Source organism: Leiobunum rupestre, chromosome 4 (assembly GCF_980474605.1).
Source record: "Leiobunum rupestre chromosome 4, qqLeiRupe1.1.hap1, whole genome shotgun sequence".
Taxonomy (NCBI): Eukaryota; Metazoa; Arthropoda; class Arachnida; order Opiliones; family Sclerosomatidae; genus Leiobunum; species Leiobunum rupestre.
The window spans coordinates 13,582,412-13,654,500 of NC_143387.1; the positions used below are offsets into that span (position 1 = coordinate 13,582,412).

Consider the following 72,089-nt stretch of genomic DNA (forward strand, 5'->3'; position numbering starts at 1 on the left):
TAATTAAGTTTTTAATTTTTATCGATAATAACTAGGTGTTTAATTTTTATCGATAATAACTAAGTTTTTAATTTTTATCGTCATTAAGTTTTTAATTTTTAGCTATAATATATTAACCAAATAATATTTTCCTAGAATCTTTGGTGGATTTGCCTAAGAATTAAATTTAAAAACAGTAGAGCCCATGTAGATAATGAGGAAACGTTAAAAGCCAGAGAAACATTTGCATCAAAAGCCAAAAACCAGGCACCGAATGAAGAAGTTACTTGTTTAAGATTTGAAGTGAGTACTATGATCAATTAAAAATATTTTTTTAAACAACTTAGTTAAGTTGATGTTTTTTAGGTCGATGAACCTTCAGTTGAAAATCAAAACTTTGATTTTGAAGATGAAATTTCAATTGAAAGACACAAAAAAGACATGTGGGATATGATGAAAAGAAACGAGACTGATTGGGTTCAAATAAATTCAAAAATGGACAGAACTTTTCGACATAGGACTATGGCGATTAGAGAGAAAAAAACAATTGAGGACATTCTTCAAGAATATCCTGCTCTTAGAGATATTAATCAAGTAACTAAAATCAATTTTAACTTTAACCAAGTGTTATACATAATTTAATAACAATTTTAACCATTTCTTAGATTCATGTAGAATTTAAAAGAATAGCTAAATTCCGAACTGATCTCAAAATTTGCGAAATACTTGACGAAAATGGTGATAAAATTTGGAATGGCGCCCCTAAGACATCGGTTGTGACAGAATTGAAAGCTAACATAATGACGCTTGTAAAAATAGAAAAAAATGCGGATGCACAAAAAAGTAATTTTAAAATGGATAATTTTAGCGTTATGATACTATATTTAATTTTTTAGGAATAAAAAATATCTCAACATTGCTTTTGATGCCATCTTTTTTTAAAGAAAAAATTCAGAGGATGTTTTATGATGTAAATGGAAATGACGAAATCCCCAATGGACCCGTAATTAAATATAAAGGCCAACACTTCGTTAAGAGCGAAATTTTTGAAATTTCTGTGGACGGGGTTACCGTCGGAGATACTACAGACCTCACATCAGCTTTGACAGCATATTTCGAATGCTATTGGATTTTTAATATTGTGTACAATGGCATGCTAAAAAAAACATTAGTTTTTATTGAAAATGGACTGTTGGGCCTTAATTACACGCCAATTTTAAAAACAGTTCAAACTGTTATAAATCAATATTTGAAACCCAGAAATTAACTATTAGATTTAATAAAGGTAAATTTTTTAGTCATAAAAATGTATTAAGAAATTATTTTATTGGAATACTTAAAAGGGAATGCCTAAATACTTAAAAGGGCATGTATAAATACTTAAAAGGGCATGTATGAATACTTAAAAGGGCATGTATAAATCCTTAAAAACAGACAAAGAAGTGTTTAACAGGGGTTAAAGACGTTATTTAAAGGGTTTAAAGAAGAGCTTAAAAGGGCATGTATAAATACTTAAAAGGGCATGTATAAATCCTTAAAAACAGATAAAGAAGTGCTTAACAGGGTTTAAAGACGTTATTTAAAGGGTTTAAAGAAGAGCTTAAAAGGGCATGTATAAATCCTTAAAAACAGATAAAGAAGTGTTTAACAGGGGTTAAAGACGTTATTTATAGGGTTTAAAGAAGAGCTTAAAAGGGTTTAAAGAAGAGCTTAAAAGGGGATAAAGAAGAGCTTAAAAGGGGATAAAGAAGAGCTTAAAAGGGGATAAAGAAGAGCTTAAAAGGGGATAAAGAAGAGCTTAAAAGGGGATAAAGAAGAGCTTAAAAGGGGATAAAGAAGAGCTTAAAAGGGGATAAAGAAGAGCTTAAAAGGGGATAAAGAAGAGCTTAAAAGGGGATAAAGAAGAGCTTAAAAGGGGATAAAGAAGAGCTTAAAAGGGGATAAAGAAGAGCTTAAAAGGGGATAAAGAAGAGCTTAAAAGGGGATAAAGAAGAGCTTAAAAGGGGATAAAGAAGAGCTTAAAAGGGGATAAAGAAGAGCTTAAAAGGGGATAAAGAAGAGCTTAAAAGGGGATAAAGAAGAGCTTAAAAGGGGATAAAGAAGAGCTTAAAAGGGGATAAATAAGTACTTAACAAACACAAAAATAGGAAAACAAACGGAATAGAATTAGTACATAAATATTCCCGAAAAGGTTTAAATTTGGGGAAATTTTAATATCACCTTTAGGGTATTAGTTTATACCTTTTTTTACGAGCGTGTATCTTATTGTCGGAAATAAATAGTTATGGAGATATAATAATTTTAAAATTATATATACTTGGTCGCGTGCGCATGCGCCGAACGTTGTGGAATTTCATTTGAAAACTTTTTGGAAATCCTTTGGCATTTATAGACATCCTTGGGAAAATGTGGGAATACTTGGAGAATTCTTTGGGAAATGTCTTGGTAATCTTTGGGATATTTCTTGGGAATACTTTGGGAAAATGTGGATATGTCTTAGGTATTTCTTTGGGGAAACGTGTAAATATCTTGGGAATTTCATGGGAATGACTTGGTTATAGTTTGGGACTTTCTTTGGAATACCGTAGGATTGTATTTGGAAAACCTTGGGGATTTCTTGGGAATACTTTGGGAATTTCATGGGAAAACCGTATGATTTTATTTGGAAAGCCATGGGAACACCTAGGGGATTTCTTGGAAATACTCTGGGAATTTCCTGGAAAAACCATGGGAACACCTAGGGCATTTCTTGAGAGTACTTTGGGAATGTCTTTGCGAAACCTTGCAAATACCTTTGGAAAACCTTAGTAATTTCTTGAGAATTTCTGTGCGAAACCGTGGGAATATCTTTGGGTATTTGTCTTAAGAATATCTTTGGAAAAAATTGCCAAACTTCCCAATAATTCCCAAAAAATCTCTTACGAAATTCTATAGAATATCCCTTTACAAATTATTAAGAATTCTTAAGAAAGTTTTTGTAAGGGATGTCTTCCTCATTTCCCAAAACGGTACTAGGATAAGAGACTTCAAATCACCTCTGGATAAAAACTGTTGCTAGAATGGGTGCAAATATTATTAGAGATCAAGTAATCAAGATTATACGAATGGAATATCTTTTACACCTTTTTTCAAGCACTATTTCAGACCAATGTAAACGTTGGATTTCATCTTGTTCTAGATCATGATTTTTGATGCTTGAAACAATAACTAGAAGCTGGCAAGTGTTTCCGTCATTGTTTTGTTTTATATCGTTTTTTGATATGTTTGTTCCTTTCATTTCTCTGGTAGTGCTGGACCTACTCAAGAATTTCAAGATCTAGTTGCTTATCATTAATACTGCTCTGATGATATGCACAAGACATACAGAATTGAATTGGAAATTATAAATGACAATAAAAATTCAGAGATAATATCCTGAGAGAACGCCGTTTCAACACCGATTATCTTGACCACTAACGAATCTTTGTTGACTTTGAGTGGCGACGAAAATAGCTTAAGAATCGAAGAAACAAGATTAAACATTGATGACCCTAGTTTAATTGAGTGACCTGAGTTTGAACATTAAAGCTCCTATTTAACAAAGCTTGATTATTGATGAATCGATTTTAACAGCTTAACTACCTAGAATAAACTCAGTTACCTTGATAAATAGCAGATTTTTCACAGATTTGAATAATGGTTACTTGCGAAAACCAGTTATCTCATCGAAATCAATTCATACAACAGACCTTTAAAAAAAATATTGAAAATCAATTCGTTAGTGACATAAAAAAGTTGACGTGAACTATTCTACATAAAATCTATTTAATATGAACTGCTCTCCTATACGCGCTGTTGAAGTCAAATTGAACTTTGATCTAGTGTTTAAAATTCTTGTTTACGAAATAAATAAATTTTAGTTTACATTATATTTTAAGGTTTAATTTGATTTGGTATAAATATCTCAGAGTCTCAACGTAAAATTATTTGTAATACGTAGTAGTTTATAAAAAAATTTTAAACTGCAATACTTTTCTCACAACATTGCTTTAAACGCATTTGCCCTAAATTAAAATGGACTGTGTGACTTAAGGTTTTCACTTAGCAATAGTGGTGTACAGTTGTCTTGACCGGGCTCGAGTCAATCCAAAATGTTTAGTTTTTAAATTTATAAGTATTGTTGAACTTTTCAATTGTTAATGGGCCTCGGCTTTACGGCCCAAAATTTCACGCTTCGGCCCTGCGTACAACTAAGAAGTAAGTTGATTAAACGTTCATTTGAAAATATATTTTTTAATATCGACGTTGTATAGACTTTAATCCTATAACGGTTATACTTGGTTCATTTTCATCGTTTAATAGTTTGATTTGCATTAAATATTGATGTTAAATAAAAGTTAATTATATTAAGTTTATACTTGGCTTCCTGTTAGTATGAACAGACTTTATTTAAACCGTTTAATAAACCGTCTATTTTCGTGACATCGTCAACCGTTTCATAACGTGCATCTATCAGAAAAGTTTCAACGTTTCGCAAACTGTTTATCAACGAGATTTTGCTACGTGAGATGGTTTCTTTATCTAATATCAAACTTGCCATCAGCTTTAAATGAAAATCCGCGAACGAAATAGATAATTTACAGAATATCACTTATAAATAATTTTTTAATCGACAAAGATAAAATATTATCATAATTGTAAAATATATATGACGTTACTCTGAATATTTGCAATAATTTAATCTGCAACGTTAACCAAAAAATCAATGTTAGTTTATTTAACATCGCTAAATTTTTCTTTTATATTATTGCTTCTTATTGTACCCTATAGGGCAACAATATTTGGCAATATCTTTGTTCAGAGCGTTGGAGCCTCCTTCTACTTTGGAGTCCTGCTTTATTTCGACGTCTTTGAACGCGTTGTCGAGTTGCTCTTCAGTTAACATATCTTTAAGTTGCCTCCGAACAATCGCTTCGAGCTGCGGGTTTCCTTTCGCCTTCTCTATCATGCCTCTCATTGATTTGTTCATAGAATACAACAGAGTTTCGAGAGGTGGTCGTGATTTGACATTATCTAAACCATCTAAAACCAAATGAGTTTTTGAATACCGGGTAAGTCTCTTGAACTAACTCCTTACGTCACACGTTTAACCAAAGTATGTTTAGTCTTTATCTTTTTCATTACCAAAATTTATTAATCACTTGAAATTAAAAAAACCCTTTTAAGTAATGCAGCGTACAATAAATAATTTAAATTGGTTAATGACCATTGCAAGAGGAGTGACCCGTTGGCTAGCATATCATAAATGAATATACAAAACCATCCTAGGCATTGTAACCAAGTCACCTGATATGAAGGCTTTAAAGGTCGCTAGCTGATTCGGGTGGTGTCTTGGAAATGATCATAGCTTATTAAAACATTTGATGGTTGCATGGAAGAAAATTAGTATTCATTTAGACTATGAACACTATATTCATATCTTAACAGGCTCAAAGCAGTTTTAATAAGCCAAAATTTATAAGCGTATAACGGCCAGTCATCGACTAACTCAGGTAAAGTTACTTACAGAAAACGTTCCATTTAGACTGGGTGGAATATTACAAGGTCATACTTAATGTCTTGAAGATTAAGCATTGTTGACGATCATTTCGTTGGACCTATTTCTCTACCACCCAGACCAAATGGTGAGGCATACATCCGTTTTTTGAAAGATACTTTAGCCGAGTTACTCGAAGATGTTTCATTAGAAACGAGACGAAGCACGGGATTTTGAATAACAGAGCTTAAGCTAATTTAAGTCGGGAACTTAGAGGTAATCTGGATGAAACGTATCCTTCGAGGTGGATAAGTCGACGCTGAGCAGTTGATTTAAACCGACGCGATTTTTTTTCTCTGTGACATCTTAAATATTAAGTCTACAAGAGGTTAATAACTTGCAAGAAAGCATAACTAAAGGTTGTGAGACTTTTCGTAACACGCCTGTAAATTTTTAACAAGTACATGAATTATTCCAACGACGGGCTCATGCTTGTATTAAAGACAAAGTTGGTCATTTTAAACAATTATTCTAAAAGTGTAAACTTAGAAATGATTTTGTTTATATAATTTAAATAAAATTTCATACATTTGTGACGAGTATCTGACAAAACCTTATTTTAATTTTACTTGGAACAGTATCAATACTTTGACATATGATTTATTTATATTCAGACTTATCTTATTTCTAAAAGCTCATGTACTACCTTTTGTTACTTGTTTAAATTTTCTGGCTTCACCAACAAAAAACAACTTCGGACTAAATATAAACAAATTGATTTGAAGAAAAATATTGTTTGTCAGTTTTAAGATGGCATACTGGTTTTTGGGGTAGTTTTTTGGAAAACTTATCGCTAAAACGAAGCACGTAGGGATACATTTTCTACAGTTTCGACCAAAAGAACAAGCTCTAGAGGTTTCGAAATTAATCTAAAACACCCTGAAATTATAAATGATTCTACCTAAGTAAGGTTGAAGGGATGCATTATGTTATGGAGTTCAGATATTGAACAAAAAAAATGTTATTTCTTGATAAATTTTAACAATTTGTGAAATAATTTGAAAACAAAATATATTTTAGTATATTTTTTAATGTTGCGAAGAAATTTCCGTTGAATTTTCTCATTCTTTAAACTGATATACATATTTAAGGAGGCTCAAATTGGAAAAAGTTGCATTATAAAGATACGAAAATTAGATACGGTGTCTGTTATTTATTTTTCAGTGATTCTCAGTTGTCTTTTAGTAACTAGCAGTAGTTAATTTCCTGAGATTTCTAGTAGAGTTGTGAGTTGACTTTGATTGCCATTTACGGGTCATAACCAGAGATCGGCGGACTCTGGTCTGTAAAGAGTCCGAGAACTATTTTTGGGCGCAAGCACGACTCTTCGGAAAAAAAAGAGAAGAGCGCGAGCGCGAGCTCAGCCTCTAAAAAAAAAAGAAGACCACGAGCTTCAGCTTCTGAGATAAAAGAGAAGGAGATAAAATTTAAAACAATTGATTCCCGCCTTTCTTCACGAATCACATCACGTGGTGCTTTTTCTGAATGTGAATTTCCCAGAATCTATCGGCCTCTGAGAGAGGGTGCTTCTCATTACGAGCAGACCGCGAGCTCTAGCTCTTCCTCTTAAAAGAGCGCGAGCGCGGCCCGGTAAAGTTTGTCGGTTCGTGGGTTTTTATCGGTTTGTTGCCACCATTGTTTTTTTTTTTTTTTTCACTTTCCCGGCCTATTTTTTCGGACTGAATATAAAACGTTGGTAGAGGTGTGGGTTAGGTGACAGGTGCATAATTTTAATCTCATTATGGACCCGTGTAACGAATATTTTTCAATACGTTACCCCTCTTTTAGATTTTGTTAAGGAAAAAATTATTTTACGTCCCTCGGCATCCCCATATGGTCACGTTGGATAGTTTGTAGGAATGGGAAGTAGTTAGCGAAAGGCCAAAAGAGGGATCCAACGTGGTTCCATTGGTACTACTCTGCTAAAAGGAATCTCTATAGATGCCCGAAAACTATACCCTCCTGTCAACCCAGGCAAGGATTTATAGTTTTACGATCGTCTTTAGAATTGACGGTGAATAGCGTATAGTGTGCATGTCATGTGTATTTATTATTGAACTCGACCCTTTGCCAGATTTTCTCGACCAATGCTTACAATTATAGTAGTGCGCCTCGATATTATTGTTTGGTGTAATTGTCACCGAATGTAGAGTCTTGTGATCTTAAGAAATTGAAACACATGCGAAACACATGGGCGCTTGAAATAAAGCCCTACGTTGAAATTTGGTGATTGGTCAAATCATAGTGTCCCTCCACGTGACAGCCCGTCATATTAATTCGATTGGGTAACGAAAAAACAAGGATGGACCCAAAAAGTCACGTGGCCTATACAACAAAACTGGGAGACAAGAAGTAAAAAGGAGAGAAGAGAAACAGTATATCCGGACCGAAAGTAAAGGATGATCTTAAAACATCACCCCGGATAACCTTAAGAAAAGGAACATAGTTTTCGCGCCGGTCGCAATCTATGAATGTCTCCAGCCAATTGAGCAGTTATCGCCGGACCATGGTTTTCCTCTGCCCATCACCACCACGACACCTCGTAGACGATAGTAGTAGCCTCATCGTATCTCCAACGTCTCAAGCCTTCAACTCTACGAACTCTTTCCTCGCATCTACATTATTCATTTATTTTAAAGTCTCGAGACCAACGATAATCAAGAATAGTGATGAGTACTTTTTATATGGCGCAATTAGTGTATATAGTACACCGCGTATTTTTAGTAATCTGGCATTGGTCGAGTGCATGCTGCATGTAGTTATTTTGAGGGTCAAGTAAATTAATCTAGTAGTATTTTATTTGTTAGCGGTATTGTTTGGTTTTTATTTAATAGTTCGATTCGATATGTTTGTCTAATAGTCAATTTAGTTGTTGATCATTAAATCTAAATCTGGGTATGGCAAAAACTTGTCCTTACTTAAAAATTAATTAGAGTCCTTACGAATCATTTTAATTAGTAGTATATGTCAAAGCTAGGCACCTATAGGCCTATATTAGTAGTAGAAAAGCGTTACACCCGTTGTAACACTTATATTTATTAAAGGTTCCAACGTATTAAAAAGGTACTTCCAAAATAGAGACTCATTATTATGAAGAACACTAAGATCGCTAGATAAATATTTTTAATTTCTAGTAGCAAAAGGCCTTCCAAGAGACATTTTAAGGCGTAGAGCGAATTATTGACATTTATTTTAATTATATTCGTGAAAACTAGACCTTAAAGCTATATTATTGCTTAGACTTTTTTAGAAACCTTGGGATATTCAGAGGGCATTAGTTATATTAATAGTTTCTTTAATAAAAACATCCATGACATCACTAGGTTTTGGTCTTTGTACACTTTAAAACTTAAAAGCTGAGACACAATTCTTTAAAGCTCATGCTAAAAATAGTGTATGGTACACTTCTATACCTTAGAATGCAATGGATTAAGGGTCACCACGACAAGTGGCGTATAAACTACCAGCCTGCCACTACAGTGAGGGAAGATTACGGGCCCTTAAGGTAAAGCCTACTCAAATTATTGGTGAATCCACGACTAAGTCTACCCTTCAGGTAAATATTCTCGAAAACACATTTTCCCACTAATATTATCACTTAGCAGAGGAGCACCCTAGGAGGTTTTTCTAAGATAATTACTATAACTTCGTGTTTTTTTTTCATCATAAAGAATATAATTCAGTTTGGGAAAAAGTGAGAAGAACCTTACAAACAAGATTTATTATAAAATGTTTCTGAAAATTAAAGGTTCAGGGAAAAAATAGTTGTAGAAACCCGCTTTGGTTTTTGGGGCTCTCTCAATTTTAGGTTTTCTTTTGTTTTGGGAGAGCTAATACTGCTTCAGTTACCGACTGAAAAAATAACTGGGCAGTTGTTGTTAAATCCCGCGCAATAAACATCACCAACTTGTTTAATCACGTAATTTGTTTAGCAAGAAATAGTGTATTTAAATTCATTTGTAATAATAATAATAGTAGTAATTCTGTAATTGTAACATCTTTAACCTTTTTTGTAATAACATTTCTTAATTTTTCTTCGTTTAAGACCATTTGCCTCTCAAATTGTAACTTTGCTCGGGAATCCCAAATATTTCTGTCTATTGTACTGTAGTGACGTAGGGGCAAACCCCATCAATATCCGGTGACGTGAGGGTCCGGTATTTTTAAAAAACGGTTCTCCGCCAACGGAGTTTTGGGGATGCCCCGAAATTGAACAACGGGCAGATTTTTGATGAGATCGCGCGCCAAAAAGGCAGCCCTTTTTTGTAGCTCTCCAAAAGAGAGGAATTGTGTAGGTCCATATGGCCAAATAGTTAGTTTAATTTACATTGAAATAAACTGTTAGTACAAAACCAAATGTTTCATTAATGTAATAGTTTTAAAAACAAGCAAGTTATTCCGGGGAATTTTTCAGTCGGTCCTCCGGAATCAAAATTAGCAATCAGCTCTCCCCAGAGTCGTGGATAATAGGCTGCGATTCTACAGTTGTGTCTAATTAAATTAATCACACACAGTTTTAAAAGTTTAAAAGTTTTAATTTTTTGGTTGAAAGTTTAAAGTTTTTGTTTGAGAGACTGGTGGAATCGTTGTCCAAATTGAATCTAAAGTTTTCGGTTTACACTTTCCCCGAGGAAACCTCGGTAGGGCGGGAAAGGAGGGGAACGGGATATTGGCGATGAATGAGCGATGGCCACCTGCATTTACAATGGAAATACCAGGGCTCGCTGGAAAATTTTGGCGTTGTCATACAGAGATCGGCGGACTCTGTGCTCTAAAGAGTCCGAGAGCTATGTTTGGGTGCGAGCACGACTCTTCGGGAAAATAGAGAAGAGCGCGAGCGTGAGCTCCTTCCTTTGGGAAAAAAGAGAATAGCGCGAGCACGAGCTCAGCCTCTGAAAAAAAAGAAGACCACGAGCTTCAGCTTCTGAGATAAAAGAGAAGGAGAGAAAATTTAAAACAATTGATTCCCGCCTTTCTTCACAAATCACATCACGTGGTTCTTTTTCTGAATGTGAATTTCCCAGAATCTATCAACCTCTGAGAGAGGGCGCTTCTCATTACGAGCAAACCGCGAGCTCTAGATCTTCCTCTTAAAAGAGCGCGAGCGCGGGCTCGCCCTCTTGTACTAAAAGAGATGAGCGCGAGCGCGGGCTCACCCTCTTGTACTAAAAGAGATGAGCGCGAGCGCGGGCTGGCCCTCTTGTACTAAAAGAGATGAGCGCGAGCGTGGGCTCGCCCTCTTGTACTAAAAGAGATGAGCGGGAGCGTGGGCTCGCCCTCTTGTACTAAAAGAGATGAGCGGGAGCGTGGGCTCGCCCTCTTGTACTAAAAGAGATGAGCGGGAGCGTGGGCTCGCCCTCTTGTACTAAAAGAGATGAGCGCGAGCGTGGGCTCGCCCTCTTGTACTAAAAGAGATGAGCGGGAGCGTGGGCTCGCCCTCTTGTACTAAAAGAGATGAGCGCGAGCGTGGGCTCGCCCTCTTGTACTAAAAGAGATGAGCGGGAGCGTGGGCTCGCCCTCTTGTACTAAAAGAGATGAGCGCGAGCGTGGGCTCGCCCTCTTGTACTAAAAGAGATGAGCGGGAGCGTGGGCTCGCCCTCTTGTACTAAAAGAGATGAGCGGGAGCGTGGGCTCGCCCTCTTGTACTAAAAGAGATGAGCGCGAGCGTGGGCTCGCCCTCTTGTACTAAAAGAGATGAGCGGGAGCGTGGGCTCGCCCTCTTGTACTAAAAGAGATGAGCGGGAGCGTGGGCTCGCCCTCTTCTACTAAAAGAGAAGAGCACAAGCGTGGGCTCGAACTACTCACTGTGAAAGAGAAGAGCGCGAGCTCGGAAATTTGGTTTTTGCCTATCTCTGGTGTCATACCAATATCGCGTTCTCCTCCTTTTTACATTGTTAGATTTTGGATCTTTGGGTCTATATTTATTTTCCAAGAAATATGGATTATAATTTTAAATTGGCTTACAATTTATATTTTAGGTATATAGGTTTTAGTTTATTATAGGTTAGGATTTATTTAATTTAATAATTTTAATTGAGTTGTTACTACTAATTTTAATCAGGGAGGTACAAAAATAGGAGTGGGGTGGTTCCGTAAAAAGATTCAACAATAGTTTTCTTAATTTGAGTACAGAAAGCTTTGAAATGTGCCCTCCATACAAATAATCTTGCGAAAACATATTACAATTAAATTTTTTCTTTAGATAACATTTCTAGATAAAGCTGACACTAGTATACAAGCGGGGTTTGACCCCAGCAATTGTGAAATTGAGGTTCAGAGACAATGAAGTACAGTCCGATTCGGCATATACAAACACAAAATATGGATCAAAGGCTTAGTATGTTTGCACGTACAATATGCGAATGATAATTTATGAAAGGATAAAAACTTCGTTAGATTTGCATATTTAATAAAAACAATGATGATGATATTTACAAATATTCATCATTGTTTTTATTAAATATGCAAATCTAACGAAGTTTTTATCCTTTCATAAATTAAAATATGGATCAGAAGTAGCAATGCTTTTAGTTTTAACATGACGAATCTAGCCAACTTAGCCGATAGAAAATTTGTCATATTAAAAAGCGCAATAAATAATTTTTGACTAAGTCCTTTCTTAGCATCTCCTGTTGAATAACCTTAAATTATGATACGATATCATTTACGACCTGACATAAGAATCTACGTAATATCAAGTATGCTGATAAAATAATATTTTTGGAATTCGGTTTGCTAAATTATGTAAGTAGTGAAAATAAGATTACAATATTGACTCTTTTGGTTGTTGGAGCTAACTGAATTTCTCCAAAATATCTGAATTTTAAGATATTTTTTCCCTGGCTTAGCACTGCTTGCATTAAAATTTGTGCAAAGGATTTCAAAAAAAACAAACTTTAAGCATCTCAATAACAGTGGAAGGAAACGTGAATAACTTAAAATCGTAAATAGTAATTTATAATAAGTACGAGTTACTTCTTAAATTAAGTGATATTTCTTACCTAACGGGAGACTCCATGCTTCGATTAGCAATGTAAAATAGACGAAGCATAAAATAAAAGTCGGTTTCATCATTGTAGACATTGCGCATGCGAAGGCGTGTGTTTTTGGATCTAATTTGCAGAACGTTCTGTTTCAACTGTTGTTTTCGCGCTAGTTTATACTCTTGACTCGAGTTTTTGGTGAGCTTTAACTTTTTTAAGTGAGAGATAAGACCAGTTAGATAAGCTAAGACGTACGGAGCAAATGTGAGATTTTGAAACTACTGATGGCGAAAACAATGATTATACATTTACCAAATTACTTATATCTACTGATAAGAATAATTTTACCTTATTCAGCAACTTTCAAATTACCCACTCCTTTTAAATGATTTTAAAACGCTTCTTGAAGGGTTGGGTTTTAGGGCTTGGTGTTTGGATAAGAAATATTCGTTTTATTTGATTTTATCTAAAGCAAAAATAATCCGAACAAAAAACTTATTTTTTGCGTATTAAATTGTTTTATAATCGCGAATAATATCTAGAAATAAACAGTTAAATTAATTTTGATTTATCCTAAAAATTGTGGTTATTTATTTATCCTCCGTTTTAAAGTGATAGGGGAGGACACAACTATCCTGGTGTTTTAGCGAGGAGCACGAATGCTTTCTGGTGTATAAGTATTTCCTCCTCTGGGAAAAGGTGAGAATTTCCGGTGCCAGAAATAGTTGTTCCATTGGAAAAGCTAAAAGCGGGGTCTTCGCAATCCTGAGCTTAATCGAGAAAATATATCTTGGATTTACTACTAAGCGAAAATATTCAAAATATATTTTGATATTGATTTTTACGATAAGTTTGATGATTCATGTATTTTCCGGGGATTAATTGACCGGGAAGTGATAAGATAAGGTCTCTACTGGAACTTTTGCGAGGTTACATGCAGTTCCTGATGTTCAACGTACAATATAAATAAGAATACCTCTGTTAAAATTGTTCTAGCGAATGTCTATTGTTTGCACTCTACCCTTCAAATAGAAATTAGAACATTTAGATGTTTTAATGTAAAGCTTTTTATATTCAACAGGACGCAAAAATGGTGGAAAAAAAATTACCCCTGCTGGCCAGCAACTTTCAAAATGTATTTGATCAAAAAAACGCTCCTGATTGTAATCACCAAGGTCTTTATTGTTTAACAACGCTGAACTCCACGTTTTAATCGGCGACAAAATATCTGAAAAAATGGCAAATATTTTCGGAAATGGGTCTTCTTTCCTCTAAATATTGATTTTTCTTTGTATCCGATTTTATCAACTGCTTTAAATATCCCTGCAACAAATACCTGTAAATCTCTCCATTCAAGGTAAGAAACCACTGAAGACTAAGGAACCCTTTGCCGATAAACTCATTTTTGTTTCTACCCATTCAGTAGGTTGTTCATTGGTGGTAGGTCTCTTAACTCTGAGACTGACTAGTTACACGTCCTTCAAATTAGCAGTAAACACCTTAAATTTAAGGGCTAGATATTGTGAATGCTACGACAGTTAAGTGCCCCTTTAGTTTTATTATAAAGCTACGAAAACCGTGTGTTCTGGTATTTACAATATATTTTTTCCTGTAAAAATACAAACAATTAAAAATGATCTTTTATTAATTCAAGAAAACGGGCGGACCAGGAGTGTCAGCATCTTAAACCGATTAACTAAGTCTAAGAAGAAAGGACGAGTGACCAGTTAAGACTCTAAAGTCTGGTACCAAGAAACATCACTTAAATGGAAAATAATGTTAGATCCACTACCCTGAACACCAGAATAAGCTTAAGCAATAGACAAAGTAGACTTAATCCTAAGGGCCCGTGAACTTGCCTATATGTAGTGGGGTTAAAAGACGAGGCTAGAGCAAGGTTAGGGTATACCTACTAAAGCTCAAACCTAGTGGTCCGGCTGTGGGTTAATTCAACAATGCTTCATACCGCATTAGTTATTTTCACATAATTTAAAGTGTGGGCTCCATACCAAACTACCGCACGGCAGAATAAGTCTAACACAACTATTTTTAAACTAGAAATAATGTGAGAGAGAACTGAATAAAAAATGGTTTCAAAGTAAATATACCATTATCGGGAGAACGAACTTTAAGTTTAAGAACAACGTGGATAAATTAACATCAAATTGATATCTATCAATAAAAATCTATAAAAATTAGATAGTAAGATATAGGTCCTTCTATAGATTAAACTCAATAATCCATTTGAGATTGAGGTCATCGGCATTTTCTTTGGCCATTGAACAGACTATGGGCCTGGTGCAGAGACGTTTTGCGATTGCTGTTAATTTTAACCGAATCGAAATTTAGCGATTCAGATTTAGCAAGCTGTTTATTTAGCGAGCTGTTTATTTTGCGATCCTCTCAAACGAAATCGTGGTGCAGAGACGTTTTAGCGATTCCTGTTACCCTTACAAAAACTTTCTTAAGACCTCTTGAGAAAAATTGTAAATAAAATTAATAGAAATTTCTTAAAAGAAGTCTTAGAACCTTCTTAAGAAATTTGGCAATTTTTCATAAAATTTTCCAAAGAATAGTATTATAATTTTCCCTCAAATTTTCTTTAATGATTCCCAAGATTTTCCTTAAAAATATCTACAAAACGTTTTTAAGTTTTTCGCTAGAAAGATTTAAAAAATTCCTTATCGTTAACAAGTTATATATTTTTTCTAAATATCCTCTTTAGACATCCCGCAGAAAAGCCATACAAATTCCATACACTTTCCTTTGAAATTTTCTAAGCTATTCATAGGAACAAGCTTCGTTTTCCGAAGATATTCCTAAAAATTACTAAAGCCACCCTAAGAAATATTGTAGGCTTTCCTTAGGTTTTATATTCCTATTCCATACATTTCCTTTTTAAATTCCTTCTATTTTCCTTCATTATTACTTAAATTCTTTGGATTTTCTCTTAGAAATTCCAAAACGTTTATTTCCAATTCCTTACATTTTCTTGACCAATTCCCTACATTTTCTTCACCAATTCCCTTCATTTTCGTGACCAATTCCCTACATTTTTTCCTATATTTTCCTTAAGAATGCCCTTCGCTGATTCTTTAATGTTTCTTATAATTTCACTCAATCGTATAAGACACAACTTTTTAATTAAAGCCTTTATTTTTACAATACATTTGGTTCCATTATTGTAGCAGATTTTTTACATTTTTTCTTTTAGCTGCTTTACCTTCTGCTTTCTCATTAATTTATTTTATTTTGTCTCCTATAGTTTGCTTTATGGCCGACTTTGGAAGCACAGGAAATTTACTAGCGGTGAAACCTAAAAGGTTTTAAGATAACGATTGTTAACTCCATCTATATTTCTAACGTTTTTACATACATGCATAGTGACACTTACACAAATTAGCTTTAACTCTCCTCGGGTCAAGCTGTTTTTAGCTGGAATGTTTGGGTAGGCATTCAACTGTTGGCCAGTCAACGACGTATTGTTAATTTCTGTTTCAGAAAATATTTTGAGCAACAAATTACGAGCAAAAAACCTGCCATTTCCATTGGAAGCAAACTTGGCCTGAATAACATCTGATTTTTTTACAAGTACACCATCTCCAATGTAAATCTAAAAACATTATTGTAATAATTGTTCAAACATTTAAAAAAATTAAGGTAACGAAATATTCTTTCAAAGTGTGTTCGGTCAAGTAAAATTTTTATTTTCGATTAAGAAATTTTGTAGCCGACTAAACATTCTTTGAATGAATATTTAAAAAAAAATCATAACAGCACGGTATATATATATTTCTTTTCTATCTAAACTTTTAGTATTTGAATATAAATTTATCAACTCAATTTTTAAATATCGATTAATGTTTAAAAATTAGTTTAATTTTAAATAAAATAATAGGTAAAGAAATTCTACCAAGTAATCTATATCAATTGCCTGCTGAGTAGCATGATTTTGTGTTGACTCCATCTTTTTTGAAATGTTTTGTAATTTCTTAATCCAATGATCAACGTCTTTAAGTATAGAAAAAATGCACGTTTAATAATTAATAGTTAAAATAATCCCAAAAAACAGAAAATAAATAAATAAATAAAAAGTTAAATAATGAATAATTTTTTTTAAATTCAAACAATAATTTAAGTGATCTCCAGTAACGAGTAAATGAAGACATTAATGCCAAAAATGTTTTAACCGTTCATTTTACGCAGTTGTTTAATTTCTTCCTTAAATAAGTTCAATATTTTCAGCCTTTAATTCCTTTACTTTTCCTCGAAGTTCTGCAATTATTTTCCCGCAGGTAGAAAATTAGCTGCTTGATGACTAGTCTCCGCTATTCGATTGCTAATGTCCTCCATTAAATTTTTGTTTTGTTAAAAAAAGTGAGGGATTGAAGTCCTAAAACGTCACCGCGAAACAAAATGGCAAATCGTTTGGCGGATAAATTTTGCCCGTTTGAAAAATAATTTCTCGTCATTAAAAAAAGATACAATTTTACGACTGATATTTTTGGGTATATTTAAATATGATCTTTCAAATAAATTCAAGTCTTACCCAACCTGGACTTTTCCTTTAAGTTTCCTCGAAGTTAAATGTACTGAAGAGTAATATTTCTTAAAATTAACTTACCAAAAGCCAAAAATATAGCGGGTGAGGTTTCATCCTTCCATTTAATATCGGTTACGGTGTTTATGTATTTTTTGTAATCTGAAGCAAGCAATATTTCCGAGGTGAGAGCATTATTCGCAATGCACCTTACCGAAAAATTGTCGTACGATTCGCTTTCTTCGACCCCCTTTATAAACATATTAAGTCCTTGCTTCGCCATGTGAACAAATATGATTAACTAAACGAAAATTCTCGCGCACTACCGCTGAACTCGATCTATAAATAAAATTCGACAGTGGTTTTGGTCAACAAACTTTACACGAAACATTTCCAAATCAGGCGCAAGATTCCGCACGTATGGATCTAAATGTATCTACCGTCCTTGTAACTTGCCATTGGATGCTCTGCTTGAATGACAGGTGAGTGCGCAGTACTTACAAAACCAGTTAAGGAATTTCCCGATTTATCGCTCAGCTTACTCCCTTGACCCCCCCCCCCCCGTTTTGAAGGTTAAACTTGGGCAGGGTGGAGACTGTGTGGAGCGGGGTGGAGACCGTGTGGAGTGGAGTGGAGTATGATGAAATGGTTAAGGGTGACGCAAAGGTTGCAAATAAGTGAAAGTACGGATAACCTGAAGATGGCTGATGATTGACACCCCCCTTTTTCTCTAAATGTGTGGAAAGAGGGTTACAGATGATGAAATCTACCGTAACTAAAAGAGGGGATATAAGTCTAATGGACACATCGCGTTTTCTCCACCAGCGTGGAAAGAGGGTGATGAAACACGTCAGCTTTTCAGATAATACCACCATATGATATATAACGTACGAAGATAGGGTTAATTATAATATACGAAATAAGCAATATTTTACTATGCGAATTAAATTGAAATTTGAACCACTACTTTCATCTATATTAACAAAATGGCCAATTACTCAATTGGGTGGAGAAATGTCATCATTTTGTGGAGAGCCCCATAATAAAGTATAAATAGTTGGATGTCCAGAGTGAATATACATTCGAACCCCAAAAAAATATTTATCTCTACTGATCACAATTGAAACAACAGGAGCTGTGTAAGTATCACTTTTAACAATTTAAGAGTCGTAAAACTTGAAATTTACAGGTGTTTTCTATTAGGGAAAGAAAATCTATTGTTGTCGACTTCGAGGGTCAGATAACGGGTGGGAGCCCCGCCAAAATAGTGAAGGAACTTGCAGCATGCACGTCCGAATCATCACCACGGGTGGCGTCTTGGCTGTTTCTACCACCGTACCATCTGTCCGAACTTCCATGGCGTATTTAACGTCAGAACACATGGGTGGAAAAGAATATTCACGGACTAGCTTAGGACAACGGTTTCACCCCTTACAACAAGTTGGAGGAATGCATAGAAATGACTGTTCAAGGTTACGACCGTGTCTTTTGTAAAGGGGAAGAGAAGTGTTTATTTTTGTGTAGTATAATCCACCGCGAAGTTATAGACTTAAACGGGGTTGGATGTCCAAAAGTGACGGAATTGGATGAAGACGGACCCATGTTTTCCTGCCTAATTAAACACAATACTAATTTTTTAAGTAAGAAATACTCCTGCGCTTTAGAAAAAAGCAATTTGTTTGCAGAGTGGATATATAAAAGTAAGAAGTATGTAAATTCACAATTGTTGGATGAATAAAATTTGAAATTAGTTGAACATTTATTTTATTTTTATTTTTTCAAACACGAAATTAAATGTCAATTTTTTTTCAATTTCTCCTAAAATTGTTGATATGATGTCCTTTTCCAACGCCCGGTCAACCTCGGTCATCAATTCAATGGCCTCATTTGGCAGTTCATCTTGTTGCATAACCCGATACTCTCGCCTTTTTATAAAAAATGATGAGATTGCAGTTTGCACACTAATAAAAGTTAATGATAAATTAATATATTGGTATATATATATATATATATATATATATATATATATATATATATATATATATATATATATATATATATATATATATATATATATATATATATATATATTCTTACACAAACCCGTCAGCGTTTGGGGTTGGATGCCATTCGGGAGATGTATAACCTGTGCGTCATTCCGCGTGAGACTTAAATAAAGAACAGATAAAATGTAAATTTTTTTGAATGATTATCAGATATATATATATATATATACTTACGTCGGATAGGTGTTTATGGCAACAATATCTTCCAATGTCATCATTAACAGTTCCGTAGAATCGCCAGGTTCCTCTACGTGTGGGTACATCAAACCCCTTATATAATTGATGATTCTAAGTTATAGAGCAAAATAATTATTCTATAATTTTCTAACTTTTTTTAAGTGAATATAGTTATTCAAAATTATTTACATTAGACCGTCGATATTAAAAATTTGAGGAATGAAAACCTCACATATCTCTGGAATGGTGTTGGCTATCCCAGTCAATCTTTCCCTAATTAGGAATAATAAAAGAAAATATCAAAATTCAACTCATCTTATTACTTTCATTAAATCAATTTTAAAAAAGCCAAACAAATACTTACAGTTCTTCCGCTTCGTCCTCGACGATTTCATTCTCTTCCACGGGCATTTCATAATCAAAATCATGATTGTCATCATCATTTTCGATGAATTCATCATCATCGGAAAACTGTTATCGTAATTCCTCAAATATCTCCGAAGCGACATGTCCTAAAACCATTATTTTATTTCTTGTAGAGGGAGACAAACCTTACGAGTATGAAGTTGAAATAAATAAGGTATTCCTACTTTCCAGTTGTGGTTTTTATATCGTGGGTCTTAGGGGTCAATGGGTATATCCATAGTAGTAAGTAGTAAGAAAATCCCTAAGGGACGTCATAACGTCTCTCGTCCTAAGGATGTAAAATACTAATTTAGTGCAAAAAGCACTATAGTCGTAAGCTAGTCACTTACTCTAGGAAAACCGAAAAATAAATCAGGTGTACCATTTCGCGTCATTTTGTTGGTGAGTGATCCTTTACAATTGGAAGAAGAGTTGGAAGAAGCGTAAAGTGCGGATTACCTCTTTTACATGTCAATCAAAACACACGTGTTCCTCAGTAGGGGTCGTAAAGGTGAAATATAGTAACTAAATTTCAAGATCGTCCTTCTTTTAAATATTGCGTTATTTTCTCGAACTTTCCAATAGATGAAAATAACCACAAACACATGAACTGAATTACACAATACTTTAGGCTTACAACCAATGAGGGGTTGGGATGATTTTTAATAACGTCATGTAGGCCTACGGTTGGTATAAAAGGCTAGACACAGTCCGTTAAAGTCATATTCCAGCTAAAGATGTTTTCTTGTGATGTATGTTCAGCGGTTTTCACCGAAAAGCGGAACCTCGACCGTCGTGTGTTTTCTAAACATAGTAATATAACCTTTAATTGTACTAAATGCGATAGAAACCTTTCTCGGAAAGACGCGCTAATACGCCATCAACGAAAACTTCAGCGAGGTCCACCGTCCCAAACCGAGCCCGAGGTCCCCGTACTGCCGACCGAGCCGCCTCGGCGGGAACCGTTGGTACGGACACCAGCCGATTGTCAACCGTCAAAATCCAGCGGTATTACTGCTTCACCGCAGCCGGGTCCATCTCATCGTGTTACACCACCGAATTCACCTGTAAAGAGGACTACATCACCAGTCCGCAACTATAACAAAAAAATCCGAATTGAAAATGGTATTTATTTATACATGAATAATGAAATGTATATATATTTTATTTTTTTTTAAATTTATATAATAAAATACATTTTTATTATGAATAAATTAAATATATTTATGTATATATATATTTATTTAGAAATCCAAGTTCGGAACTCATCGACTACACCGGATGTTGATAATCATCAGCATGTAGAAGGGGATATTATTCCTTCTCTCGGTAATATTATAGATGGTGCGGTTATCGATGTTCAAAATGACATACGTAATGGCGTGGTTCCCGATCCTTCTCTCGGTAATATTATAGATGGTGCGGTTATCGATGTTAAAAATGACATACGTAATGGCGTGGTTCCCGATGAATTAGAATCTTTAGACTTCCTTGACGAACCCGTCGAGAATATGAAGGTTTCTACACCACGTATAGAAATTACAGACATTGAATATGACCGTGCGGTTGACGCGCTTGGACCGCTGTTTAATAAAAACCAATCCGAAAAATTAAACAAGCAAGTCACCGACGGTATTACTGTGGATAATACAGTTGCGGAACCAAGGTTATTGAACGCACCTCCACAAGACTCTACCCCGACGAACAACCAGCACGAGCTGGCGGAATTGGTTCATCCAACCCAATTCTCGGAACTGAGGGATAGTCAGTATGACCGCGAAGCTATGGAATTAGGAGAAATTATGGATAATTATCCTGAACTTGAGGATTCCCAAAATTATGAAGAAATGGGAGACTTTCTTACCAATTGGGAAGTTCAACAGCAAGACGCTTGTCTGCAACTACCTAACCAACCCGCTGACCCACCGATTGCCCCACCCATTGATCAACCTGGTGGGCAAGTTAATCAAATTGAAGAAATTAACACGCTTGGAGATGCAATTTTTTCGGCTCAGATAACGGCACCAGATGGCGTTACTGACCCTTACTTTTCGTAAATGAACACTGTTAAACCGTGTAGGGTTATCTAAGAAACCAACTAATCGCTAAGAAGGGTGTAAAATGGTATATGGTGGTGCGTGCACGATATACGCGTGAACTTGGTAACACCGGTACGGACGTTGAGGTATCGCCGTATTTCAGGGGATTTACCCACGCGACACTGTCACCTGAGGTAATCCCTCATCAAATAAACTCGAGTCGAGACAATATCGTGGAGAGTATGAATAGCTACGAGGGGCTTGGAAGTGGTTGGATATTGGACTGAATTTTATTTTTACGGATAAACATTATTCAGTATTTACCACTCGTAGGCGGAACTTATTTCCAACTACCACCCGTAATTGCTAATAAACGAGCTACGGTGAATATCAACCCAGAAGACCCATGTGACAACAAATGTTTCATGTGGTCTGTGCTAGCCAAGCTTCACCCAGTGAAAATACACCCCAGTCACATACATCATTATAAAAGGTATGAGAATGAACTTGATTTGTGCGGGATATCATTTCCATTTCAACTAGACTCCTATAAACTAAAAAATTCGAACATGTAAATAATCTCTCTATAAACATTTTCGCGTATGAAAAGGGATTTTTCCCACGCTATGACTGTGACAAAAGAGTACAGGAATCCAGAGAAATTGATCTTCTCTGAGTATCAAACGGACAAATTAAACACTTCGTATTAATTCGAAACATAAGTCAGTGGTTTCACTAAACATAACCACAAGACATTTTATTACCGTCGATGTCTGAAAAGAAGCAACACTGATGATCTCCACACTCAACATGTGCGTGATTGTAATGTTCACGACCCGCAGCGTGTGGTCATGGCACATAAAGAACCGATTTTAAAATTCAAAAATTTCGGATGGAATCAAATGGTATTTTTAATAATATTTGATAAATTTCGAAATAATTAATTTATTGATTTTATAGGTTCCATAAACCATATTTGCAGATTTCGAATCGTTACAGACAAAGGTGGCAACTTGTTTACCGGACGCAACGTTATCTTCGACAACAACCCTATCTTTACACGTGACGTGCGGTTTTTCATACACAATTATTGGACCTAATGGTGAGACAACACAAATGTGATTAATTAGATCTATATCTTAAACTCTCCCTCTTTATAGGAAATCTCATAAAACACAAAACGTATAGAGGCAAAGATGGGGCGTTGAAATTTCTGAAAATGCTTTTAAATGAATCGGACACTATATCAGATAATTTGAAGAAAAATATTCCAATGCAACTAACGGTAGCCGAAGCAAATTCATATCATCCAGAAACTAACTGTTACGTTTGCGATGAACCTTTCACGGAAAAGTCAGTAAAAACCAGAGACCACGACCACCATTCGGGAACCTAAAGGGGGTGTGCATGTCAGAGCTGTAATTTGAAGTTAAAAGCACCCAAATTTATTCCAGTTTTTCTGCATAATCTAAGCAGGTAACCTAAATGCCCCAGCAAACACAAACACGTCCTATGGACATCCGATAGACGTCACACTCGGATCTTGCCTTCGTCAGTAGGACATCCCAAAATCCGGGGTTGACGTTGGTTGGACGTTAAAGGACGTCCAAATGTCCGGTTTGTCTATAGCCGTAGTACGTCCCGGGGACGAGTTTTCGGACGTCCAACGGCGATTACGGCGGTGGTCCCCTGGATGTCTTTCTATAAAACCTAGAGATGTCTTTAGGCCTTTAATTTGGTTCAATCATGGCTCAATAGGGATGAAACTAGAACGTTCATTGGATATCGTATTCTGAGCAAATAATTTAAAAAGCCAAACTTGATATTAAAATTTTAATCAATACATTAAAATACAAGATAATGGAAAAAATCCAGCAACAAATGTACAATTTGATTGTAATAACACGAACTCTGCAAGTATTAGCAATTAACATATAAATTACAAAACTTATATAGTTATTTAATTTTTATATAACAAAATAAATTTCGAACTAAACTATTAAAAAATTAAATAACCTTTCTTATACAAATGTAAAAAAAAACAATAAAATTAATTTTTAAATCAGAAGCAAAATAAAACTAAGCCATTCAATACTATTCCTTAAAAAACATTAAGACTATCGGAAGAAAATGTACTCTAGAAATTACTGTTTCTCAAAGCTTAATTTTAATATCTATCCAAATCTTAATTTTGGAATTACAATTTAACAATATAAAATATCACAGTATAAAATGAAGCTTTAGGCGAACCGTTCAGTGAGAGTACTGAATAATAAACTTAAAAAGTTAAATTGAAACATGTACAGGTCCAAAATGAACTTTAAAAACAGCGAACCTTCCCTAACATTCGGATAATTCAACGCAAATCTTAATTTTGGAATTACAATTTAACTATATAAAATATCACAGTATAAAATAAAGCTTTAGGCGAACCGTTCAGTGAGAGTAATGAATAATAAACTTAAAAAGTTAAATTGAAACATGTACAGGACCAAAATGAATAGACTTTGATCAAACATATTTTCTTCCTACCTCTGTAAAAGACACATTAAAAAAATCGAGTTAAAATCATTAAAAAAATCAAAGTTTTTTAATAAAATACTTACTCTTATGATATATTATCAGCAATACTAGAGATTACTATGTTATAATCTTTAACGTTTGTGTAGAACGCATTATGGACTTTATGGTGACCGATTCCAAACTATCGAGTAATGGCGTCGTACAAAAGAAACTACAAACTGGGCTACCAGATATTTTAAAAGGACTTTAGCTCAGCCAACTTAGATCAGCTTTTTCGCAGTAATTGGCTGTGATTGTAGAAATAATTTATCAAATGAAAATAATGGAAATAAAAATTAAGAAAATAATAATATAAAAAAATATAAAAATTAAGAACAGATAAAATTAATTAAATAATTAAGTAGTTTGATTTAACACGTAATTTCATTAATTCACGTTAAATAAACTCGTAAATTTAAATAATAATATTCTTAATAAAATTAATATTTTGAGGTTCATTAATCATTATCAGCTCAAATAAAAATACAGGTGAAAAAAAATTAAAATTAATTTCTGATAAACGCACCTCTAGATAGCATTGATGGACGAAACATTTCGGACGAATAGTGGAGATCCATGCGACGTCGATTGGGCTGAATATCGGATGTCGCGAAATTGGTTCTACGAGGACTAAAATGGGACGTCCGTTATTCGTCCCGTAGGACGAATTTTGGACGGGACCAAGCTGGGCTCTATGGACCATGCTGGGATGTTCCAGGGACGATTTGTGTTTGTTCATACACATGTGTATGAACTGGAAAAAAATACGATATCATAAACAATTTATTCACGTAGATATGATGCTCATCTCATCATGCAACAAATCGCGAAGATCAAAAATAAAAACATAGACTGCATCGCGACCAATAGTGAAACATATATATCTTTCACCCTTGACAAGCTACGTTTTGTTGATTCAATACGATTTTTACCTGCTTCGTTGGAAACACTAGTTTCTAATCTAGCAAAAGGTGGTCCGCAAAACTTTTCCGCTTTGAATTCGGCGTTTAAACCGGAAGAGGTTAAATTACTTCTACGGAAGGGGGTCTACCCATATTCGTATATGGATTCGGAAGATCGATTTCGAGCGACCAATCTACCCCCCATTGAATGCTTTTACAATGATCTTACAGACTAACCATTAAACGAAGCGGAATACAGTCCTGCCCAAAACGTATGGAACACTTTCAACGTGGATAATTTGGGTATATTTTTTTTACAATAATATACCATTAACAAGTCTTAACTGTTATATATTTTTTTCTTAAAGGGCAATATCACGACATTTACGTTTTATCTGATACTCTCCTACTGGCCGACGTTTTCCAGAATTTCCGTCAGATGTGTATGACTTATTATCGTCTAGATCCTGCCCTCGCTTACACTTGTCCTGGTTTTGCATGGCAATTAAGCGGCCCTTTTCATGTCTAAAGTTCACTTAGACCTTTTTCTGGATGAAAACATGCACCTATTCATGGAAAAGGGTATCCGAGGTGGAGTTTCTATGATAAGTCATCGCTTTACACGCTAACAACAAATACATTGAAAAATACGACCCATCCAAACCCTGTAGTTATATTTGTTATCTTGGTAAGATTTTTTTAATATTTAATTTTAATGTTAATTTTAACGCTAATTTTAATTAAAGACATGAACAACTTATATGGAACAGTCATGTGTGACCCTCTACCCATGAAAGACTTCAAATGAGTTGAACCTACCCCTAACAGTGAACGGGAAATTTTAAGTTGTCTAGACGATTTATCAGAGGGTTTTATCGTCGAAGTTGATCTTGAGTACCCGGAAATTTTACACGATGACCACAACTGTTATCCATTAGCTCCGGAAACTATGACGATCAAACCAGAAGCACTTTCAACCTTTTCCAAGGGTCAAATGTCATCTCTGCAAATCCCTATCAAAGAAAGCCTCCCAAAACTTGTCCCTACCCTTCTCAATAAAGAGCGATACGTGGTGCACTAAAGAAACCTTAAATATTACATATCGAAGGGACTCAGAATAACGAAGATTCACCGAATTTTAAAATTTGAACAGGGGCGTGGTTAAAATCATACATAGATTTTAACACAGAAAGACGAAAAATGGCCGCCAACGACTTAGAAAAGGACCTATTCAAATTAATGAAAAATGCAGTGTTCGGTATGCAATTAAAATTAACATTAAAATTGAAATTAAAATTAACATTAAAATTAACATTATTTTTTCTTTAGGTAAAACAATGGAAAACCTACGAAATCGGCAGGATTTCAAACTAGTTACTACGCCTGATAAGGCTGTAAAGAAAGCAAGTTCACCGGCGTTTGAAAAATTTGCAATTTTTCAGAATGATCTGGTTGGTATTCACTCCATCAAGAAAAAACTCACTCTAAACCGTCCAATTTATACGGGATTCGCCATTTTGGATTTGTCAAAACTCTTAATGTATAAATTTCATTACGACATTATCAAACCACAGTATGGTGACAAAGCAAAACTCCTTTTTACCGATACTGGTAAGTTCTTAAATCAACTATGATAAGTAAAATTTGATCTTATACTCTTGTCTCTACTTACAGACAGTCTCACGTATGAAATCAAAACACCGGATTTCTACGAGGATTTTGCTCAACAGAAGCAAATGTATGATTTTTCTGGGTATCCTAAAGATCATCCTCTGTTTGACGAATCTAATAAAAAGAGACTCGGAAAATTTAAAGATGAGATGGATGGTGTACCAATCGAAGAATTTTGTAGACTTCGTCCCAAAATGTATTCATTTATATCAGTAAAAGGAGAGAAAAAAACGTGAAAAGGCGTCTGCAAGCGTGTTGTACAAAAACGCGTCCGATACGCGGAGTACCGTGACTGTTTACTATACACTAAACTAACGTTTGCCAAAATGAAAAGAATTGTCAGTAAAAAACTTATTGTATCGACTATTCGTCAGAACAAATTATGTCTTAATCTGTGCGACGACAAGCGTTATATTTTAAACGACGGTGTTACAACGTTAGCCCATGGACATTATAAGACAAAACAATAAAATATATTTATGACAAATTTATTGAGTATTTCTTATACATAAATTCTACAATCCTATTGTCGTTAATGTTTTTGTTTTTAGAAAATCTTTGCAATAAATCAAAAAATTTAATTCCTTTACACAAATTATTAGCGAAATATACTCAAGAGCCACCACAAGTCTTACTAGAATTTCCTTGCAATTGAACAGAATTATACGTCACAGTTAGGCTGTTTCGCTCGACAAAATAATTAAATTTAAACAAATCAGGGCTGTTCCCGAAACTCTCGAAGAATGTACAATTGCGTGATCTTGAGAGATATATCAAACACCCATGATCCCCTCCCCCTTTGGAGGTATCAGTGTTCACGATGTAAAGTGAAGGATACGTTTTCACATTCTTGGGAAGTAGATCGGCAGGGAAGACTCCTCTGAACAAATATTTGGTATGCGGGTCATTCTTGAGTATGATTTCAAGTTGTTGCGAGTCCAGTATGAACTTTGGTCGAATAAAACTGCTCTGTTCTTGTCGATCTCGACCAAAGATTGATATTCGGAATAGTAAATCACGCTAACTGTTGACGGCAATGATTCTCCGAATATTAATTCGAGTCGAACACTCCCGTTCTTTACCAGGTTGAAACAGTCAGTTGAACTTCCGTTAAGATCGGGAGTTAAGTCGAATACGAATAGTGCGTTTCCATTGGCGAATTCATCACGGTCGATAAAATTTTCTTCGTCAATATTCCATTGACTAGTTTGAAGAAAGAGATTAGCGTATGATCGTATAAACAACTTATCATTGAAATTTGGATTTAATGGTTTTGCCGGAACACTACTACCATCAAGGTATAGGGCGATTGGTAGTCTCCCAAATACGCATTCTGGTCTACAAATCCGATCACCACCTTACTCGGTATTTGACCATTATATAAGTTGTCTTTAAGACTTTAACGCATATTTTGTTCCCTTGGGAAATTGAAAAAGAATTACATTCCGTACGGGTGATGGGGTATTTCATTGTTGCCAATTCCAAAGTTTTAGCGTGGGATAACATAATCTCTGGCGTCAATCTAACTTTTCTGACAAACATTGATGCGTGGGTGAAAATGGCTTAGCATTTTTCACCGTCTGTGTGTAAACAAAACTCGTTTGAGCTTTTGATAAACTTGAAATTTCAGTCTATCAGGTTAGGAATAAGTCGATTTTGTTCACAAATATCAGCTCGTACAACTCCTATCATGTCAATAACACCTTCTTGTGCAAATTTTGCACGTTTCTTAAATCCGACGTTATTGAAAAATTCGTCAAATTTCCCAGCTTTGTCTTTATAGAATAGAGACGCGGTTAAGAAACTTTCCTTAGCTGACCCACCATATGTTAAGAGCGTTTGAATCATGCTCTTGTAAGGGTACTGTTGAGGACATGTCGTTACGGATCTGTCACCCAATGATACGAGAACTTCGCCAAAGAGACTAAGTAAAACAAATTTTCTGGACCAACTTTGTCCGCAGGAGTTGTTTTAGATACAGCGTCATGAATATCGGATTTTGGTAAAGTTCAATCTGCTTTCACAATTTTCACTTGAACTTGGAGTAAAGTATTTTTCAAATCAATGTACGTCTCTGAATTTCCAGCGATACTAAAGATAATTGCTTGATTTTCATTTATGTTCGATGTTGGATTATATTCAACCCATTGACTTATTATTATGCCAGTTTGAGTATACGGTACATGAAATAAATCAAGTTCCGAGCTAATACTGTTCTGCGAACTGGGGTGGGCTAGAGACATTATTCAATGATGATGATGATTACGAGAATATATAAGACTGAAGTAGAGAACGTCTTTTCTTCTTCCTGGTTCGAACTGAACTGATAATGGGAGATGTTTTACATTTCCTTTTACGGCCGTTTCCGCTAAGTTTACTCACTGCTTCGGTGGCTCTTCTTAAGGTTTCTTTCCCCGCTTCTTTTCCCCAAGATTTTAACGCGTGTTTAATAGACACACCACTCGACACGTCAGAAGCAAATTTTGCTCCAGTATTTAAAAATTTTCGACCAAGGAATGAGGCACCCTTTTTGAGTAAAGGCTTGGCCGACCGAAATGCCGAGGCTAATTTATTTCCAAGACCATATCCTCTTTGCACGGCTACTCCACGGTATACCGGAATTGATCCGTGTCCAATTTGATTTAAGTAATAGTTATTATAATCGTTTACAGAAACATGATCTAGATTACGTGGAGACATGTTTCTCCTTTGACTTGCTAGCCGCAAATGAACGGAAGAAAGATTTTGCATCTGATTTTATAGATAAGACCATGTTCTTCGGGGTTTGAAATGAAGAGTGGCGTGAACTTTTCCTCTTTCGAAATGTACAGGATGACCCATTTCACTCATAATATTAATTTCAATGGTTTGAAAATTGTTATTCGCAATAGGCATATAATGAGGTCTACAAAACTCCTTCTCAACAGTATCTCCGTCTTTTCCTTGAATACTGATAATACGTAATAAGGGAACATCTGAATCTCAAACTGATCGACTTTGTATGCCATCGGAGTATATGAACAGAGAATGTAACCCAGCGTCCATATCACAGCTAAAAGGCGCCGTCATGGAAGACACTATAGTTACGTCTCTGCCTGGAGTTCTCGTAAATCCTAATATGATGGCGATTTCATGCGGTAAGTAAACTTGGTGCATTCCTTTAATTTCGACTACCACTCGCCGAATAGGTTTTTTGTAATAAAACTCGCCCCTTGAGTTAATTTTTTGTCCGTCGTCATCGAGTGACATAATCTCTAGTAATTCTTCGGTAGAGCCGTAATATCCTGGAGGTTTAAGTATGCTTATATCACGCATTTCATCTTCGAGATCTCTCTTCACAAAATTTTCGGTGTTCTTTGCCGTCTTATTGATTGACTGTTTTTAGTCTTCTTAGGTATAGGTTCTTCCGGGGAGTCTATAATATCTTCTACAGTATTCCAAATTCGAACTAAACATTCTTCATTAACGTTATTCCACGTTCTTGGAAAACTTATTGGCTAGTCCAACTTCATACGCTCCCTCAAGTTTTATTGGATCCGTAAATACGTCCTGAACTTGCTTAAAGTGTTATTCCTGAAATAACCTATAGACGAGTCCGAGAGTAACGTTATATAGAAACTCATAGTAATACTATTTCTTGCACCCAAGAGTCAAAATCTGAACTGTAACCACGCCAACGTACTAGAAGCTCTTTCGTTCCGTCGGGTTTAGTTCTTTTTCTCAAAACTTTATCTATTTTAAACAAACAGTTGTCGAGGTCTTTCCCGATTTTCTGTATTTCTTCCTTGTAGAACACACCCGAAATGAGCTCAGTTTTCAAATCCTCCAGTTTATATACCGGAGGGTCTCTCGGTAAGCGCTCCACTACTTTGAATATTTCCTCGGTATAATTGGCTTTGTAACCCTTTTCGAACGAGGTTTTATTCTTGCTTATACGAACCAAGTCACCTATTTTAAGAGGGAACGAGACTGGGGGTGAAAAATTTACTTTCCCGTATAAGTTCTGCCACACTTGTTTAGAATTTTCCTTCTTCACTTCAACGGTTTTGCATTTAATAGATTTGTGGTAGTTGTTATTATAAGCTTCCAATAAATCTGGTAAAACGTTGATATATTTGTGTGTATCTTTCTCCGTAAAATATCGGTACATTCGAGACTTCCCCTATAGTGGTTTTTTGATATCTTGCATGTCTGCCAGATCAAGTTGCCATCGTTCGTCTATCCCATACGCTATCGTCTTGTTTCTTCGGAAATTGCGTCTCACTGGTCTGTGTAACGTGTACGTATCTTGTCGTTTTAAAAATTATCTCACGTCGTTTATGTTAACTTGAATTCCCCTCTCTCGGGCAACCCGATAAAGACCACGAATGCCTCCTTAACTACCGGCATCCTTTACATTGAAGTATATTTCTTCTAACTTATCCATTCATCGTACAGTTCATTTTCCGTTCGTGATACCAGTACCCGAACTCAAATAGTTCAAAAACGATAACAATAAATAATAACAAAAACGCAGTAATAACTTTGGGTGATTTTAAGTACGATATCGATAAAGAGGTTATCAACCCCGACGGAGTAGGATCGATGCTCTTTATTTCAAATATATCCAACTCAATAATCCATTACCATACATTGTTTCGGGACTTGGGGGTAAGTAATCAGAATCATCGTACACCTTCTCTGGTAGATCGTTAGAAATAATAGGCACATTATCAATGGGGGGTTCAAAGGGGAATTTATTTTTTACAAGTGATTTTGGTACATTTTCCTTTGACAGCAATTTATAAAAGTTATCTAATCCAACAATTTCATGTTTTGGTTTGGTTTTGTATCCTTTAACTGATTCGTGTAAAATATCCATGATATTAGATCTAACTATAGGACGTCCTTTATACAGGGTCTTTTTTTTTGCTCGGAAAAGTGTTTTTTTTCAAAAACTATTTATAGTACCGATTTCAAATTTGGAAGGTCAATTCTCTATACCGGGGGACATCAGTTTGAGAAATTTGAGCGTTTTCGGTAATGTTTTTCACCAATTTTGAAAAATTATTTTTCGACCACTAGGTGCGAGATAAAAAATTTCTATTATAAAGTTGTAGGCCGTCATCGAAAACCCTTAAAAATTGTTCACTCGACGAAAAACAATTTATTTATCAGTGAAAATTCGAGCTTGAAAAATTTACAAGTTGGTGAAGCCAAATTACGATTGTTTGAAACGATAATTGAAACCGAATTACCTAATCCAGTTGAAACTTTGGTTAAAAAAACGACCGGATTTAAAAAACACGAGGCTATAGGTCAATCCTAAACATGCATTGGGTATTTAAAGGAAAACTTTGGGAGATTATTATCAGCGTTTGATAATATTTCGAACAATGCCTCGTTATTCAGTAGCTGAGCGTACCGAGATAGTTGCCATTTACTATGGAGAAGCAGCGCAAAACCTTAGAAGAGTGACTGAAATCTTCGCAGAAAGACATCCAAATGGAGCACCATCTGTAAATACAGTAAGACGAGCAATTCACGATTTCAATCAATTTGGTAACTTGCAACCTAGGTTTCGCGGATTGGGTCAACCGGATTTAGACTTCGAGAACAATGTACTCGCGTACTTTGTGGCATATCCTTGTCACAGTTGCGCTAACGCCACTGCTGATTTGGGTTGTTCTGCAAATCGTGTGTGGAAAATTCTTCGTAAGAATCGCTATCACCCATACAGAGTTACGCTCCACCAAGGACTAATTGACGGAGACCATCAAAGACGTTATGAATTTAGCAACTGGTTACTAAATGCTGTCCAAGAAGATAGACAATTTTTGCGCCATGTTTTGTTCTCCGACGAAGCGTCATTTTCTAGAGATGGGTCCTTTAATCATCAAAACAGCCATCTTTGGTCTGACATCAACCCACATTGGGGTTTTGAATATCATCACCAGGTTCAATTTGAACGGGTCAATGTTTGGGTTGGACTTGTTGGAAACCGTTTGATTGGTCCCTTTTTCCTGCCGACGAACCTCAACGGCCAAAGGTATTTACATTTTTTACAGAACGAACTGAGTGACGCAATCGACGACCTTCCATTGGCTGAAAGACGTCAGTTGTGGTTTCAGCAAGATGGCGCCCCTCCGCATTTTTCCCGGCAAGTAACTGAGCACCTCAACAACGAGTTTCCTGAAAGGTGGATAGGGAGAAATGGTCCAGTGCATTGGCCAGCAAGGCCACCTGACCTATCACCGTTGGATTATTTTCTCTGGGGATTCGTTAAAGCAAAGGTATACGCCACGCCCATTGAAACTATGGAGGAACTCATTAGACGAATAATCAGTGCTTGCCGAGACGTCACACCAGAAATGGTAGAGAAAGCGTTTGAGAACTTAATTGTCCGCGCACAAACCTGTGTTGCAGCCAATGGTGATATTATTGAAAATGTTTTGTAAAAATTTATGTGAATAAAATATCTGCATTTAAAAACCAAACGTGTACATTTTTTCAAGTGTGAAAACTCTACTACGTTTGTATTAGACTTGTTCCCTTTTCAATTATCGTTTCAAACAATCGTAATTTGGCTTCACCAACTTGTAAATTTTTCAAGCTCGAATTTTCACTGATAAATAAGTTGTTTTTCGTCGAGTGAACAATTTTTAAGGGTTTTCGATGACGGCCTACAACTTTATAATAGAAATTTTTTATCTCGCACCTAGTGGTCGAAAAATAATTTTTCAAAATTGGTGAAAAACATTACCGAAAACGCTCAAATTTCTCAAACTGATGTCCCCCGGTATAGAGAATTGACCTTCCAAATTTGAAATCGGTACTATAAATAGTTTTTGAAAAAAAAAACACTTTTCCGAGCAAAAAAAAAGACCCTGTATATAAGTTCATCACTGGTAGACCAATCAATTTTACTGTTTCGTTCAATCCACTTGTACAAAGCAATGACGGGTTTTAGATGTGAATCTGGTATCGCGATAGCTATTTCCGAATACCAGTCTTTCTTTCTTTTCGGTTCTGCAACGATTTTCGCCTTCTTAGTTCTTTTGTTACGTTGTAATAAATGATTGTACAACTCCACTTTTTGTGACTGATTAAGGTTCCGATTATTTAAAACAGTTTTCGTATCCAAGTTTTCGTCAAGTTTCGGTTGTGAATTGAGTCGTCGATACAGGTCTTCGGGAACTAGGATCATCTTTCTAGCCATTTTTGATAGCTCTATTTATAGCCGCGCCTGCTGCACTGCTTACAATTGAAAGAAGTGGTGCTAAGAGTAACGGTAGAAATCCTCCCTTCTGTATTAGAATCTTTTTCCGTTTTGCGATTGTATTGGGTTTAGATATCTTCCGCAAAATATGACAATGTCGCTTCAATCGCTTCTTATGATCATCTGACAGTTTTACATTACCACGCAGAACATTTATACAACATTCTACAATAGCTTTAATCGCGTCGTTATTAGCATATTTGATGGCGGCATTTCTCTGACATGAATTACACTTAGACAGATATTTTAAAAACTCCTTATGATTATGAATTCTCTTCATTTTGGGATAAAAACAGCAGCTTCTTCTCTTGGTATAAGTCCGTTTCGTAGTCTGTGATCAGCTTACGTACTCAGGTAGCAAAATAACGTTTGTAAAATGGTCAATATTTGGTTTTTGGTCCAAATAACGTTTAATGGTTATTATCCCACTAATTATAAACGTTTATATTTAGTAAAATATTGACCTCTTTTAGAACTCATGTTTTCATCAAAATAGTTAGGTTGAAAAAAACACGTTTTTACATTATATTTATCACATTCAAAAACGTCACTTTTAATGTAGATATTAAGGTTAAAATAACGTTATATTATTTAACTTTTTAAGGATATATCTTTTGACAAACATGAGACGTTATGTTTTTTGCTATCAACTAATTTTTTAATCTAACTAATAATAAAAGTTTATATTTAGTTAAATATTAACCACTTCTTAAACATGTTTTAATAAAAATATTCTAATTAAAACATGTTATAGAAGTGGTTAATATTTAACTAAATATAAACTGTATTTATATGTTTGTTTGTCCGCTATAGGAATCTACAGTTTTCAACTTAGGTCGACCAAATTTGGTATACTATCTCATGGTACCCTGACTGTGGTTTTCAACGGTTACGGTCGGCAAAACATCTTTAATTAATTGGATTTATTTAAAAGTTAGGTATATCCGCTATACACAAGATACTACACTTTGGTCTTAGCCAAAAGACCGAGTTTCTTCATTCTTTGGCCCTACACACGGAAAACGATTAAAGTATAGTAATGTTTTTTAAAAGCATTCTTCTATAGACACTAGGCCTTATGATAAAAAAGAAATTAATGTGTTATCAACGTATAATTGTTTAAATTTGCATAAATCAGTTGGTTATATGGGGTACGGTGTCATGCGTGGAGAGAGTTAGGCCACCGTTGTACTTTCAAACTTATTGTGACGATTTTTGTCACTGACGTTACCTATTAGAAATAGCCTGCACTGTTTGGTGAACGGTATATATCTAAGGGGATAAATGCTGTTGTGCTGTATATTCCCGGGAAATATCTGATACCCTATCTAGTGAAGTAATTTACAAAATGTTCAAAACCGACATTTATTCGACTATAGTCCTATAACGTTTATATTAGGTTCATTATGCATCGTTTAATAGTTTTATTAACATTTCATATTGATGTTTAATAGACGTTAATCAAATAACGTTTATACTTGGGTTTCTGTTAGTATTAAAAGACTTAATATCAACAGTTTTATAAACCGTCTATTTTGGTGACATCGTCAACCATTTCATAACGTTTACTTCTCAACATAGTTTCAACGATTCACAAACGGTTTATCAACGAGATTTTGCTACCTGGGTAGTTGGTTTCAAATCCACCCATAAATACCCAAAGTCTCTAGCAATTGCTTGATTAAAGGCGTCGATGACGTATTTACTGTTAGTTGGTGAAATCTGTCTAGCTAAATGAAATATCGCCGATTTGTCACGTGGTGTCTTGAAAATTATCAGATAGTGCGCGTTTAAATTTGACGTTCTAATTTCCTTCCCAGGATAATACAAATTTTGCATAAGTACAAAAACCGACGTGTTTTTATGATGAGAACCTCTTATAAACAAATTCGTGACATCCTTGTTCTTTGATATTTCACAAAGTAAATCATCGAGAATAACAAAATTCTTCACATTTGGGTCTAAAATTTTAACGTCTAATAATCCTTCGTGAAATTCAACTGTGGGTGTATCATCTAATACCGAATTAAACAGTTTAGGTTGATGTTCCGTATAACACCGAATAATTCTCTCTGGTGGAGGTGAAATACACGTATCTTTATATTTGATAAGACTAGCTACAAAAAAAGATTTTCCTGATTGAGTCGCACCCGCGATCAGTCCGTTAAAAAGATTGTTGCAACCTGAAAGAAACATTTTTCCCTAATCAGCTAGTTTTTATTCACAAAAGATGTTTTGCGTTACAGACTATTTTAGCAACCATACAGTTACAAAATTCATGATTTAAAAATGTTGTTAAGGTAAAAATTTTATAAATCTCGATATAGTCAAGATTTCTTATCACTGTGTCATAATTCATTTCAACACGCATATCCCAGTGAGGGATGGTCCACGGTGAAACCGTAGCAACACTGGCGGATATTAGCACGCAACTGTTCTAAAATACTGTCCTTTAAAAGGTTATAAATCCTATTGGCTTCATTTAGGTATGTTACAACGTCTTTATACATATCCATTAACACTTTGGTTAGAGCGTAACCAATGGCGAAACCCTTCATGGTTGGGAAAATCTTCCCGTACAATTCACCGTACCCTGGAACCATCTCCCGGATATCCAAATTTTTTCGATTCTGATACGTTCTTAGGTCAATACGTTTCGTCTCGGAACCGCTGAAAAAGCACGATGATCCTGGGGCGTTATCCTTCTCGAAGAAAGCTAATATTTCGTCCTTCTTTCTGAATAACTCATGAAAATCAGCTTCATCTAAGGTGATTCCCGTAGCACTATCTCGAAGTCCTAGACGTAACCTCGATAAATTTCTCTGACGAGACGGCAAACATGCTATGGAAAATTATATGTTAGGAACATAAACAAAACATTAACTAAGTAAAAAAATAAAAAATAATATACTTACATAGATGATTTCGTGTTGATAGTTACTCTTCAGAATGTTCTTTTACCAAGATCCCACCCATATTTATACTTTACATTTCGGTGGAGATGTAACATTGCTAGATCACTCCACTCTACACAGCCTACACCCCGCTCCACCCGAATGGAGCATAGCTCCACACGGGTGGAGGCGTCCGTATTTTCACTTATTTGCAACCGTTGGGTCACCCTCAAACGTTTAATCATTCTCTACACAGTCTCCTTCTCGCTCCACACGAGTGGAGCATAGCTCCACACGGTCTACACCCCGCTCCCCGGGTGCAGGCCACCACTGTATAAAGGGAAACAATTTAATTTTTTAATTTAGTGCTCTTCATAAGATAGCGTTTTAGTTCCTGATGCCGAAAATATATATGTTATAGTACTTTAAAAAATTATTTAAGTATGAAAATTCAATTTAAAATTTTGGCTATCTAACTGGTTAAAGCTTGACCGTTCCCCTTTAAAGCGACGTTACACGATTTGAAATTAAGAAAACTTAACAATTTCCCATTTTTCTTTGACAACTAAAGGATGAACCTTTATACGATGGCAGTCATTTGAGCAAAAAAGAAAGCATGTTGTTGATTATCTCATACATTCTACGTTTCCAAATATCCGAAACAGCAACAACAAGCCTTTTACTGATTCGCTGGCATTTACCAATGGATTCGAATGACACTTTTCCTACGACAAATTATTTATTTTTTAAAAGCTTTAAAGGATCCAATTCATTTGTACAACCGCATTTTTATTGTACTGAATGTAAGGATAATTATTTAAATCCAAATGAAGACTATGAAAATATGGTCTGCAATATATGCCGTACTTCTTTTAAAGGAGAAACACTACTTAGAAAAGGTAGTTATTTTTTAGAATTTGATATTGGAAGTCAAATTTGAAATGTCCTAGTACTGATTAATCCATATTTGGTCAAATCCGTTACTCATTTCGATGTATCAGATATTACGCAGTCTTTTAGATATCGAAAAAAACTAATTGGAAAAAATGACCTGTCAGTTACATGGAATACCGATGGATATATCTGTTTTTGAATCCTCCAAGTTTGATATTTGGCCCTTTCAATTAACCATAAATGAATTAGACTTTAAAGTGCGTCAGATAAACACTTTAATTGCTGCTCTTTGGTTTGGTTATAACAAACCAAAAATGAATTGTGTTTTAAATCCATTTGTCAAAACTTTAAATAGACTGTCTAGCGAAGGATTATCTTGGAAAACAAAACAAATTCAAATTGTTACATCAAATATTTTTAGTGGACCTTACACAGTTGATACTGTATCTCAAGCTCCGATACTAAATATGACAAAATTTAATGGAGAACGTCCATGCGTTTGGTGTTTATACCCAGGTGTCATTGTGCCCACAGGCATAAGAGGGGGTCATGTTCGTGCCTTCCCATTTATTAATTTCGCAAACGCAAAAAAAGAACACACCAAAATGCCTTAAGTGATGCGAAAACTGCAGTAGACTCTAACGTATTTAGCAACGGAATTAAGGGACCTTCCGTTCCATTAGATTAAAACAATTTCGACGTAGTTCAATATGGGTAAATCCATGTCAAATCACCCGATGGCTCCCACGGCACCATTTTCGATTTCGTTTAAACTTTAACCACTTATATTATAGACCTTTTGAGCAGGAAAGCCAAATTTTTAGCTCTGAAATCGAAGTATTTTTAAAGATACGATTTTTTTAAATAACCTTGCAAGTAGTCGAGTGTTTTGACAAGTACAATTCTGTCATTTTTGAGCAATGATATCTAAAGATCGGTTAATATCACGTAGATGTATTTTTTGTAACGATTTTACTGGTGGTAAAGATAACTTAATAATCATCACGAGGTTGGAAAATAGTGTCGTTAATTTTATAAAAATCGGCGAATGTGCCATAAAAATCGCATTACAGGTAAACAGACCAACTTCGTCGGTCTTTAAGACATCAAAAGAATTTTTTTTGATTCATTAATTGACCTATATAGAATGAAATTAAGCCGGGGAATTCTCAATAAGGAACCAGAATTACTTGCGGAACTATACTTTTGGAGTTATAGGGGTTCAAATGTAACGTTTTTCTCAAAATCGGGAAAACATGGTAGTGAATAGTCGCGTTTTTGGCCATGTCGGATACTGAAACACAAAATAATGTTGATACCCTCTGAAAGTACAGAATTCATTATATAACAAATGAAATTTTCATCTTGTGTTTCCAAGTCGTTCAAGGTCAAACGTTAAGGTCAAAACGAACCCGATTTTTAAAGCTTAAAACTGAGCATTCCACGTCAAATCAACCAGGCCCATACCACTCAAGTCACCGAATATTATTAAATTTTCTGGGCAGGTGTAGTTATGGGTAAAACTAACCCCTGTACAGCAAAAGTGCTGAAAAAGTTTATTTGGAAGTTATAGGATAAATCCGTTGCACCCAAAGAATTAATAGCTCTAACTTAAGTTCTAAGAGAGATAAAAATGTGACCGATGACTTATTTTAAAGGTAATGAAATCCTTAACACACCATATTATAATTTAAAAAAATAAAAGGTTTAAATATCTGGAAATTTGAAACTTGGAAGTAAGTTATTCGCAGATCCCCAAAATAGCAAAATTTAGGAAAATTAATTTTTGGCCTCTATCGACTTATTTCGACATAACACATTCTCTGTTAAAACATTTTCTTGGGGAATTAACGTTTAAAGGGAATATAACCTCTGGTATTTCTGTCGCCCTCCGAGGGTTCCAATATTTTCCGCTGCCTCCCATGGCTTTTCACACCTGCGGCGCTGACAATCGTTGATTGTGAAGGGAGTAAAGGACATTGATGGGGTCTTCCATAAAGAACGCGTCGGAGGTTCTATTCCCTTTAAGGAAGTTACAACCAAATTACCGTAGCCCCCCCCCCCCCTCCAAGCAATTTTAGATTTTAGAAGTTTTCATACTTTAATTTATTTTTCCTTCTGGTTTTTTTTATTTCATGAGATATAAAAATTGAAATGTTATTATTTTATTACTTTTGGAATTACTAGCAAAATGTTCCTGCACGGTTAGTACGGACATATGTAACATAATTACTCAGAACTATGCCTCTATATAACATATCTGTATTAAAAATTTCAATGAGACCTTGTTTCACAGCCACGAAAGAAATCACGAACGAACTACGCGCAAAACCGGTTTTACTTCCTTCCCTCCCCGCCAGACCTGGTTTTGATGACAAAAAAGCCGTCATCGATTGGAAAGTGACGTCAATTACGTCATATCTTTTTGAACAAGGTCTCATTGAGAAGACGTTCTTTTTGGCACACTTACATATGATAGGAGGGTTGCTCAACAACAAAATTGGTACCAACTTGCAATATGGCTTAAAATTCAATTTTGATGTCTAATAGTCCTTTTAGTTTGTGCTGCTGCGATTGGACCGATAACTGGTCTGTCTATGGTTTCCCTTCATACTGCCAAAGCTCAGAATTTTCTATTCATAGATCTGGCGGCATTTTTCAACAGGGGGGCAAGACATTCAGAGAAGGGTTTATTTATAAGCGCCTATTTGAGGATCTGATAAGTCCGCAGTGATGCGGTATAGACAACATAATTTGGGAGGGGATAAAGGTGGCAAGTGGGGCAGTTTCTCCCAAAATTTGCGACCGTGTTTGGTGTCGTACTGGATGGTAGTTTTCACGTTGAGTCGAGTGCTACCAATCGTTTGAGTTAATACCGAATTTGCACTGAATTACTTGTTTTTTTTTTCTAAAAAAAACAATTTAGGAATTGGGTCGACTTTGGTATCGTTTCAGTAGTTTGTTTTAGGACTAATAGTTCCGGACAAAAAGTACATCCAAAATGTGTGGTTTTTTTTGGAAATTTCAATAACAATTGAAAAGTTATATCAATATTTTGGCCAGGATCAACGTATTGTTTAGTGCCGAATCGAATGGGACCAGCCGCAAGTCCTTAGGAAGTTAGGATGAATCGTTTCCGAGTTATAACGAAATATTTCGTAAAATTGGCATTTAAACCTCGAAAATGTACTCTTCCTGCGTACCGTAATGTGGTTGTAACTTTCTTAAAAGTTACTCCCTCCATGAAAATGTTTTAACAGAGAATGTATTATGACGAAGTAAGTCGAGAGAGGCCAATTTTTCTTCTTCTAAATAGCTATTTGGTAGATCTAAGTTTCAAATTGAAAATATTTCAAAGGTTTTAAAAAAAATTTAAAATAATAATATAATGTGTTAAGGGTTTCATTACCTTTAAAATAAGTCATTGATCACGTTTTTATCTCTTTAAGAACCGAAGTTCAGGGGAGGGCAGGGGGGGCGTCCATCCCGGGCGACACTCATTAAGGGGCGCCAGAAACTGTTTGGCAACCTTTCGATCAAGGAACAAAGTTACATTTTGGAATTTTTAAAGGAAAAAGGGCGCACTTCAAGAGATTTTCCCAGGGCACCACAAACCCTCGCTACGCCACTGCCGAAGAAATAGCTATTTTATTCTTTGGGTGCAATCAATTTATCCTATAACTTCGAAATAAACTTTTTTCAGCACTTTTGCTGTACAGGGGTTAGTTTTACCCATAACTACACCTGCCCAGAAAATTTAATAATATTCGGTGACTTGAGTGGTATGGGCCTGGTTGATTTGACGTGGAGTGCTCAGTTTTAAGCTTTAAAAATCGGGTTCGTTTTGACCTTGAACGACTTGGAAACACAAGATGAAAATTTCATATGTTATATAATTAATTCTGTACTTTCAGGTGGTATCAACATTATTTTGTGTTTCAGTATCCGACATGGCCAAAAACGCGACTATTCACTACCATGTTTTCCCGATTTTGAGAAAAACGTTACATTTGAACCCCTATAACTCCAAAAGTATAGTTTCGCAAGTAATTCTGGTCCCCTTTTTGAATTTCCCGGCTTAATTTCATCCTATATAGGTCAATCAAGGAATTTAAAAAAAATTATTTTTATGTCTTAAAGACCGACGAAGTTGGTCTGTTTACCTGTAATGCGATTTTTTATGGCACATTCGCCGATTTTTATAAAATTAACGACACTATTTTCGAACCTAGTAATGATTATTAAGTTATCTTTCCCACCAGTTAAATCGTTACAAAAAATTACATCTACGTGATATTAACCGATCTTTAGATATCAATGCTCAAAAATGACAGAATTGTACTTGTCAAAACACTCGACTACTTGCAAGGTTATTTAAAAAAATCGTATCTTTAAAAATACTTCGATTTCAGAGCTAAAAATTTGGCTTTCTTGCTCAAAAGGTCTATAATATAAGTGGTTAAAGTTTGAACGAAATCGAAAATGGTGCCGTGGGAACGTTCCTTTAAATCGGGTGATTTGGCATGGATTTACCCTTATGTAGTTGTTGACTACATGCATTTCTTGTGTTTGTGGTTATTTCGAAATATAACTAATTTGTGCCTTGAATCGAAAAACCACCAACAGCAGTTCTATATTGGAAACAAAGTCAGTGAATTGGATAAAAGACTTGTTAGCTTCCAAGTACCCAAGGAATTTTCCCGAAAACCCAAATCACTAGAAATTAGGGCTTACTGGAAAGCTTCTGAATGGAGATCGTGGGCTTTAATTTATTTGAAAATTGTTTTGAAGGGAATATTAGCGCAATTGTTTTATGACAACTGGTTAAAATTTGTAGAAATTTCAGTAAATTTACTAGAATGCGTTGCCAATTGGGGGCCACTTTGGACATACTCTACATTTCCATATCAATCAAATAATGGGCGTATTCTTAAACTTTTTAACGGAACACAGTTTGTTGAAATGCCAATTACCAAGAAATTTGAGTATTCACAATTTTTATCTACATAAGTTATAGAAAATTATGCGTTTTTCAAGAAACCTCACTAAGATTTATTTTTTAAATCCTTAACTAAATATGAGAGAGGGGGATGTCTATCCGGTGATTGAGAATTTCATTCTCAATCACCAGATAGACACAAAGCTGTAGCTCCCGCCGTTCACCCGCGCCTCTCCCGTTCCTCCCCCACCCGCGCCTCTCTCTCAATCACCAGAATTTCCAATCACCAGAATTTCCAATCACCAGAATTTCCAATCACCAGAATTTCCAATCACCAGAATTTCCAATCACCAGAATTTCTATTCACCAGATTCTCCCGTTCACGGGTTGCTTTCCCCCAACCCCCATTCACTGGATACTTTATCTCTCGTTCACCAGCTCCTTTCCCCCATTGCTTTCACCCCTTCTAATCACCAGTTGCTTTCCCCCATCTCTAGGCAATAAAAACAACCATAATTGTTATCTCTCATACTATCGATCCCAATCGCTAGAAATTGGCTTTTTCCCCATTCGCTATAAATCGCAGCAGTTTGCCAGAATTAGTTTTATCTCTCCGAAATAATTAATGTACCCAAAATTGGACCGCCAGTTTATTATTCTTTTTAGGGGAATCTCTATGGGAGTTTAACATTACAATAAAGCTAAAAGGTCCAGTTTGGGGTACATTTGGTCCGAAATGGGGTACATAGGGCCGAAAATGGTGACTTTGGTCGTTTTTGGGGTACATTTGGTCCATTTTGGTCCATTTTTGGGTACATCCCTGCTTTCCCCCATCCCCATTCTCCAAAATTAGTTTTCCTCGCGCAGATATCTGGAGATTAGATTTTTACCCGTTTGCTTATCGCTTTCGAACCCCTTAATTTCTAATCTCTAGGCAATAAAAACAAGTTATTTACATTTAATTTTTTATTTTAGAACTTTGTTTTACATGTTAGTAGGTACTATCAGATATTCCATTAGATGGTTATCTTGTACATTACACAATTAAAACAAATTAAAGTAGTTAAGTTTACAGGCATTTAAATGGGGTGAAACGATCTCCTGCAACTTAATTTAATTAAAAGTTCTAACTCACGTATTTGTAGTGTTTAGCAACAGTATCGTCTGACATCCGAGGGACAGTTACAAACGTCTTCTTCTGGTACAGGTGAGAAGCTTTTGTCAGAGACCGTAGTTGCTTTTGGCGTCGGGGGAATGTCCCATTCTAGCGAAAGGTACTTTTTTTCCGATGGTGAATTATCCCTCGACGGACAGTGTGGAAAGAATCTAGCATGTTCCCATTCTGGTACGTCTCCTGATTTCCATCCTTCTAATACGCCATGGCATTTGTAACATCGTACTTCATCGCCCCGCTGAATATAGTAGAATCCAGCCTTCGCTAGTTGCTCCTTAGTGACGTGCGGATTTTTCCAGTGACGAAACGTTTCAAGTCGATACACTTCAATGTCCATAGCTGATCTAGACCAAATACGTTCTATAGTTTCAAATGATACATTCTCTAAGCCTACATTTACCCCTAAGTCTACTAAACCTAATTTTATCAATATGGTTAAATTTCTACGCTAAAATTATCAATATAAATGCTTTTTTCAATATGCAAATTGTTTTAAATATGTCTAAAAATATAGTCTATTACCAAGAAAAAATAGTTACTTACTTTATGGGTAGAAATCCTTTGTCAAGCTGTAGAAAAGACTGAGCGAACCGTCAGCAGGTCTTTACTCGTCAATGTGCCGTAGAGAAATGACGCACGGAAGATTAATTTATTCCTATCTTGTTGAGAATAATTCATCACGTGATCTAAACTTCAAATAACCCTCAAATTCTATTGGCTGTCTCTCTCTGACAGTTTAAACTGCCTCTAATGATTGACGGCACATATTAACCCACTTGAGTATTTGGAAAAAACCCTTTGCTACTCAAGGAGAGTTTTGGAAATACCACGTTGACGATATCAAAATCGAGCTCTCACTTGAAAATGTTTACGGAAAACAATCCTCTTGGAAAATTGAGTTACGTAGAAGATTGCTAAAAAATGGCTATGTGTTAAGTTTTTTTCAATAATGAGTCTTATTTTTTACATTTTAAAGTATTTATTAAGAGTGAAAAATCCTATGACTACACTGACGGCATATCTTAAGTACCGGTGGAAAAATCCAGTGCTCAAAGTTCAGTTATCTTATTAAACGTGCGCGTGCACAGAAAAATGAACGAGTCACGTGATAGTAACTTAATTTCTACGCTAATCTTACCCCTACTAGACCTAATTTCTGTCTAATACATTTCCAATATATATATATAAAAGAATGCCTAAAAATTTCATTTTAAATATAATAAAATAGCCTAGCTGATTATTATTATTATAACTTACTTTTCAGCGTGACCTTCAATGACTATTCCCAATGCTAAGACTCTTTATTGAGATAACTAAGAATTGATTCCCATGACTACCCTGACGGCATATCTTAAGTACCAGTGGAAAAAAAATCCATTGCTCAAAGTTCAGTTATCTTATTAATCGGGTGCGCGCGCACAGAAAATGAAAGTCACGTGAGAATCGGTACGTCACTGAAAATAGTGGAAGTGTCATCACTAGAGTTCTTTTATCAATATATTTAATTAAGGATTATTTCAAAGTTTAGATGGCGCCATGGTTCTCAAAGCAGTGATATTAAAAGATCTCAACGGGTGGAATTGGAGAAACGCTAAAAATTAATTTTTTATTTTATTTTAGAACTTTGTTTACATGTTAGTAGGTACTATCAGATATTCCATTAGATGGTTATCTTGTGCATTACACAATGAAAACAAATTAAAGTAGCTAAGTTTACAGGTTAATTGATTATCTACGAGTAAATTAGTAAAATCTTGTAGTACTTCCGAGGGTGATTTAAAACAGCCAAAATAAGATTTTACTTGATGGTACGAATTAAATTGATCAGGGTACAAAAATAAACCCTCGAAAGGTTTTCCATATAATAATTCGTGAATTTTTTTAAGGTTTTTAACAATAGCTAAGTACATGCATTCGATAACATTTTTATGTTCGTTTAAAAGATTTATTTGAAACCGAATAAAATCAATTTTTTTTTGGAACTCACCGATTTCGCGAGCTCCCAGATCCAGAACATGACCGTAGGCAGAGTTCAATTTGATGTTGTTGGTAGTGGCGACGACGGATACGTTGTTGTCGTGATAGTCGATGATGTTGTGGGTTAGAGACGATGCTCCGGTTTGCGTAGCGGCGAAAAGCTCTCCCCAAAGAGAGAGTAGATTGGTGAAAGCTTCGGAGGTCAGGAACAGAATATTTTCGTTCGATTTTTTGAAGAAGAGAACTTGTAATTTTGATCCGTCGAAACCAAAAGAAATGTAGACTGATCCTCCTAACGTGATTTTTATGTTGATACGTCTTTCTTGGCCCCTGCGTTTGGATACGGTATGCGTCTCGGCTATAGAAAATGAAAATGTTAAGCCTTTGTCTATTGAAATAGTAATAGTATTAATAAAATAATGCTTACCAATAGATCGTTTTTCCATGTTTACGGTAGATGAGGATGCACTTCTTTTCAGTTCAGCGTCTCAGAGAGAAATGACGCAGTTCCTATCTTGTTGAGATTAATTCATCACGTGATCTAAACTTCAAATAACCCTCAAATTCTATCGGCTCTCTCTCTCTCTCTCTCTGAGATAACAGTTCTAGACACTCGAAATTAAACCGTCCCGTGCTCGAAACTGCCTCTAATTATTCCCATTGACGTCACATATTAATCCACTTGGAAGAAGAAAAAAACCCATTGTAGTTTCCTCTCGAGAGCTTGTGATGCAATCATATCCTAGAAAACAATACAATTAATAGAAATTAACATAAAATTAGTATACTTTTAATACCATTTTGTGAACTACAGTGAAAAAAGTTACAATTTTACGGTAGAAACGTTTTCAAAATACCACAAAATGAACTCAAATAAGAAAATTGTAATTAAAATAATCACTACGGCTATAATTTTAGAAGGTTGTTTCAGGACGGTGATTATGGCAGATGTTTGTACTTCAGTGTCCATATCGGAAATGAAGTTAAATGGAATATTTTGCGGAAATAAGTATAAATTTTAGCATAACCCTAATATATTCTCGAGAACTGAACAAGTTCTTTGGGAATAAGAGATAAGCTTACTATCTTCCCCTAGGCACTATATAAGGGGGGGTGCCTGAACCGGGGGAACGTCACTCTATTGTTGTTCTTTGTGCGTCTAGTACCAGGATTTTTGAAGCGCGCTCTCTCTCTCTACGTAAGTTTATTTTGATTTTTTTTTATCGTAATTTTTTGAATAAGGTTTAAGTAAATCGGCATTAAAATGAAAGGTGTACAATACCCAGAAATTAATTTAGTTGATACCCCGGAAATGATTATAATCGACTCCCCTGAATTGATTGATATAACTGATAACGAGCTCCCGGAAGTACCCATAGTAACTTTACCCAATTCTCCAGAAATGGAAATAATAGATTTAACTGATACCCAAGACCCTACCCTTTCCTTAACTACAGTAACTGATTCGCAATTGGAACGTTTAAAAGAAATGACAATGGTACGAGATTATCTTAGAGAATATCAACTAACCCATCAAATCTGTTCGCCCCCTATCGATAATTTACCTTCACCCCTTTTAAGACCTAGTTCTATTCCACCTGACGAAGTACGTTTTTCGCCCTCGTATACGCCTATGGATGCTCCCTCACCCTTTCTAGAATCAGATGACACATGTCACTCTTTATCTTTGGAAGATAATTTTATCATGTCGTCCCTCAGTACGGACAGCATTCAGCGCTTAGCTGAGAACGTACAATTTTCATTTGTACGCTAGTACTCGAAGGGAGATAACCATGCAATTTATTCATCCGTTTAATTGCGTAACGGCAGGCCCGAGTCAGAGTGGCAAAAGCTATTTAATTGAATCTATAATTAATCACGAAGAAGAAATGTTTGTTCCGGGTTTCAAAGAAATACATTGGTATTACGGAGAATGGCAAGCTCTATACGATAAAATGAAGCGCAGGGTAGTTTTTAAAGAAGGATTGCCTGTTTTATCTGATTATGACGGAAAAGATCCTATATTATTAGTTATCGACGACCAGATGAGCGAGAGTAAAGGTCAAATTGGTGATTTATTCGTGAAAGGGACCCATCACCGTTCTCTAAGCGTTATTTTTATTACACAGAACTTATTCCATCAATCAAAAGATAGCAGATCCATATCCCTGAATTCGCATTACATAATTTTATTGAAAAGTCCCCGAGACCGTCAGCAAGTGGCTTATCTCGCTAGACAAATGTTCCCTGATAAGTGGCGTTTTGTAGTTGACGCTTACGAAGACGCGACTTCGAGACCTCACGGTTACCTAGTATTCAATTTAACTCAAACTTGTCCCGAAGATCAAAGAGTCTTGACTAATATTTTACCGGGAGAAACGTGCTACGGTTATCTCCCTAAATAAATAAATAAATAGAACTTACATTTCGTAACTTCAATCAGTTATGAATCATGTCTCGTAGAGTACGTATCGAGAGAGACGCTCTCCGATATCTCGGTCGTTGCAAACCCGTTCAAAGAAAAGCCATTTTAGCTAAAGCCGACAAATCCCTCATAGACGCTATCAGTGAATGTATTCATAACACTTTAATTGGTAACGTAAAACTATCAAATACCCAAAAAACCAGGTTATCTCGTCATAAAAATACCCTTCGAAAACTAGCTAGTAAGCGGGTAGCTTGGAAAAGTAAAAAGAAATTGTTAGTTCAGTCTGGGGGCGGATTTTTCTCGTTTCTTCTACCCGTCGTTTCAACCCTTCTTGGTTCTATATTCGGTAGTAAACAATGAAACACGCCAGAAAAATGATTCTCGTCCCTAGCGGCGTTTTAAAGCCAGACCCGTTCCCGCACCCCCTCGCTCTGACAGTCTCTGAATTAGACGTTAAGATGGACCAAATATTAAATATGAAAGATTTAGACGACGCCTCGAAATGGATTTTATACGAACAAGCTTTAATGACACACGGAAATCTACGTAAGCAAGCCTCGGCTCCTAAAGAAATCGAAATTGCCCCCGCATTCGACTCGCTAAGTAGGGACTGGATAGACGATTTGCCTTTGATATATTACCAAAAAGCGCAAAGCATGGTGGATCAGTTGGAAACTGTACCCGAAAGAATACGGTGGGATGAAAACGGGGAGCTCGTAATAAACGGTCGACCTATTAAAGGTTCCAATATTAGCGAAATTACCAAAGCGTATTTAAATCCTAAAACCCACCCAAAACCTATCGGATATTTCGCGTTTATTTCCAATTTAACCCAATTTAACTCTTCACCTGCAATCCAAGGCTTTCCCTCCCCGCTAGCTCCGAGAACCCGACAACGACGTTCTCCCGTTAAGCGCGAGTATCCGGTTCCTCAAAGTGGGCGTGCGCGCAGGAGAGATAAGCCCCGTCCCCCTCGTAGCCTCGACCGAGATCACTCCTCGTCCGACTCTTCTCTTCACTCTTATAAACAAACAAGGAGTCGCGCGCAAAAGTCTAAAGTATGGGCGAAGCTATTTTAGAAAAAATATATTTTAACCCGAAGCATCCGGCTTCTTTCGGAGGCGCTGAAAGGTTATTCCAGTCCGTAAAGTCTCACGGCTTAAGTAGGGAAACTGTAGAAAAATGGTTAAGAGGAATCGACGCTTTTACGATGCATAGGCCGAAATATAAAAAGTTTCAACGAAATAAAATAGTAATTAGTAATATAAGGGAACAATACCAGGCTGATATTAACGATATGCGCTCGTTAGAGGCAGATAATGACGGATACAAATACATTTTAACAATTATAGACTGTTTTAGTAGAAAAGCGTGGGGGTTACCTCTTAAAACTAAATCGGGGAAAGAGGTTTTGAAAAATATAAAAATTGTTTTTAAAGACGGAATTCCGGATAAATTTCAATCGGACAAGGGCACGGAATTTAGGAATAAAGAAGTACAAGGATATTTCAAAAAGAATAAAGTTAAATTTTTTAGTACCGAAAATGACGAAATAAAAGCCTCTATCGTAGAAAGGTTTAATAGAACGTTAAAAACAAAAATGTATAGATATTTTACCCATCACTCCTCAAATAGATATTTGGAAGTCTTACAGGACTTGGTCGAAGCGTACAATTCCTCTTATCATAGCTCAATTAAAATGGCCCCTATTGACGTTTCGGAAAATAACGTATTACGTGTGTACAATAATATCTACTCTAAATATTATGCCGAGAAACTGAAAATGAAACCGCAATTCCAAGTAGGGGATTTGGTTAGAATAAATACAACTAAAATGATATTTCAAAAGGGTTTCGAAGCTAATTATACCGAAGAAATATTTAAAGTCGTAGCTATAGTTAAAAGACATCCTCCCGTTTATAAAATAAAAGACCTATCAGAAATCGATATAAAAGGGACGTTCTATTCGAGAGAGCTTCAAAAGGTCAGTGCGCCTCGTTCGTTCAAGTTAAACAAGATTTTACGTCAGAGAATTAAAAACGGAGTAAAACAATTGTACGTTAGTTGGCTAGGATATCCTCCATCGTTTAATAGTTGGGTTAATCAAGATGACGTCTGGGATTTACATAACTCTTCCTAGTAATACTAGAGATAAGAATAAGAATAATTCAGAAAATACTCTAGCCTCGTATTCTACAACGTTGGCCAAACCCATTAGTTTACGCGGAGATTGGGAAATTGCTCTGGTAGAAATTATTTATCCTTTATCTTTTTATAACGTAAGTGAGCCAATGGGATGTGGAATAGAAATTAAGGAATTACTATCGAAACCTCCAGCCCACATAGTAGATTACAAATATACCTACGACTTCCGCGAGATACCTCAGGGCTACTACAAAAATCCTCATGAACTTTTGGCCGTACTTAATGAAAGTATTAAAAGTTTGAACCTTGATTTAAAGGAAAGCGCTAATTCAGAGTTCGATAATGATTCATTAGGAAAATTTGAATATAGTTTAGAAAGTGGACACGTACAATACACTTCCTATAGTAAACATTATTATCAACTCGAGTTAACGCCAAAGTTGAGGAAAATTTTAGGATTTAGAGATAATGTTACTGATATTTCACCTAAGGTAGCATTCAGATCAGATTCCCCTATGCAATTAAACTTATTCATCCCCGATCTTATGTTCGTGTATTCCGATTTGGTAGGAAATGAAATGGTTGGGGATACATTAGCCCCCCTTTTGCGAACAATTGTTGTAGACCAAAACGCCCCCAATGGATCAACCGTTTCAAAAACTTTCGATTCTCCGCATTACCTTAAACTGAGTAGAAATTATTTTGACTGTATCGACATTAATATAAGAACTAGTTTAGGTGAATTCGTGCCATTTCAGTTTGGTTCAGTCACGTGTAAAGTACATTTACGACGAGCTCAGTAAAAAAAAAAAGAATGGCTTATCAGTACGTTGATAGAAATTGTCCCTACATGCAATATTATTTAAATCAGGCGGGGGGCGGAGTAGATTTACCTTATTTCTCTGGGTTTGCGGGACAAAAAGGACACGGAATTGGTAGCTTTTTTTCTGGGCTAGCTAGGTTTGTATTCCCATTCCTAAAACAGTCTGCCAAATACGTGGGAAAAAGGGCTCTTTCTACAGGAAAGAAAGTACTCGGAGACGTCTTGCAAGGTCAGGACTTAAAAACGTCAGCCAATAAACGAATGACAGAAACTGTGGACGAAATGGCAGCGCAAGAAGGTTCGGGTCGTCGCAAGAGAAGAAAAACTACTAAGAAACCATTGAAGAAAAAGAAAAAGAGTTCAGTTAAACGCCGCAAGTTCACGCGTACGGTTCGCGATATTTTTGCTCTCTAAAAAAAAAATGGAAGTACTTAAAAGCGAATTAAATATTTTCAACGAACTACCAACTCAACTCAGCGTTGAAAAAGGTCAAACGGTATGGTGTAAGCCAATTTCATCTATCGACAGCAGTTCTATCATCGAATTCGTGGTACCGGGTACGGGAGACTCTTACACAGATTTGGCAATGACAATGATATATTGTAAAGTAAAAATCGTCAAAACCAACGGTTACAACTTGGATGCAGGGTCTAACGTTTCGCTCGTGAACAATTCTCTGCATTCGCTATTCAAACAATGCGAAGTGAAACTCAATGATACGACGGTTTCACCATCGGCCTCAAATTACCCCTATAGGGCCTATATCGAAACCTTGCTCAACTTTGGGTACGATGCAAAAAACACTCACCTTGCGACATCTGGATGGTACGATGACACGGCTGGAAGTATGGATCTGATAACAAACGCCGGATTCATAAAACGTCAGGTTCTAGCTGCTGAATCAAAAGAAATTGAACTTTACGGGAACATTTTTTGTGACATTTTTAATTTCAACAAATATTTAATTAATGGCGTACAACTTAAGGTTTCACTCACTAGAAATAGCGATAATTTTACCCTTTTTAGCGACACTGTCGACGCGTATAAAGTCGAATTTATAGACGCTGCTCTAATTGTACGTAAAGTTAAAATTATGCCTAAAATTTTATTAGCCCATCAGCAAGGATTATTACGTAGCAATGCCAAATACCCCTTTACTCGTACTGAAATTAAAGTTAAAACATTAGCTAGTTCTATTCAGAACGATAGTTTTGACAATATATTCTTAGGTCCGATGCCCAACAGAGTCATTATTGGTTTAGCCACCAACAAAGCGTATAAGGGCTCCGTTAAGTCTAATCCTTATAATTTTGAAAATTTCGACCTAAATTATCTGGCTCTATACGTTGATAACGAACAAATCCCTTCGAAAGCGTTGACCCCTAATTTTAATAGTAAACAATTTACGCTGGCCTATCATTCGCTATTCTCGGGATCTGGGATACTCTACCAAGACGAGGGAAATCACATTGCGCTGGCTCACTTTCCTCTAGGCTTTGCCCTATATGCTTTTGATTTAACCCTTGACAATTCGGCCAGTGACGTCACGTTTTGGAACCCCGTAAAGAGAGGGCAACTACGTTTAGATTTAGGATTTGGTACCCCTTTAAAAGATTCTACGGTCGTTATCGTGTACGCTGAATTTCAATCTTGTTTACAGATAGATAAAAATAGGAACATTATTCGAGACTATTAAAATGACTACGACAAACGTGGACTTATCTCAGGCACTGTATAAAACACCGAACTTTTTAGGCGTGTTTTCTTCAGATAATTTAAAACCCATGGTGAAATATCCGCAATCGCTTATCATTAATTTTGATAAAAGGGGCGAAACAGGTTCTCATTGGATTTGCGTCTACGTCGATGGCCGAAAACGGGGATTCTATTTTGATTCAATGGGGCTTCCCCCATTTTTACCCACAATCAGAAAATATTTAAATTCAATGTGTAAGACGTGGACATTTAGCAAAAGACGATTGCAAGGACTAACTAGTAACGTTTGCGGCGAATATTGCGTAATGTATATTTTGCATAGAACTAAAGGACAGAGTACAAAAACGTACTACCAAAAGTTTTCCAAAAATTGGGAAAAAAACGACAGCAAGATATTTTTATCTTTCGCAAATCATGCTAGAAAAATTATCACATCGAATTTAGCGAATCCATTAGCTAGAGAGAGAGGTATGGTGACTGACTGGAAAAAAATCCGGTTCCAGAGGATAAAACAATATATTCCCACGCTATCTGGTATCTTTTAGAGATATGACCCGTCCTCTCACGAAAACATGCGAGCGCTTCTATGGGCGCCAAACCATTTACTTTCGAATAAAATAAACCATCCAAAAACAAAAAAATTAAAATAGAATCAGAAAGTATTGGTAAACTAGTTAGGACAACGTGGGTGGTTTACGCAATCTAGCATGAAAACAAAACATTGGTAGAAATATATTATTGCATTATTCCTGTACGTTCTATTTAAAGTACTTTCTAAAAGTCATTGAAATCTGTTACCGTCTTGAACCATTGAAATATGTTTTCTACCCGTCATTAACAAAATATCTTTAGTACACGCAAAATAAGATTGGTGAAAAAAACATTGCCTTAGATAATTTAACAGGGATTTAGTTAGCTTTGGGTCTTGTAATGATAAAAAAAGATTGAAATTTGACTCTGCCATTTTATTTAATAATAATATAAACTCATGTACGCGAAAAAAACAATTGTAAACAATTTTTCCTATGTAACTTTTTTCACTCTTAATAAATACTTTAAAAAACGTAACAAAAAAAAGACTCTTTATTGAAAATCGCTTACCCTTTTTTTTCCAGAATTTCGTTAAGTCAACCAGTCCAATGCAAGAACGTACTACAATGCGGACTCTTATCTGTAAATTTGTTAGACTTTGCACGAACCTAAACCATCTTCTCGTGACGTACGCTAAGAGGAAGATGGTGGAAATTCCCAGTCTCACGAAATTAATTATCTACGAACACTATTTAACCAATGGAAAAATTTACAGACTTTACCCACTTATTTACACACTGAATAGATTCCACACTCAATCACTAACTTAGATTTCATCACGGAAAAGAAGGAGATAGGATATAGGGGCTAGGAATTGGTGGGGATGGAAAATGGTATAAAAAGGGAGTAAATCAATTAGAACAAATTATTCCAACCTTTTTCTTTGCTTGGAGCAAAAACTAAATTGAAATCAAAAATGAGGTAAATATTATTTTAAGATTTAAATAACTTTTAGAACAAAAATTTTAGATTTTAATTTTCTTCATGTAGAATTGAAGAATTGAAGGGAATTGTATTGCAAAGCGCGAGCGATGATACAATTAAATTTGAGATTAGAATAAGGTAATAAATTAAATTTCACGAATTATTTATACTGTACTAAAGTTAAAATTTTATGTATTGTTCTGTTAGCTTTGAGGTTGGAGAGCCCAGGAAGCTTCTTCAAGTCTGGGAACATCAATTATATTGGGACGATGAGGGCGAAATACATTCCAGTAGGATACTACTCATCGTCCCAATTATTTTATAATAAAAAAATTAACATTTATCACGATTCTTTTATTTTCCTATCCAACAATAATCATTTCAGTATATATCAAACATTACAATAACAAGGATTATATGCAATTGCAATTGCTAAAATAGTGTATTCTACCGAGTTAATAGTCTCTAAGATTTCCTCCTGGGGGTTCCCCCCGAAACAGGATTAATTTTTATCAAAGTTGTATCAGAAATAAATTAGTGCGAAGTAAGCGCAATGTATTTTCAGCTATTCTAATTTGCCTAATTTAACACGTGACGAATTTTTTTCGCTAACCGATGAGCAGTAACCTCTATTTTTGGTTACATTTTACATTCTCCCGTGACGTCAATTGGTTTCAGCCAATGAGAAATCAGGATTTACTTGAAGTTTCGAGTGTTATTTGATCTCTAGATATACGACTCAGCGTTCTTTTAGTTCCTGGACCTCATCGAGAAGAGACACGTAGATTTTCGCGCTCCGTACCCCGCCTTCTCGACTCTATTTACAGGCAAAGGCTTAAGGATTTCCGTAAAAGTAAGTGACTTTATTATTTTACTGTAGAGGGAAATTAGGCCTTGTTTAAATTGAAGTAAATAGACTTAGATTCTAGTCAAATAGTCTTAGAGTCTAACCAAAATAAATAGAAAAAACATTTATTGAAATTTAGGCTTAACCAATTAGGCTTAAGAATGTTGACAATAGCTTATAGAAACTATCAGTTTACAGTATGGACATCGAAGCGTATCGACTTGAAACTTTTCGTCACTGGAGAAACCCCCACGTTACTAAGGAACAACTAGCGAAGGTTGGATTCTACTATATTCAGCGGGGCGATGAAGTACGATGTTACAAGTGCCATGGCGTATTAGAAGGATGGGAATCAGGAGACGTACCAGAATGGGAACATGCTAGATTCTTTCCACACTGTCCGTCGAGGGATAATTCACCATCGGAAAAAAAGTACCTTTCGCAAGAATGGGAGATCCCGGCACCACCAAGGGCAGCGGCACTGGAGGATGACGATTTCATATCTATTCCGGTCAGACGTGGTGAGGTAGAACTTTTATTAAAATTATTTATACAATCCGCACTTGCAGAAGGTAGTTCGTTTCAGCCCATTAAATGAAATTGTACATATTCCTTACGAAGATCGAGTTAATTTTTTTTATATTGATAAAATGCGATTTAAACGCGTTATTTATAATGTCGGTCTAATATTAGAACCTGTTTTACGCAATCATGTAATTAAAAGTAAAATAAAATTGGAAATTAATTAAATTGAAAATAACTTGTTATTATTGCCTAGAGATTAGAAATTAAGGGGTTCTGAAGCGATAAGCAAACGGGTAAAAATCTAATCTCCAGATATCTGCGCGAGCAAAACTAATTCTGGAGAATGGGGATGGGGGAAAGCAACTGGTGATTAGAAGGGGTGAAAGCAATGGGGGAAAGGAGCTGGTGAACGAGAGATAAAGTATCCAGTGAATGGGGGTTGGGGGAAAGCAACTGGTGATTAGAAGGGGTGAACGCAATGGGGGAAAGGAGCTGGTGAACGAGAGATAAAGTATCCAGTGAATGGGGGGTGGGGGAAAGCAACCCGTGAACGGGAGAATCTGGTGAATAGAAATTCTGGTGATTAGAAATTCTGGTGATTAGAAATTCTGGTGATTAGAAATTCTGGTGATTAGAAATTCTGGTGATTAGAAATTCTGGTGATTGAGATGGGGGCGCGGGTGGGGGAGGAACGGGGGGAACAGAGGGAGCCAAGCTACAGCCCCGAAACAGGATTAATTTTTATCAAAGTTGTATCAGAAGTAAATTAGTGCGAAGTAAGCGCAATGTATTTTCAGCTATTCTAATTTGCCTAATTTAACACGTGACGAATTTTTTATCGCTAACCGATGAGCAGTAACCTCTATTTTTGGTTACATTTTACATTCTCCGCTAACCGATGAGCAGTAACCTCTATTTTTGGTTACATTTTACATTCTCCCGTGACGTCAATTGGTTTCAGCCAATGAGAAATCAGGATTTACTTGAAGTTTCGAGTGTTATTTGATCTCTAGATATACGACTCAACGTTCTTTTAGTTCCTGGACCTCATCGAGAAGAGACACGTAGATTTTCGCGCTCCGTTCCCCAGCCTTCTCGACTCTATTTACTGGCAAAGGCTTCAGGATTTCCGTAAAAGTAAGTGACTTTATTATTTTACTGTAGAGGGAAATTAGGCCTTGTTTAAATTGAAGTAAATAGACTTAGATTCTAGTCAAATAGTCATAGAGTCTAACCAAAATAAATAGAAAAACATTTATTGAAATTTAGGCTTAACCAATTAGGCTTAAGAATGTTGACAATAGCTTATAGAAACTATCAGTTTACAGTATGGACATCGAAGCGTATCGACTTGAAACGTTTCGTCACTGGAGAAATCCGCACGTTACTAAGGAACAACTAGCGAAGGCTGGATTCTACTATATTCAGCGGGGCGATGAAGTACGATGTTACAAGTGCCACGGCGTATTAGAAGGATGGGAATCAGGAGACGTACCAGAACTTGAACATGCTAGATTCTTTCCAAACTGTCCGGCTAGGGATAATTCACCATCGGAAAAAAAAGTACCTTTCGCTAGAATGGGACATTCCCCCGACGCCAAAAGCAACTACGGTCACTGACAAATACATCTCACCTGTACCAGAAGAAGACGTTTGTGACTGTATGTCAGACGATACTGTTGCTAAACACTACAAATACGTGAGTTAGAACTTTTAATTAAATTAAGTTGCAGGAGATCGTTTCACCCCATTTAAATGCCTGTAAACTTAACTACTTTAATTTGTTTTAATTGTGTAATGTACAAGATAACCATCTAATGGAATATCTGATAGTACCTACTAACATGTAAAACAAAGTTCTAAAATAAAAAATTAAATGTAAATAACTTGTTTTTATTACCTAGAGATTAGAAAATTAAGGGGTTCTGAAGCGATAAGCAAACGGGTAAAAAATCTAATCTCCAGATATCCGCGCGAGGAAAACTAATTTTGGAGAATGGGGATGGGGGAAAGCAACTGGTGATTAGAAGGGGTGAAAGCAATGGGGGAAAGGAGCTGGTGAACGAGAGATAAAGTATCCAGTGAATGGGGGGTTGGGGGAAAGCAACTGGTGATTAGAAGGGGTGAACGCAATGGGGGAAAGGAGCTGGTGAACGAGAGATAAAGTATCCAGTGAATGGGGGGTGGGGGAAAGCAACCCGTGAACGGGAGAATCTGGTGAATAGAAATTCTGGTGATTAGAAATTCTGGTGATTGAGATGGGGGCGCGGGTGGGGGAGGAACGGGAGAGGCGCGGGTGAACGGCGGGAGCCAAGCTCTTTGTGTCTATCCGGTGAATGAGAATGAAATTCTCAATCACCGGATAGACATCCCCCTCTCTAATATGATAGTCTTTTTCCTTCAAATGAAAACTATAAAATCGAAAAATTAGCTCTGGGCAAAAATAACCCAATTTACAAGCAAGAGCTTAATGATCAATATTTATTTGAAAAGCAGAATATAGATCCGTCTATGCTGGTTGTTCATAAAAACATAACTTTTAAAGGCAATTATTTTAGCTCCAAATGTAAAAGCAGAAAAGTGGAAAACAGTTACATTTTTGTTGAGAACTTAGGTAATTTATTTTATGGCAAAATATTTCACATATATTCCACAAAACAAAGCAATCCAATGATTACTGGCAAATTGTTAAAAGTACATAACCTAACTGAGTTTAAAAACAACGAACTGTTTTGCCACATGTTTCTTAGGTTTGAGGAAACCAGTAAACCTTTTCTAATTTCACTGCACGATTGTTATTAAAAAATGTATTAGAACATTCATCGATAAAAAGATTATAATTGCAATTAACTTTGTTTTGAGGGCAATTAATAAGCCTAAAAACGTAAAATATAGCAAGTATTTATCAAAAATCGAGGCTGTAACAATGTAATGGGAAATCTCAATGTATTGTAATGCCCAAATATTAATTTTTGGAATATATTGCTCTCTTGTTAAGTTTTCTTAGTAACAATTATCCCTCTCACGCTTCTCCCCCCTTAAGTTTCGTTTAAAATATCTTTCCTGAGATTGAATGCTGGCTGTTCGCTCTGACGAGTGTATATTCTTAGTTGGAGTTCTGCGAAGGTGCCCCCAGGCGTTGTAGCAGAGTCGTCCCTAAATTGGTTTAGAAGACTAGTGCGCATAGTCTATATTCCCCGACCTAGTTTTGATCGTTGGTCCGATAGTCCGTCCCCTGTTTTTCTTTTGAGGCATGGTCATAAGCTGCCCATTCGCAAATGTTAGTCCCATAAATTTCCTTAGTTTCATTACTCATTTCGAACTCTTATTCCAAGAATTGAGAATTGCCATAAAACCAGTAATGTGTGCATCGGTATCGATGCTTTCGTATAAATTTAATTTTATGACCATGGTCTCGATGTATAAACTAAAATTAAAATCAACGACGGATACTTCATGGTTAAAAATTAAATGTTTTAACCATGAAGTTTCCGTCGTTGATTTTAATTTTAGTTTATCGATGCTTTCATGTTAAAGTATTTTTTTGTTATAATACTTTTAAAAATTTAATGTGTCAAAATTAAAGTGGTTATTTATGGTCTCTGACCTTTGATCTTGCGCGAGGTATGCGGGCCTTACCGACTTCCAGCGAAAGTGTCCCCACCTCTGACTCTGGGGGTAATCAAGACTAAGTGCCCCCTTGGTCATTAGACTTGGCACATCCCACCTCGGCCTATTGGGCAATTAAAATATGGATGCTAAGAGGTTATTGGGTCCAAGTGACACTAAATCCGACCCGGATGAAATAAGTCACGGCCCCCTTTTGATTAAAACCAGAAGTCATTGATTTAGAGAATGAGAACGAAAACTAGAAGCAGAAAAAGGTTGAGTTTCTCGCTCTCTCCTAGCTCTCGGTCCAAGAGAGACCGATATACCGCTCCAAAATAAGGTTAAAAAAAGACATCGAAGTGTTCACCGGTGCTTCTCGGTTGCGGTTCCTCGACGCCAACTCTAACTTTGTGCGGTCCGTGATAACAGGAGCGACGATCCTCCCTCTCGGCGGACTTCCTCGTTGGACGCCGACTTTTATTTCACTTGAGTATAATTTTAACTCATAATGGCGATTCGTCGCTACTTCCGTGTTAACCACAAACTATGGTTAGCGGTGTGCAATCGGGTTATAAGCCGATAATACGGCACCCAAAAAAACTTTCAATGGACTTCGGGCGTAGAACATTGTTAGTGTTGTTTTAATAATTATGCCATTTTAGTATTTTGGTCAAGTTACCATCTTTATATGCCTCTGGCTTTAACCCTACGGGTTAATTTGTTATGTATTTGAGTATATAACCTTTTCACGGCCTTTGGGCCATTTCTTATTTTGTTTAATGAAATTAATTTCTGGAGTCCACTATTAAATTTTACCTATGGCACTTCTCAATGAATTGTTTTATTTCCTTCGAAGCTAAGTCGAAACACATCCCTAAGATTTTTGAGCCAAGTAAAAGTTATTATCTCGCTAACCCCAATAGTTTCAGTTATGCGAGTACCCGGAGCAACAATAAATTGTTAATGGGATAAACATTCTGCTACAGTATGTGCTGCAATAAAAGAAGAGTACTGGTTATGAAAGAGAAAGTGGTAGCTATCGGCCCCAAGGTGTAGTGTTTAAATGAAAGACGTACCTTAAAGGTATGATTTATTTTGTAAAAATTCACGTAAAATATACGAATATGAATAAAATATTTCAAAACAAATGTATTTAGAATTTATTCCTAAATGTTAATTATATTTTAACTTCTATCACTACATTTTAAAATACTTTCAATTATTTTTCATAATAAATGAAAACAATTTATTAATAATTATTAAACTTGAAAATGTAGTAGAAATAAATTCGATTAAGAATAAATTTTTTTGTTAATTTCGTACAGCCATAAAATTAAGAAATATTCTCTTTATGCCGTATATTAATTGTTATTAACTTTCGCATAAAGTAATTCTTTAGGAAATACTAAAAATCACCAAAGAAAGTATTTCACACATTTATCTGAAAATCTCAAGGAATGTCTCCCAAGTCATACCGTAAACGTACTGTAGTATCCTTTACGAAAACTATAACAATACTCCTTAAAAAAGCTTAAGGTATGCCTCCAAACTAATTCTTAAGACACTCTTAATAAAATATTTGGTTAATTTTTACCTTAAAACGTTAAAGAATTCCTGTTTAAGGAGGCTGAAGAATTGCTTAAGAAACTCTAACGAGCATATTCCCTCCAAAAACTTAGGGGATGCGTCTTTAAAAAATTCTTTAGATTATCTTAGGAAACCATACTGAGTATTTTCCCTTAAATATTTAAGATCTTTTCAGAAAATGTATGTGAATATTCTCTTTAAAAATTCAAATTATTGAATTTATAATTATTTGAATATTTTAAAGATTTCTTTAGATTATTTTCCATTAATGTTCCTTAAACCCTCCTAAATCTCCATACGGTTTTTTAAGAGGTCTTAAGAAAGTTTTTATAAGGGTAATCAACGACGCTGTTATTTTTCCGAATTTTTATAACCAAGTCACGGACCAATAGGAGATCTCCATTTTTGACGGAAAAACCTATCACTTGGTTATGTTTCGCTTGCACTTTGACGATGAAATCCTGGCTCTTCTAATTATTTATTTTCTTACTCTAATTTTATTATTAAGTTTTAGAATTTTTATAGTTAAATCCGTTATTTTATTAAAATGAATTTATATAACATAGCCACGAAGGGAAAGCAAATCAGTTTCTGTAGAATGAGAGGTTATCCAAAATCTTTTTTAATTCAATAAAATAGTGCATGAAAATTGGTTTCTTCTGATTATATAATTTTCTTACTCTTATTATTTATTAGATTAGTTGCATTTAATACACAGTTTAATGGTTTTGTTATGTTAAAGATATTTTTATAATATGGTTGGTACACCTTTAAAATAACGAATGAAAATAAGAATAATTACTATTATAAGCCAACATTTTCCGAAAAGAATTCTCTGTTAGAAATTGAGCCGTATCATAAATTTTGGTTTTTAGGAAAATATTTATTTAAAAACTTAGCTGATAGCAATTAAAATAAATCTAGTTATAATATAAATCAATAAATAAAAAAACAACAATTTCACGCGTGTACAAAAATTGGTAATTGTCTAAAGCAATTTCTAACGAAATATCCTATATTGATCACACGTAAAACAATGGTCCTGCTTTTTGATATAAGTTGTTGTTCTACCTAATTATCTGGCATTTACATAGCCTAGACCAGGTATAAATTGTAACAAATGAAATAATCGTGTAAAATTAACTGACAAACACTTTTACGGTAATACATCAAATTGGCTCCGTACGCTCTTGATGCATGCCAAATAAACTTGAATATTCCAATACATCTTTTATCGCAACTCCTAGTCTACCTGAGGAAAGCTTTCTTCTCGGTAGATAAATTGGTATAAACGCTGCTTGAGAGCTAAAGATCTTAATTGATACACTGAACAAATTCACCATGTAATTACTGACTAAAATTGCTAAGAGTGGCTGGCTTATTTTTCTGTTTCGTAAATCATGATTGTTGTTAGGCCTTGGCTCTGACAATAATTAGGCAAAAACATTTTTCGGAAAGCGATAGTGAGCTAGAAAGTCAAATTTTAATAAATAATTATTCATCTTATTAAAGTAGGTAAAAAGCGTTTACTTCTCAATTAATTTACCGAGCTCTGTGCGTACCACAATCCGCAATTGTTTTCGCGAGCTTTTCGGCGGCTAGCGACTGCCGTAGACCTCTCCCAAAATAAACAGAACGAATTCCTGTTTATTTTGCGATCGCGATGTCTCTGCGCACCGATTTGGAGCGAAGCTCGCGATTTTCCGAAACCACGCCCCTTTTCTGTTAATTAAGCGAGGAATCGCTATTTTGTGATTCGTAAAAACGTCTCGGCACCGGGCCCTAAATTTTGAATAGATTTGGCTGATTTAAATTTTACGAAATGAGAGGGCGTCAACTGGTCACTTCGCCTGGGGCAACAAGACGCCTGGAAGGTCGAGTATCTTCCGCAAAAGGCAAAGAAGCGGTTCGTAGGCCAGTTCGATAAGTACACCCGACAACGGGCAGCCTTGACGAGTTCCACGGATAAAGGATAAAGGGGATGTTAAAGAGTTTTTAATTAGTAAACGATAGAGTTTGAGTAAAGAGCGTGAATTTTAGCGACGGCACGAAATTCAGCCCTGTTTCAATTTTTCCTAAGTAGAATCCTTACCTTACTGGTCGATAAATCAGTACTTAACCTAATGAAAAGTTCGGTGAGCGTTTATTTGTAATAACAAACCAAACCTTTTGTCTAGTTAAAAATGGTTCACGAGTGCTCAAGTTTTAATTTAAAAACCAATATAATAAATATAATCAAAGATAATTAACTATATAACCCAAATAAAGGAAAAAGCTCAACTATGCTGAGTAAAGATGGTGATATATAGGTAACCCTTTGTCAATCGTTGCGGCCATGAAGGGCTAGGTATTAGAGAACATAGTAGCAATTGAAAACACCCTAACTGGCATTGTACCAAGGGGCATCACCTTAAGTGGAATCGTACCTAGTAGCATTGCACACAACGGCATCGCTCTTAGTGAAATCGTACCTTACCTGTCACTGAAATCTGGTGTGTATTGAGGGGGGTTTTGCTTTTCAGCCTATATATATCGGCCTTTACATACTAAGAAGGCAAAATTTACCCGTATTTAAAAATTTCTTTTAGTTAGTTCAGTTTAATTTTCAAATATGTTTAAAAGGAATTTATAATATAATAAAAACGTTGATTCGTGACGTAAGTAGTAAATATCCAAATCTGACCATTTCCAATTAAGGTACGGCATTTTACCTTTCAAGATAATCTTACTGTAACGTCATCAATGTTATTCTACCACTGATAATTAAAGGTAATGGGCCAATTGCGCAGTTCCCATTAGCGCAGTTCCCATTTCTGCAGTTTTCATTTGCGCAGTATCCTATTTCCGCAGTTTTCCATTAGCGCGTTTTTCATTTGCGCTTTTTCATTTGCGCTTTTTCCGTAAGCGCAGTTTTCCATTTGCGCGGTTTATCATTTGCGCAGGTTTTTCATTTGCGTGGTTTTCCACTTGCGCAGATTTTCCATTTGCGCGGTTTCCCAATGGGGCTGTTTTCCATTTGCGCAGGTTTTTCTAATCCGCGGCTTCTCACGACCTGAATATTCCATATTAAGCAATTTTCCTTGAAATAAGATTTTTTTCAGGTAGTTTATTTTTAACGTAAACTTGTTTACCATCCAACTGTGCTGCTGGTGTATTTTTAATTACCGGTCGCGCTGTCCATACCAATAATTAAAAGTTGTTTGAAGTTGACATATTGGTTGTTGAATTATTTTGTTGGGAATAAATCTTCGGTCGACAAGCGAATCGTAGCTTCTCAGCCTTTAGGTTAAAGAAAATGTAGTATCTGTAACACTGAGGGCAGTATATTGGCTGCTATTTAAATTTAGTGCCTTCCACCAAAAATGCACCTTTTTAATTGCACTGCATGTTTCCTAGGGGTCAGAAAGAATATTTTTTAACGGTTAGGTTAGCCGGGTGCGCCGCAGGCGCGTAGGCACCGTTTTCATATAGGAGGTGTTCTACGACAGAGGCCATTCTAACGAAATATCTTGGTATTGGCCTCTCACCTAGGACGTAACTGTCCTATGACAGAGGCCATTCCTACGAAATACAGGACGCTTACTGTCCTATATTGGAGGCCATTTCAACGAAATAGTTTTTATATAGAGGTAGTTATATCAAGGCTAGCGCGCGAAGCGCGCAACGGTTAGGTGAGCCGGGCGCGCCGTTTTTATATAGGTGTTCTACTACAGAGGACGTATATTGTCCTACGACAGAAGCCATTTTAAAAGTGGTGCTAAGGTATTAGCAGCATTTTTATCTGAAATTGAAACATTTTTTAATTCCTGTTTATTTTAGATCATTTTTTATTGTATCGTTTTTATTGTGCCGCCTACAATTGTTTAAGAGGTATGGCCATCATTAAAATCGTCCTTAAAGCTGGAACTGTCAGTAAACAGTTACTATTTGCGAATGCAATTTTAACTAAGAAAAACCTAATTCGTTTTGGTATTTACAGCCCAACCGGACATTAAACAAACACTAGCAGCGCAGCTGGATGGTAAACAAGGTAATGTTAAAATTTAGCTGCCAGAAATAATCCTTTTTCTAGGAAAAATGATTAATAGTGAATATTGAAGTCATAAAAATCCCCGCAAATGGGAAAACCGTTCAAATAACAAATCTGCGCAACAGGAAAATCGCGCAAACGGGAAACTGTGCAAACGGGGAAACCGCGCAAACGGGAAACTTCGCAAACGAGAAAACCGCGCAAGCGGGAAACTGCGCAATCGGGAAAAAGCGCGCAAATGGTAAATTGCGCAAATGACAAACTGCGCAAATAGCAATTCCGCAAATGGGAAACGCGCAATTGGGAACGTGCGCAAACGAAAACTGCGGAAGTTCGAAGTGCGCAAATGGAAACTGCGCAAATGGACCCAATCCATATTTTTAAGTCTGATATATTTGGCTTGTTATAGACAATGGGCGTAATTTTGCCAGAATCTGTGATTTGGGTGTTAAATGTCGGAGTAGAGAAACGCTGAACAACAGCCGATATGTTTACCGATATTGAAGGTGTGACACATTTTTTGCCTCTCATTTTGTGAAAGCTACCCAAACCATCAAGTGTGTGGTTATTAAAAACTGCGTTGTCGAAAACTAATTGTACATAACCTTCTTTTTCAACGAGTGTAGACGTTGAATACTGTACCACTGCTCGTTCAAAACGTATAACTTCATTATAACTCGCACATAGGCCCAATTGAGATAGTATGTCAATTAACTACTGCGATGCTTAATTTCTGTGTAAATGAATGTGTTATCAAACTTGCGATGAATAAACGAACGAACGTGGATGAACAGCTGTAATAATTGTATGTTCAATAGCAACGCATTTTCTCTGTGTAGATTTGGTAACTTTCTCAATGAACAAGCGCAATGTTTCAGGTACACAATTTTAACTTTCATTCAAAATATCGTTTTCGCTGGGATAAACTGTCGTATCGTACACTTGAGACCGTATATCCTAATTAAATTTTCCTAATATTGGTGTCCACAAAGCAATGTGGAAAAAGTCACTATATACTTGTGTAACTATATAATTTTAACATCGTGAGAAGTGATGAAGTCCACCCATCGTGCACCAAGGACCGCATGGAAAACGATTTGAGCACGAAGCGAAACTTAATCTTGCACCGCTATATCAATGACCAGTCTCTAACACACCACCAACAGATAGAAATACTGTTTTTGAACAAACGTAAAGGGGTTATGTTATATTATAGAATTTTTCATTTATTTTAATGTATATAAATTTGGTATTTAGCTAAAGCATGTAAATAGTAATAACACTACCATAACTTAAGATATATTTCTAAATATGGTTAAAGTTTGCCTATTTTGTATGTAAAGGCCGTTATATATAGGCTGAAAAGCTAAACTCCCCTCTCAATACACACCAGATTAGAGTGACAGATTAGGTACGATTCCACTAAGAGCGATGCCATTGTGTATGAATTCACTAACGTTGATACTAGGTACGATGCCATTTAGGGCGATGCTACTGGGTATGATTCAGTTAGGGTGTTTTCAATTTGTCCTATCTTCTCTAATACATGTCCCTTCTTGCCCGCAACGATTGACACAGGGCTACCTACAGGGTGATTCAATGGTCAGTACAGAAATTGCTGGTGGTTGTAGGGGATAGGCTGAGAGGTATGTGTGTTTTGACGCGATTCTCTGTGACAAGTTTATAGAGCTCTAAAGGGCTTCAAAGTTTGGCCTACTAGCCCCTGGAAGTAGGCTGCTGTTGGCAGCACCCACGAAGCAAGTACACGAGGTCTTCCGTCCCAAGAAAAAATCCAGCGGATTTAGGTCCCATCCATAGGTGTCGATATCTCCAATTTAGTGCTGAGAAGCCAATGAACAGCTGAGTCCTGCTTCCAGTATTCTAGTTCCTGATATACTCAACAACCTGATCCTGACCCACGGTATCCTGAAGAATGGATGGACCCAAAAATTGGCGGAGCTGGAAGAGGCAGATCAACGATGTCCTGATCATTCGGGACATTCATGAGATTATCAAGGGAGACTGGACAGAACCGATGAGAACCACGACGTCAGAAGCGACATTCCCGGCTGCTTTCACGAAGTATCGAGTAGCGTTCAGTACCGCCCGCACCATCATTTGGTCAGCACTTTGAGTCAAAGTCCCAAACATGATTGCAGACTGTGAGACGCCCAAATAGATGTGTGATAAGCTCCTCAAGATTTTCGAACAGAAGTCGTCAGATCGGCTGCGAAAACTCCTTGCATAGTTAATGCGAGCTACAAAATTGACATGGCAACCCATCTCGCCCAATTACGTTCCTTATGGGCTGACGTACTGACTACCGCTAAAAGAGAGAAAGATATCTCTTTTGATGACTGCATCCTGGCTGCTTGCATCTTCGAGTCCTTGCCGAATGATGAATATCGAGAATTCAGTATGCTGTGGGACACGCTTCCCCAAGAAAAGCAAACTTTCGATGAACTGCGACGACAGTAGGATGTGCCAGCATCTTTGCCAGCTTTCCATGTAGAGGTACACGTGGGGGTTGGCACCGGAAGTCCCCGCTTGGGTTTTTCCTTGACCTTTGTGTTGACCTGTGACTTCAGTGGGCATTTCGACGGGTGTGGTGGCCACGTCTTGGGATACACCGATGGTTTTGGCTGGCACGTCTCTCGATACATTGACGGATCTGGATGTCTCATCTCTCGGGATGATGACGGCTCTGAATGGCTTGTCTCGGGATACCTATTCGGATCTGACTATCCCAACTCAGCTTCTGGACTCTGACATCTGCTCACCCTGTCTGGTGACATCATCATGAGCAGGGATAGGAGTTTCAAAGGAACATCGCTAAGGATCGAGTTTTACATCTCGGGACCGAAGAACTTGGTCTCGCTTGTTCTTTGAAATGGCGGCCAGATGGACCGGGTTTGAAGGTTGGACCACCTGCATATCCACACGGTAAAGAGACTCGACGTTTCCTGGAAGACGTAGTCGACGCTTGCCGTTATAATTCTCGTACAGTCCGCAGGCCGTTGCCGTAGCTAGAAACTCCAACTTTGGGATCCGCTTCATGGCGCTCCTGGTGGAGAGAACATTGCAGGCGAAGTCTCTTATGTGCCAGACATTGTGGATGACTATGTGTTCAACTGCCTTGCCGATTTTGACGCGGACTTTAATGTCCTTTTCTCCATCTGCGCTCATTCGAGCTTTATTTCCGACTTGTAACGTGGCCGGACTGTCGAAAGTGCGAATAGTGGTGAAATTCGAGGAGTCGTTCGTCAAGTGCTGAGTTGCGCCAGAGTCAAAATAACAGAGCCCCTTTGCAGATGAACTAGCCAGGAAGCGAGGAGATCTGTCGGCATTTCATCGTCGGTGCCCTGGCTTCTAGACGTTCTTTTAGCGTTTCTGCAGTCTTGGGTCAGATGACCATATCGTTTGCAGTAGGAACACCTCGGGCGCTGCTTTCGGGAACTCTGCCTTGACGAGGATTGAATTCTACTGTTGTCTTCTCGTCAAGCTACCAGCCCGGTTGATTCCGTGAAAACATCTCCGTCTCGGGTCGCACGGCCGATCAATAGTCGTTAGTAGGATGTACCAGCTACTTTGCCAGTTTTCCATGTAGAGGTACACGTGGGGGTCAGCACCGGAAGTCCCCGCTTCCTTCCCCCTTCCGGCAGGTGGCGTGGGGGGTCGACATTGTGGGCGTGGCCACGGGAGTAGTTATGTGCCCTATTCCTAGCCAAAAGGGGGCGTGGCTACCGCGTCCCCAGCTGCGTGACGGGGGGGAATGAAGCGGGGAATCGCGATTCCGCCCCCCCTCGGGCGCGTGTCACGCGCGCGTGACCTGAATAATTAATGAGATTAACAGGTGTTAATTAGTTGACCTGTCAATCAAGTAGGTAAGCAAGTGTTTTAAAAAGGGTGCATATTAATGAGCGTGGTATTGTTTTACCGTTATGGGTCATTGACCTGTTAGATAGTAACATGTGTTTAGGATCATCAAGTAGTTATATTATATGTTTGAATATTAATTTTTGGCGGGAAAGTGTAAGCGTAGATCAACAAGTGGTTAAACTTTATAGGTCTATTACATGTTTGACATGATTTTGGCGGGGAAACGGGTAAAGTTTGTACCTTTATAATTAACCGTTAGGGTTCATGACCTGGTAGCTATATGGTTGTTAAAGTTTTGGCGCGAATGGTTTATATAATACAACTAACGTGTATATTAAGAAAGAGACAAAAATAAAAATAAACAGTTTATTTAAATTAAAATTTTAAGGGCGCCACCTAAAATTACATAAATTAGTTGCTAATATAATAAAACATGTTGAATATATTACCCCCTTCCACGATGATTTTGATCCCCGGCGCTAGAAAAAATTCATATTATAATTTCATACGTATTAAAATATATTTAACGAATTACCTTTCCTCAAGTCCAGTACTCGCATTTCCGCCGACAATGACGGGTTGATCAAAATCTCCCGATAGGGAATCGTGGGAGAGTTCGAGGGCGTTGGGGAGTTCTCGGGTGTTGGTGGGTCCGAAGGCGTGGAGGGTGGTGGCAGCGTGTCGGGTCCTATTGTTAGAAATTTTTTATAAAAGTATAATAAAAAATAGAAAATAATTACTTCGAACTGGTCCTAGGTCCGCGTTTTCTCCTATAATTTAATAATTATCAATTACTTGTTACAGTATATTATCAAAAGTACATTACTTCCGCGTCCTCTCCCCTTCACTACTTTAATGAAATCTGCTGTAGTGTTGGAAGCCCTAAATTTTTAAATTTTTGTTGAAAAGGTTCGTATTAAGACGTTTTACAACTTACATTGTAGTTCAGGAACGAAATGTGATAAAACATGAAAAAATCACGCCTTTTATACCCGGCAATCTTAACCTAAATATTTGATTTACTATAGCTCGAGGTTAGGTTCGTGTATGGAATTTTTCTCGAGAAAACATTGATTTATTTTAAAAAACCGTTGCGTTAATAGAGTACGTAAAAATTGTTACAAAACCATTAGAAAATGGAGTTTCCTAAGCATCCCGCTAGGGGTTTATTTACCACATGTTGATATAAAAAAAAAACGTTGCGTTAATAGAGTACGTAAAAAAATTGTTACAAAACCATTAGAAAATGGAGTTTCCTAAGCATCCCGCTAGGGGTTTATTTACCACATGTTGATATAAAAAAAACCGTTACGAAAAATTACGAGTACCTAAAACCGTTATGAAAATTAGCATGTGTTATAGAAGTTCCTAAGCGTCCCGCTAGGGGAATTTTGTTTATTACGAAAAATTACGCATGTATTAATAAAAAGCGTTAGATAAATTAGCATGTGTTATAGAAGTTCCTAAGCGTCCCGCTAGGGGGTTTTGCGACTATAAATAGAGGGACGCGCTTTATTTGCATTTATTTCACAACTTGCATTCGACTTGAAGAAATTGTAAGTAAATTTTAAAATTTGGGGAATTACCTTTTTTAAATGACCGTTTATTGTTAGGAAATTATTCTGGCACGATGGACTTTGACCGCAAAGTAATAGTTTATTAATTCAGTCTATTTTTTATACCATTTAATTTAGTTTAATTTTTAGAACCAATCCGAAACACCTCCCTGCTCCCAGGTCAATAAGGTCCGTCGTCGATTAGATTTCGGAAATAAAGTAAATATTAAGAAAACTCGTTTCGAAGTAGACATCCCGAAGAATCAACCCGATATCATAGATTTAACATGCCACGAGGTACTCGATAGCCCTTCGAAACAATCGCCATTCAAACCAGTTGATGCGCCACCCAAAAGCACCCTATCCAAGCCAGACCCATCTCAACCAGGTCCATCTCAAGCCGGTCCATCTCAAGCCGGTCCATCTAAGCCAGTAGACGACGGCTGGACGGATATAGTCGTAGAGTTTTCCCGCCATAAAAATTTCGGGATAAAAATTGCAAGTTTCAAAAATAACTTGTATTTAGATATAAGGCGTTACGTCAAAAATAGCGATCGGCCAACCGCGACAAAAGACGGCGTTTGCGTCAAACTAGATTCAGCGTATGAGTTAAAAGAGTATCTAGAACAGATAGTTTACGAAGAAGGTGATTTTCAACTAAGAAACGAGAAGGTTGAAATTCTAGCGGGTCGGCGAGGTGAAGTTCTAGTTTACAAGAACCGTGGACGTCACTACGAAAAACTATTAAACTTGCAGAATTCCGGCGAAGTTTACGACGTCGCGACAACGATTCAAACCGTATTAAATATTTACGCAGGACTTTAAAAACACCATGGCCCTCGATCTTAGCACCCGTTTCAACCCTAAAAATTTTTACTCAATAGATAAAATCATTGCCAGTTCTTCTCGAAAGTATAGGTGTAAATCTATGCTATTCGAGTGTAATTTTAAAAATTTAGACCAATTAAACCACGCGGATATCAGTAACCAACTGACCCGTATTTTCCAATCAATATTAGATAGAATTACGGCCGATAATTTAGGCTACACGCGCGTCAGGGTGGTGGTAATTTCCGATGAGCTGCAAGATCCGATAAATTTCCAATTAATGAATATTAATGAGTTGACAGCTGAGAGAATTTTAACGGGGATTGAAAAGGTAGCGCAGTCCGTAAAAACCATTTATCTAGATTCACCCCTCCGATTTGACCTAATATTTCTTCAAGATACCCCTATGAGAGGACTTCCTCGCAGCGTTAGAAGCAGAAGTCATGAATGTTTAGATCAGTATATCAACCAAGGTAACACATTTATCCCCATTAGAAATACGGACAATTTATGTTTTACGAGAGCCCTGGCGGTGGGAAGAGTTTTGGCCGACTATCAGCATTTAA

General features: G+C 36.3%; 2 protein-coding genes across 2 annotated transcripts; both read right to left on the bottom strand.

Annotated features, from left to right (window-relative positions):
• Positions 1 to 4,749: 4,749 nt before the first annotated feature.
• On the bottom strand, positions 4,750 to 12,693 carry LOC149946427 (uncharacterized). The gene is made up of 2 exons (XM_090171993.1): positions 12,556 to 12,693; positions 4,750 to 5,040 (listed from the first exon to the last, which is right to left on the bottom strand). Exons 1-2 carry the CDS (start codon positions 12,635 to 12,637, stop codon positions 4,763 to 4,765), a joined length of 360 nt encoding a protein of 119 aa, XP_090028119.1. The 5' UTR covers positions 12,638 to 12,693; the 3' UTR covers positions 4,750 to 4,762.
• Positions 12,694 to 45,686: 32,993 nt separating this feature from the next.
• On the bottom strand, positions 45,687 to 46,584 carry LOC149946428 (uncharacterized). Its single transcript, XM_090173062.1, has 2 exons — positions 46,463 to 46,584; positions 45,687 to 46,393 (listed from the first exon to the last, which is right to left on the bottom strand). The coding sequence occupies exons 1-2, from the start codon at positions 46,479 to 46,481 to the stop codon at positions 45,687 to 45,689; spliced, it is 726 nt and encodes a 241-aa protein (XP_090029188.1). The 5' UTR covers positions 46,482 to 46,584.
• Between the last annotated feature and the right edge of the window lie 25,505 nt (positions 46,585 to 72,089).

What these genes read in the sequence shown, in the direction of transcription:
- LOC149946427 (XM_090171993.1), bottom strand. Translation starts at nt 12,637, where the DNA reads ATGTCTACAATGATGAAACCGACTTTTATTTTATGCTTCGTCTATTTT. An exon ending in AGCATGGAGTCTCCCGTTAG is followed by an intron (nt 5,041 to 12,555) that starts GTAAGAAATATC and finishes ATTTGGTTTTAG; the next exon opens with ATGGTTTAGATAATGTCAAA.